This window comes from Ricinus communis, chromosome 6 (genome assembly GCF_019578655.1).
Source record: "Ricinus communis isolate WT05 ecotype wild-type chromosome 6, ASM1957865v1, whole genome shotgun sequence".
NCBI classification, from domain to species: Eukaryota; Viridiplantae; Streptophyta; class Magnoliopsida; order Malpighiales; family Euphorbiaceae; genus Ricinus; species Ricinus communis.
In genome coordinates, this window is record NC_063261.1 from 10,976,945 (window position 1) to 11,049,033 (window position 72,089).

At 31.3% G+C, this 72,089-nt stretch overlaps 2 protein-coding genes and 1 long non-coding RNA gene across 8 annotated transcripts; 1 reads left to right on the top strand and 2 right to left on the bottom strand.

Annotated features, from left to right (window-relative positions):
• Positions 1 to 29,954: 29,954 nt before the first annotated feature.
• On the top strand, positions 29,955 to 34,090 carry LOC8287551. The gene is made up of 7 exons (XM_015715544.3): positions 29,955 to 30,309; positions 30,402 to 30,575; positions 30,667 to 30,759; positions 31,107 to 31,175; positions 32,867 to 33,073; positions 33,169 to 33,294; positions 33,800 to 34,090. Exons 1-7 carry the CDS (start codon positions 30,028 to 30,030, stop codon positions 33,950 to 33,952), a joined length of 1,104 nt encoding a protein of 367 aa, XP_015571030.1. The 5' UTR covers positions 29,955 to 30,027; the 3' UTR covers positions 33,953 to 34,090.
• Positions 33,612 to 37,554, bottom strand: LOC107260812. Of its 3 annotated transcripts, none has more exons than XR_007216467.1 (3): positions 36,525 to 37,150; positions 35,959 to 36,014; positions 33,612 to 34,839 (listed from the first exon to the last, which is right to left on the bottom strand). It is a non-coding gene; the product is annotated as an uncharacterized LOC107260812 (long non-coding RNA). The 3 variants fall into 3 exon arrangements; XR_007216465.1 differs by having other exon boundaries at positions 33,612 to 34,854; XR_007216466.1 differs by lacking the exon at positions 35,959 to 36,014 and having other exon boundaries at positions 33,612 to 34,854; positions 36,525 to 37,554.
• A 2,616-nt stretch (positions 37,555 to 40,170) lies between these two features.
• On the bottom strand, positions 40,171 to 45,198 carry LOC8287550. Of its 4 annotated transcripts, XR_001534813.3 has the most exons (9): positions 44,720 to 45,198; positions 43,800 to 43,973; positions 43,634 to 43,726; positions 43,485 to 43,553; positions 43,116 to 43,322; positions 42,671 to 42,796; positions 42,115 to 42,277; positions 41,131 to 41,250; positions 40,171 to 40,684 (listed from the first exon to the last, which is right to left on the bottom strand). XR_001534813.3 is itself a non-coding variant. In XM_015715541.2 (8 exons), exons 1-7 carry the CDS (start codon positions 44,978 to 44,980, stop codon positions 42,122 to 42,124), a joined length of 1,086 nt encoding a protein of 361 aa, XP_015571027.1. In that variant the 5' UTR covers positions 44,981 to 45,198; the 3' UTR covers positions 40,171 to 40,684; positions 42,115 to 42,121. The 4 variants fall into 4 exon arrangements, 3 of the variants coding, with proteins under 3 accessions (XP_015571027.1, XP_015571028.1, XP_002513206.1); XM_015715541.2 differs by lacking the exon at positions 41,131 to 41,250; XM_015715542.3 differs by lacking the exon at positions 40,171 to 40,684 and having other exon boundaries at positions 40,897 to 41,250.
• Between the last annotated feature and the right edge of the window lie 26,891 nt (positions 45,199 to 72,089).

Genomic DNA, 72,089 nt, shown 5'->3' on the forward strand with positions numbered 1-72,089 from the left:
TGTTTGAATGAATGAGATGGAAATGATTGGTGTTGAGTGGAACAATTGTTATTGCTTGAATATGATAAAAGTAAAATGATTGAATTGTGATGTTAAGTGCATATGCGCATGTGAATGGTGGATTCCCCTGTGAAAAATAAAATAAAATATATATATATATATATATATATATAGATAAAGCCTTAGGAGACTAAAGCCTAGAGAGGCTATAAAAGTGTGTAATGTGAGGATGAGGCAGAGCAGCGCATTAAAAGGGATCCGAAAGCCGTGAGAACTAACCATAATTGTTGAATTGTATTTTTTTATGATGGTTGTAATGAATTGAGTAGAATGGTATGAACTTATGCATAAATTATGAATCATGGCAAGTTATGTGATTGGGTGGAAATTATATTAAGTGTATGTGATATAGATTATGTTGATTATTTATTTACTAAGCTGGAGGCTCACCCCTCTCCAAAATTTTTCTTTTCAGGTTTGTAAATAGTAGTGCATCAGTTGGTTGTATCCGAAGTCTAGCTTTTAGCAGTTCTGTCAAGTTGGTCTAGTTATGCGGAGTCTCCTCCTAATGCATTTTGTATGCAGTTATGTGATGTATATGGAAGTATGCCTTGCAAGGCATAAGAAGGTGTTTTGAATACTTGTTAAATGATGTTTATGTATAATCATATGTTCATATGTTGATAACATTGTGTCTTGATTCTTAACAATCTGCATATTGACCTATCTACATGTAGTATATAGTCTACGAGGCTTGTATGCTACTTGGCAAATGTCTGTTGGTTAGCATATAATGGGGGTGTGACACCTCTATTGCGTCGTTGGCTTACAGTTGATATGGTGATGACTTATCCTATACTTCATTATCATTGCCTTAAATTCCACTTGGAATTGTATGCCATTGTTTGAGATCATGTGTTGTAGGACTCCATATCGACAGATTATGTTCTTTTCCATGAATCTTGCCATTTGGTTAGCTCTGATCCTTATAAAGGACTCAGACTCAATCCATTTTGAAAAGTAATCAATGGCTATCACTATATATCTATGTCCACTATTGGCCACGGGCCTTATCTCTTTAATGGTTCAATTCCCCAAACGGAGAAGGACCATAGGGAGGACATTGTATACAGCTCCAACGGTGGAAGACGAATATGGTTAAATGAACTAGGGAGGACACTTTTTAATGAACTGGATGCAGTTTTAGTCCATAGTTGACCAGGAAAAGCAATTGCCTTAAGATCTTTTTTGCCAAGTATGGATTGCTCATATGGGTGCCACATATTTCGGCAAGGATCTCTTCCATGACCTTCTACACTTCTTGCTCATCTATGCATCTTAAATGAATTTTGTTTGGTTCTCTTTTGTAGAGAATTCCCTGATGACTAGGGAAATGAAGTAACAAGTTTCGTAGGGCCGTTTTGTCTTTATTGTCAGCCTCTACAGGGTACACCCCCTCCTCTAAGTATTATTAAATGTCAAAATATGATCATTTTCTATCATTGACTCTGTGTGCCCTTAACCCATTCTTCCCTCTAGCAAGGCTCATATGACTGTGCGATAATCAGTAGCTTGAACTTGCTTTCCTAGGATCTTCCCAAACTGAAGCTAACCTGGCTACAACATCTACCATCTGATTCTGGTCCCTTTCGATGTGGATGAACTGGCATTTCTTGAATTGTTTGGCTATCTCTTGTACATGCTCGTGGTAAGGTCTCAACTTCTCTTCTTTTAGGTCCCACTCTTAGGTGACTTGTGCTACCACGAGCATGGAATCCCTAAGAATCTCTCCTTCCTAGATGCCCATTCTTAGCAGCATTTCAAGATAAAGGCACATGCCTCATACTTTGCCATATTTTTTGTGACCCAAAAACTCAACTTTTTTGCCAAAGGGATCACTTTGCCTGCCAGGGTTGTCAACACTATACCTATTCTTGCACCTTTTCGATTGACTGCTCCATCAAAGTTCGACAGGGATTAAGCATTTTACTAATTTTCCAACAAAGGATGGCGTTCCTTGAAGGTATCTCAGAGGGTCATGCCTCGACACTGCTTGAATGTGATAAGACCATAAGTAGTGTCGTAGTTTCTTGGAAGACCTCGCTACTGCCAAGCAAGTTTTCTTAGTTTCGTTATACTTGGTCTTATATGGTAGCAGCTTCTTACTGATGTAGTACACGGTGTACTCGGGCCCTTCCTCAGAGGTTTATGCCAATATAGCCCCTAGGACCTCTCCCTCGACAGCTATATACAGGATTAGACTATGCCCAAGTTGTAGGGGTCGCAGCACTAGAGGTGTCATTAAGTATTTGTGGATCCTTTTAAAGGCTGCATGGCATTATTCATCCTAAACCACCTTGTGATCCTTCTTTAATAACTTGTATATAGGAGAGTATATCGACGTAAGCTTGGCGATAAACCTGTTGATGTATTTTACCCTTCCCAAGAATTCTCTAACTTCCTTTTCTATATTTAGTGCAGGCATATCTCAGATAGCCTTTACTTTGTTCAGATCCACTTCAATGTTATTCTTACTTACCAAGAATCCTAGTAACTTCCTAGAAGTAACCCCAAAGATACACTTCTTTGGATTGAGCCTAAGATTATTCTGCTCGACTCTTTCTAGGATCGATTTAATGCGTCTGCATGTCCTTCGCGAGTGTTGGTCTTGACCATCATGTCATCCACATAAGATCATCATTTTGTCCCTCAGGGTGATCCTTCCTTAAGGTACCATTGTTTCTTGCTCCGCCCTTTCTTCTTCACTTCTTATTTCCTCATCTTCCTCTTCACCCAGCTCAAGGTTCAATCGTGTTCTTTTCTTTTCCCTTGCTTATTCCATGGATGACACGACACTAGCACCCAAAATAACTTCTAAGGACTTATCATTCTTTTTTCTTTAGAACCTTGGAGCGAAGAAAATAGTGAATGGTTATGTAGTTGGTGCTCAAGGGTATAGGATTTTTAGAAAGGTAAGGTTTGTGGGTGTTAGGAGTTTGAAGTAGTTTGCTAGCATAGAGACATAAGATAAAACCATGACACACCTATATAAAGATTTAGAGAGGTGGAGAAGATGATCAATTAAGAAGTAGGTTAATTGAATGCACTTATTATGGACCGTGCAATCAAGGACTTAAAGGTCCTTTTGGGTGATCTTCTCATTACCATCATACCTTCCATGAATGGTTAGTGTGATGATCCCATGAAGAGTCCAATTTGAATTTTGTTGAGGTGCTTGAGAACATCTTCATATATCCCAAGCTTTCTGAAGTCTATGTTGAGAGGGGCTCTTAGTGCCTCAAACTTCTTTTTGGCAAGAGATTTGTATTTTGTTCTTGCCTCTTGAGTGGTACCCTTCATTCGTGTGGGTATGTCTAGTGATGAAGCAAGAAGATGTTCATCTTGGGCCTTACCCTTATGTCTAGTGATGAAGCAAGAAGATGTTCATCTTGGGCCTTACCCTTGCCTTTATGCCTTTAAGAAGTGATGTTCTTAGGAGCCATTTGAGAGAGGAGATGAATACAAAATGAAATGTATGTCGAAGAAGTGAGAAAAAACTTTGAAAAAAAGAGAGAAATTGCTTGAAGGGTGTTTGAAAGAGTTAAAATGTATATAATGAGGCCTATGGGGGTATTTATACATAAAAGGAGTCAAAAATGGAAAAATTACATTTAAGAGTTGTAACTCCTCGTAATCCAAAATAAAGATAAAAAATTTTATAGGAATCATACAATTTGCAACTGCGATCATGAGTGCGATCGCGAATTTCAAATTCCTGTCAGAACGGCTAGTTTGACTCACATCCATGATGATAAGGATCACGATTGTGAAAATTGGCAGTTTACCACAGAAGCAATGCTTCAATTTTTGCCATTTTTAGCAACTGCTACCATGACTCGCGATCGTGAATTTTGAAATTTCGCATAAGGTGATTAAAAAATTGAATGCAAGTGATGTTTTCTTTTGTCCCATAATATATGCAATTTACGTTGATGTATGAATGGATGAATCATCAATAAAATTATCTCATTGATCTAAGTTTGATTCCATTCATAATTAAAATAAATAATCAAGAAGCAATCAATTTAGAAAATTTCCATCAAACATACCTAATTCTCTCCTAATGAAGTTTAATCTATCCTCACTAAGAGGTTTGGTGAAGATGTTAGCAAGTTGATTGTTTGTTTCAATAAATTCTAGTACTAAATCTCCACTTTGAATATGATCTCTTAAGAAATGATGTCTAATGTCTATGTGTTTACTCCTAGAGTGTTGAATAAGATTTTTAGATAAGTCTATTGCATTAGTATTGTCACATTTAATTGGAATATGACTAAGCACTTAGCCATAATCCTTAAGTTGTTGTTTTATCCATAAAATTTGAGTACAGCAACATTTGACCGTAACATATTCCGTTTCGGCAATGGATAAGGCAACGAATACTTGCTTCTTACTAAATCAAGATACTAGACATTCTCCTAAGAAATGACAAGTTTTGGAAGTGCTTTTTCTATCTAAGAGGCTACCCGCATAATCAGCATTGGAGAAGCCAATTTTGTCAAGAGATGTATCCTTTGGATACCAAAGACCTAGATACATGGTTCCTTAAAGATATTTTAAGATTAACTGCATGCAAGTGAGATTCTTTAGGACTAGATTAAAAACGAGCATACAAGCATACACTAAACATTATATCGAGTCTAAAAGCCATGAGATAGAGTAAAGATCCAATTATACCTCTATATTTCTTCTCATCCTTGTCCAACTTTATTGATGTGCTCATTGGTATCTTGGCAATCTTGCGTCTTGCCATTCCAAACTTTCTTAGAAGTTCCTTTCTATACTTGGATTGGTTGATGAAGATGTCATCTTGGTATTGCTTGATTTGCAATCCTAGGAAGAACTTGAGCTCACCCATCATCCTCATTTCGAATTCCTCAGTCATGCACTTAGAAAATTCCTCATACAATAATTTATTAGTAGCACCAAATACTATATCATCGACATAAATTTGAATAACTAGAGTATCATGCTTATGAGTTTTTACAAAAAGTGTTATGTCAACCTTCCCTTTTGGGAAACTATTTTGCAACAAAAATGAGCTGAGTCTTTCATACCAAGCTCTAGGAGCTTGTTTTAAACCATACAAGGTCTTAGCTAGTTTAAAAACATGGTTTTAGAAACTCATAATGTTCAAAACTAGGAGGTGTTCAACATACACTTCTTCTTTAATGAAACCATTTAAAAAACCACTTTTGACATCCATTTGAAAAAGTTTGAAATTCATGTGACAAGCATAGGCTAGCAATATTTTAATGGCTTCTAATCTTGCTACGGGGGCAAAGGTTTCATCAAAGTCAATATCTTCCTCTTGGTTATAGCCTTTAGCAACCAATCGAGTTTTGTTTCTAGTGATGACATATTGCTCATCTAACTTATTCCTATACACCATTTACAACCTATGATAGGATAATACTTGGGTCTAGGGATAAGTTTCAAAACTTGATTCCTCTCAAATTAGTTGAGTTCCTCTTGCATAGCAATCACCTAACACTCATTATCAAAAGCCTCATTAATGGTCCTTGGCTCAATTTGAGAGACAAAAGTAAATTATTATCCAAGTTTTTCAAATGAGATCTAATAGTTACATCTTTTGTAACATCACTTATGATAAGTTTCTTTAAATGTCCCCTTGGTTCCCTCTATTCTCTAAACAATTCTTATTGAGCTTCCTCTTGAGGGGTATTGAGGGTTCGTCTTGATGAGGTTAAGATTGAGAAGCTTTTCCTTCTTGATTCACATCATCATTGATTTCGAGTTTCTCAAATTCACCTACAAAATTGTCAAAGGAACCTTTCACAAGATCAAGTGTACTAAACTCATCAAAAACAATATTCATAGATTATTCAACTACCATGGACTTTTTGTTAAATACCATGTATGCTTTATTAGAGGAAGAGTACCCCAAAAATATACCTTCATCCGTTTTGGATGAAAATTTTCTAGGATAATCCTTGGTGTATAAAATGTAAAATTTGCATCCAAATAGTCTTATATATGAAATTTTAGGTTAACTTCTATTTCATAGCTCATAAGATATTTTATTTAAGATTAGTCTTTTGAAAACTCTATTAATCAAATAAGATAATGTACTGATGGCTTCGATCCAAAAGTAAGTAGGTAAACTATACTCATTGACCATTGTTCTAGCCATCTCTACAAGAGTTCTATTTTCTTTCTACAACACTATTTTGTTGTACTGTTATAAGGGAAGAAAAATCATGTGAAATGCCATTTTCATCACAAAAAAATGCAAATAATTTTTTTTTTAATTCTTTTCCGTGGTCACTTCTTATTTCGGAAATACAAATGCCCTGTTCATTTTGAATCCTCTTTGCAAAACTTTTAAATGCTTCAAAGGCATTATTCTTATGGGCTAAGAAACTAACCCAAATAAATCTAGAGTAATCATCTACAAGGACATATACATAATGTTTTCCTCCTAAGCTAGCAATACTAGTAAGACCAAACAAATCCATGTGAATAAGTTGAAGAGGTCTATATGTACTCATTATGTTTTTTGCTTTGAAAGAGACTTTGTGTTACTTTTTTATTTGACAAGGTCCACAAGTTTTGTCCTTTGTAGACTTCACCTTGGGCAACCCAATCACAAGCTCATCCTTCCTTAGGCTATAAAGTAGCTCCATGCTTGCATGTCCAAGCCTTCTATACCAAAGCCAAGACTATTCACTAATTGACACAAGACACTTAAAAGATTCATTAGTAATTTTGTGTAAGTTAATTGCGTATGTATTGCCAAGTCTTTCTCCTCTAAAGATTTTCTTGCCATTCGCTGAGGAGGTGACTTGGCAACCTTTAGAGTCAAAGGTGACTTTGTTATCTTTATCATACAATTGACTTACACTCATCAAGTTATGTTTCAAACCATCAAAAAGAAGAACATTATGAATGAGAGGAGAGTCTTTCTTACTAATGGATCCAATGCCTATAATCTTACCTTTGGCATTGCTTCCAAAAGTCATCTTTCCTCCATCAATTTTCTTCAAATGAGAGAAGAGGTTGGAATTTTCCATCATGTTCCTTGAGCAACCACTATTTATATGCCAATCTCCTTCTTTCAAGGTTGACTTGAAGCATACCTACAAAAGTAAAATTAAGCTTTCTTTCTTTTAAGTACCCAAACCATTTTAGGTCTTTTGGAGTTAGTAAAGCAGGTTTCCCCTAGTTGGAGTTGTGCCTTCCTAATATAACAAAATATGTTTATGTGCCCATTCTTCATGCAATAGTGATATTTGATATTAGGATTAAATTTCATCTTGCTAAAATGTCTCTTTGCTTGAGGCTTGGGTTCCCTGCTTTCTTCCAATGATTATGCATACAAGAACAAGTTTTAGATGAATGATTTTTGTTCTTATTCTCATACATATAAGTATGATTGGTTCCTTTAGGCTTAGCCTTTGGAACTTGTGAAACTTTAGCCTTCCTTTTAGGAGGTGAAGCTTTTATATGTGCCTTAGCCTTTGTGTCAACACCCTCAATTGAAGAGGTTTGTAGTGTTAAGGCCTTAATGAACTTAGAGATGGAGAGATACAAGGTAGATGATGATGCACCATTAAAACCAAGACCATATATTTTATCAAAGAAGGTCTTTGAGACACAATTAAAGTGGTCAAAGCTTCCTTCCCCTTATGAAATTTTGAAATGAAGCTTTTCTATTCCTCAACTTCTACCTTTAAAGTCTATTCTCTTTTAAGAGAGAGTTTAAGAAGGAGGTTTTAGATGAGAGTTTATTCAAAGATATTTTAAGATTATCATTTGAAAGATTTAGCAAAAACAACTCTCTTTTAAAACTCATTTGAATCTTGCTCAAACTTGGAGCATTTTGTTTGTAAACTTTCATTTTCAAACGATATTTTTTGCATTTCAAATTCATAACTTCAAGAAAGTCATCATCATCTAGGCAAGGCAAATCTTTTCACATTCATGATCATCATAATATTGAGATACATAACATATCTTATTTGGTTCACTCTCTTGGGCCATAAAGCAAAGATTGGCTACCTCATCATCTTCTTCTCCACTTGATGAAGAGTTATCTCATGTTGCCTTAAAAGCTTTTCTCTTCTCCTTTCTTTCTCAAACTTCTTCTTGCTCTTGTTCTTGAAGCAATCAGCTTTGATATGCCCTTGCTTTCCACATCCATAGCAAGTGAAATTGCTCTTCTTCTCATTGCTTTCCATAAAGTTTGAGTTATTGTTGGAGCTTGAGAAAGACTTCTTGAAGGGCCTTTTTCCTTCCTTCTATTTCTCATGATTTCTTTGACCCTTTTGGAGAGCATGCCATGCTATTCATCCTCATCTTTACTAAATTCGGGTCCACTAGAGCTCTCATTCTCTTGAGGCTTAATGGAGCTTTTGAGAGCCAAGTGTTTTCTCCTTGTCTCCCTTTCTTTCTCTTGTTCTTCCTCCTTCCTAAGGGTCATTTTATGAGTAAGGAGCTTCCCAATGAGTTCATCCCTTGACATCTTCCCCAAGTCCTCATTAACCTTTTCTATACTTGTCACTCTTGAACCGTAATCCTTAAGTGGTAGAGCCTTGAGAATTTTATATTTATGTCAACAAGCTCATAATGTTTGCCCAACTTTCTAAGATTGTTGATGATAGTAAGAAGCCGGTTTGTCATGTCGGTGATGCTCTCATTTGGCTTCATCTTAAAGAGCTCATACTCCATCATAAGTGATTTGATCTTCTTGGACTTGACTTGCTTGTACCCTCACAGTAGTTCTCCAGGATTCTTAAAATCTTATAGGGGGTTGGTAGATGTTGAACTTTTTCACACTCCTCTCTAGAGAGTGAGCTAAGGAGGATGGTCATAGCTCTTTTACTCCTGCCATTTGCTTTCCTATGAGCATCCACCGACTCATCTCTATAAAGAGGAATGTATGTTCCATCTTCTTATTTGGTTAGGGGCTTTCACTCCTTCCTTATGCAATCCCACACATTCATCATGTCATTATCTATATAGATTTCCATCTTATACTTTCAATGAGCATAATTTGACATATCGAAGTATGGTCTTAGATGATGGATTCCTTCATTGGCCATTTCGATCTTTGATTCTTATACTTAAGCTTTGATGAAGAGTACTAAGCTCTAATACCACTTGTTTGCCCTTATGAATCAAGAAGGGAGATTGAATTGGTAAATCGGAAAAAGTTGGTAATTTAAAATTTTTGTGATAAGGAAGAATGAGTGAGAGTAAGAGGAATAGCACACAAAGAGTTATAGTGGTCCAGATGTTAACAAACCCTACATCCACTCTCCAATACACAATTGGGTATTCACTATACTAGAATCTTTACAATTGTAGTTTTTCAAGCTCACTCCCAACTTAGTATTTAGGGCTCACACTAAACCTTACATACTTGTGTTTCTTAGGCTCACATACAAACAAAGGGTTTGGACAAGATTTTGAAGGAAGTGATATTAAATCTACGAATTGTTTCCAAGGTTTAAAGATCGAAGTGGAAGATCTCTTTGTCTTTTCAACCATGACTAGTTTGAGAATCTCTTTCCCTTGTTCTTCTTTCTTTAATTCAATATGTAGTAGCTACTTTTTTACTATGTCCATGTTGATGAATCCTAATTTATTTTGTATGAATTGAGTTATTTATTTATGCAATTGAATCATTTTCATTGGGTTGTCTTATTTATATGAATTCTTTTTTTGTTTATTTCAATTGATAGATTGATATATTAATTGAATATTGTTTCATAAAATTGACTAGAGATAACTTTTATGAATTGATCATTCTTAGACATAGAGGATTGATTGGGATTCTAGAAATAGATCTACAAGATTTTTTGGTATGATATTTCCTTAAACTTAATGCATGACCTAGGTAAGTTAGCTTGAGAAGAGATTTCTTGCTCTTAGGAAATAGGGGTTTAAACACTTAAAAGGTTTTTATCTAATTTAGAAAAATATCAATTCAACTCTTTGGTTATGATTTAATTATTAATTGATTCATGAAATACTTAGATTAGAGGGATTCAACACCTTAATAGACTCTTGCTTATATTATTCTTTTCATTCACTTTAATTTCTAATTTAATTTATTCAATCCTTAATTTCAAATCAACAAATTGATTTCTAAACATTAGCTAAAGTTTTAAAATAGTATTCACAATTAGTCCCTAATGGAATGATACTTCATACTCAATATTACATTACTTAATATGACTGGTGCACTTTGCTGTGTGCGTAGCGCGCATCAATCATTTGCATTAGATGTGGAAATGGTTGATGAGTGTCATATTTCATATTGCATGCCATATGAATTTTATGTTTAGTTTTTATTGCTTTCATGTCTTTTTTTGTTATGCTTGGTTTCTTTTTTACAACAATTTAACATTTTTGTTTTAAATTATAATTTTTAATTTATTTTTTGTCATACTAAAATTTACCTTCAAGTATGTTATTCTTAATTGACATTAACAAATCAATTTCAAAGTATATAATTTTTTTTTGTCATATAATAGTTTACTTTCCAGTATATTATTTTTTTAGTTTATTTTTGTAAAAATCAATATTTTTGGTTTATTTTACTTTACTTTTATATAAATCAACATTATTTTTGGATTTGCTATTTAATTTTTATTATAGATTTAATCTTCTCAATTGAACTCAGATTGATTAATTAGCTTCGAAACTTCTATAATAGAGTCGATTTCCTAGGAATTAGTTGAATCATAATGGCCATGGATTATACAACTTTGCACATTTTTTGTAATTTGTAGAATCTGTGACAATATTTATGGAACTTGAATTTTATTTTATGGATGTGTTTATATAATTTAATAAAATTGAATGTTAATTAGTAAGGATCTTTTTTAATTAATATTCTTGTAACTAAATTCATTTAAATTCTAAAGAGTCAATTTGTGATCTTAAATAGCTTTTGAGTAGATTATATTGATTGCGGGGTTATAAATTTAAAGAGCTTCATTAATAAGATTGAATAATATGAGCATAGACTTTTACTATTCAAATGAGATATTTTTTTTTTATACTCTTTGATTACATTTATTTTATGTTTGTTATTGATTAAGTTGTACTATAATTTTTTTTAAGGAATGAAAAATTTGTAATCTTATATTGAAGTAAAAGTTGACAAAAAAATGTGAGCAGAGGGTCATTTTTTCTTAACTAGCATAGTTGCAAGCCTTTCTACTAAATTATAAATAATTAATTTTTTATTTTAATTTATTTTGAAAAGTGAGTGTATTTAAACTGCACTCGCTATATTATTTTTTATTTAATTTTTTATTAAGAGAAGAAAGAATAAATAAAGAGAGAGAATACAACTTTTACAAAAAAATAAATAGAAAAAATAAAGAAAGAGAAATAATAAAATATACTTAAAATTTATTTTTTTTCTTCTTTAAATTTAAGAAGAAAAAATATAATTATTAAAAAATAAAAAATAAATGAATTGGAGAGTTTTTTGATATTCTAATTTTTGAATGTAATCTCTATAATAGAGAAGAAACAAAATTTAAGTTAGAGATGCTCTAACTATCATTGACCACTTATAATTAAAGAAAACATTCACCCGTTGTTAAAAATCATCAGATATAAAATGAAATACTTTAATACATAAGGTTTTGTTGAAATATAATTAGATAGTCTGTATTAGTATATGGCAATATTGAGTCTAAATAAAAAATTTCTTTTAATGAATTTATTAACTTGACGTTCTATTTAATTTGAGAATTTTGAAATAAAGATTTAAATATATGTTTTTAATGAATCAAACTATAGGAATTGAGTCTCTATTATATACCTTAGAATTTTATTACAAAGTTTTAGATAAAATGATAATATTGTTTTTATTAACAATTTAAAAATTTAAAATTGACATTTTAGAATTTATGACTTTATGCTTTCAGTGACCAGTGACTTGTGATGGTGCAATTTTAAGCGCAACTATTTTCAATTTTCTTTCTTTCAATTATTAGTGTGAAAATTGGAAATATCCTCTAGTGATCAGGCCTCTAGAACTAGTACTGGAGTTGAGAGACGAGCCATGCTTGTGATGATTTTGATTACTTTACTTGAATAATGATTTTCATTTTAAGAGAAGTAAGAACGGCAGAAGAAAATTTTGAGATGTTTTTGAGATATAAATAAAGGGAAGGCCCTCCAATTTCTTTACTCAAATTAAATATTTGTTATCATTACCCTTGCGAGCATGATCACGTCCCTCATTACGAGCTTGGCCATATACTTTTAGAGCTACTCGATTAGCTATGGTACCAAGTGTATTTTTTCAAGAGTGTCCTAAAATTTCTCCACCGAATTATAATACGAAATTATCTCCAAAGATCTCAGTCAGAATAGGCATATATCATCTAAATTTATAAGTAAAGAAAAAATATTATTAAACTATATTCTATAATTTATAATTTTTTTATTTTAATACTTTATCAATATAATTGTTAGTAAATAGAATTAAAATATATAATATTATTAAAAAATTCTGATTGACATGTAATAATCAGTATCTTTTTAACCATTAATGTCAATACTTGATAGCTATTATACAATTTAATAGTTATTTATTAATAGTTATATTTATATAATATTAAAATAATAAAAATAAATTATTAATTTTAAAATAATATCACAGAATAATTTAGTAAAAGTTTCCTAAAAAAAAAGAAATATCAAAGTGAACTTACTGTTGAGCCATAGTGAATCGTGCCATGAATCGGTGAATATTTGCATATAACATGTCCTGCCACCTGTATATGGACACCGAAACACATCATGTGCCCATTCTGAAGAAAGCAGTGGTACCAAAACTAGGCTATAAGGGATCTTTGGACACGTAAAGCTATGACTATCCCATTTACGCGAGATTCTCTACAATGAGATGAATGAGTGTATCTATTATACTCCATTTTGTTTTTGAACAAAAAAGACAGATAAGTTTTTACAGGAAAGTTTATAAATTTAGGAGGTCTTTTTTATTTCTATTTAATCTTTAAATAAAAATAAAATATGTCTTTTCTTTTTTAACAAAGTAAAATATGTTTGTTACCATGTTTTATTTCTCTTTTCAAAACTTTTTATACGTTGTCTTAAAATAAAATATTTCTTAATAGATCACTGGCAGTTGTTTCTATAATTTTTATTTTTTATTTCTATTCTTTTTATATTTTTTTTATATTTATTAGTTTTTTTTTTCTTCACTTTTCTTTCTCACATTTTATATCTTTTTTCTCTTAACATTAAAAAAACAACAATCTGAAAATATTAAATATTTTTTATTTTTATAAATAGAAAAATAATTCTTTTATTTAGTGTTTTGACTAAATTTTAATTAAACAATTGAATTAGTTAATTATATATAATATGGCATATTTTTACAGATTTTACAAGGTAAAAGTAGATATTTATTTCATTTTATATATAAATTGACTTATACATTCACTCTCAGTTACTTATAACATTTTATTTTCTATTTAGTCTTTTATCTTCTTTCTATTTTTTATTAAATCTTTTACTTTTAATCATTAAAAGAGCAAAGACGTTGGATTAACATTTTATTTTCTATTTATTTTTATTTTCTATATGGCTTTTTCTATTAAAAAAGAAATTTTAATCATTATTTTTTATTTATAGATTTATTGTCTTTAAATGTAAAGAAAAAAAAAAACTTAATACCCCTTTCTCGTTTTTCTCTTTTATAGGTGAAAAATGCATATTATTTTTATTTGCAAGACAATAGAAAAATAAAAGGATAGTGCTTAGTTTTAAAATTTGTATTTAAACGAATGAAAATAAATAAACTTTATTGATCTTTCTTTAATTATTTTAGAACAAATAAAATATATATATATATATATATATATATATATATATATGTATATATATATATATATATATAAGAAAATCAGAAGAATAAAGAAAAGGAAGAGAATGAAAAATTATTTAGAAAATGATGTTTAAATCAATTCATAATTTAAAATAAGTTATGGTAACACACTAATATGTAAAATTGATTATTAAAATTATATTAAATAATTTTGATTATTTCATATATTTAATTAAATAAAAAAATTTATAATCGCTAACATAGTAAAAATAAAATAAAACTAAAATATTAAATTTAAAACTTCTCTTTGTTCATAAGCGACCGAGTCAAGTTCTAAGGTTTCAAGCGGTAGGGCAAAGTAAGATGTAGGACAAACAATACGACAATAATACTTCTAATAGTAGTATTGTTTTCTTCTTCTTTTTTTCTTTTTCTTAATATTATAATGAAGGTATTTTTTATTTTTGAACTGTGACAGTCTGATCTAGAAAAATAGTCTAATAAGGGCGGAAAATAGATGTCAGGACAAGAATAAGATGCCTAGACAATGAGCAGCTTCTGGCAGATTTCTAAGTAACAGTACTCTAAGGTACGGGGGTATATAAATAAATTGAATTGCATATCGAAATAGGAGAAGAAATAGTTGACAACATATATGTAAATGGTTAGAACTAATCATATAAAAATTCTAAAGTTAAACGTCATTGGTTTAGAAAAATTTTAGGATGGGAGACTTCATAAAAAGTTCTCGAATCCGCTAAAGGGATAAAACTAGAAGGCCAATAAAAATCAAAACAGATAATATTTCATATGATTTGATTCTGTACCGTCACAGGACAGAATTCTTTTGAATTTCCAAACAATGTCCCAAAGATGAGGAGGACCTGACAGACTAATTTGATTTAAGGTGTAGAATGGTGCCACTTTGCACGCGTAGGAAAATTTAGGATCCCACAAGTTAGGAGACACTGCATGTGGAATTTAAGACCACCATGTGATTTAACTGCATTAAAGTATATATGTCAGATATCCAAACTGCAAGGAAAAATTATATGCAATCTAAATAAATTCAGAGGTCCGAATTATTGGATGAATTTTGTTGAAACATTTTGTAATTTTAAATTTCAAAATAGGAATTTAACTGTATTGCGAATTGAAATCCAATCATTTATTAACTCACTTGGACCTTATGACATTTGTTTAGGTCAATTAAGACTATTATATCATATGGAGATAAAATTAATTGCCCACGTGTGAGAGGTGATCGGACGGTTAATAATAATTAAAAATTAAATTAATATAAAAATTAAATTTAATAAATAAAAACACATATTAACATCTATTTAACTTTATGTATAAATAATATAAACTAAATCTACCTAAAAGTTTTTTAGAGTATATATATATATATATATATATATATATATATATATATATAATAATTTGATTTAAAATATAGTGTCTCAATATGTATTTTCAAAAATATATTGTAATATGCTTTATTTTTATAAAGTAATTAATGTGATGTCATTAAATGCAACACATTATAAAATATATTACACGTTATAGTTGTGATGAAGATTTTACAATATTATTAACGAACTAAATTCACAAAGAAATTTCTTATTTTTCTCTATTTATAATGGAACTTCTCAAGCTTATGAAAAAATATATCATAAAAACAATATTTCTCCCAAAGGAAAAAGAAAGCCTTGAGAAATTTACACTATGATCAATATGGTAAAAGTAAAATTTGGACTATTTGAATTAATCCAAACTTATCTCTTAAATTGTGAAACTGTTGTTTTCCTTGTGACCCTTAGTTACTCTCAATGGAGCAACTTCATTATTTCACATGCCAAAATAATAGTAATCCACTTCAACTGTGTTGCTTTCTGGTAGAAGAAGACACTCTTTGGCAGTCCCCATTGTACTCTATTGTCTCTTCTCTTGGAATAGCAAAAAAGTGTAGTTCAAGTTTGAATAACAAATAAGGCTTAACAAAGGAATTTAATGGCCTATCTTTCCTCAATAATCCGTAGTATATGTTTTAAGTCTGGGAAACAAATAATTAAGGCATGAGTAAATAATTTTAAATACTTAATTTTATTGCTTCTGAATTTGAATTACGATATTCTTATGTTATTATTAATAATTATATCTCATATTTATATAATTTTAACTACTAAATTCATAATAAATAATTGAGATTTGTTATTCAATAAAAAAACTATAAATTTTCTGAAAAGGTAATTGTTATCTACATTATGTGTATACACGCAGTAAATAGGAGATTGACATTTATGTAAGAGGTTTGACACTTTAACATTTTATTATATATATATATATATATATATTTAATTATTTAAAACTAATAAATAATGTATCAATCATCCATCGATTTAGTGTACAGACGGAGACATACAATTAGAATAGATGATATTTTTTTCTGAAATTTGAACATAAATAAAATTTAACCATTTAATTTAAAATAAAAAATAGAAGCTACAACCAATTCTATATAATTAATCTCACTTTATTAACTCAAATTAGAAATCAGAGTATATGTATTTTCTTTCTTGAGTTCTTTATATAGTATGAATAAATTTTTTTAGTCAAACTAGAATATGAATTTAAAATACTGAATGAAAGTTTGCTCGTTTCATTACCTCGTGTCACATCAATCTCTAATTGATGTGTCTAAATTAGTATTCGCAAGTGTACGAATCAAATGATAGTTCGGGCAAGTTCACCATGAGATAGATCTCACAAGAAATTGTAGAGCATATATTATAAAGACCAACTATCATACAAAATACTGAAAATAAATATAAGCACTATAAGCCAATGTTCTGAAAATGATCTTAAGTTTAATAAAAAAAATTAAATAACTAAAAAATAAATATACAACTAGAATGATTAATATGAACTATATAATAAAATAACATTTAGTCTAGCTTATATTAGTAATTCTTTTATTTTTCTTAAGTCCAAATCTAATAAATGAGATGGTGATATGAATTTTTCCCTAAATCGCTCAAACTAATGATACAACTTAGGTTTCTTATACCAACATAAATCAAAGTAAATATAATATTTCTAATAATTTTAATCTAAAGATTTTCATAACAAATATTACTACTAAAATTGATATGATGATCAACCAATAATAATAGATGAAACTAATGCATTTATAAAGGTAAATAAATCATTCATTAAACTCATATTATATAAGATTTATACATAAGTAAAAAGTCAAATTAAACACTTATGAAACTTATTCTATGCTTAATCCAATGATCATTGTAATTAAATAGAAAGATATAAGATACATAAAACAGATAACTAAAACTCCCTCAAAATTCCAAAGCCCTTCAAGGAATGAAGAAGATTGATAATTTCTCTCCACGTCTTCAAAAAACTTCTTTAATTCTTGAAAGAATTATGCAACAAAACTAGCTAGATGTAGAAAATGATGAACTATAGAAATTTCTGTGAAGAGAATATTAGAAGCCTTTCCCAGAGAGAATAGTAGTCGAAGAACTCAATTGTTTTAATTAACCTCTACTTCTTATAGAGATTCCCTTGTTAGAGTTCTTCTCTCAGCACATAACTACTATAGTTATCTCTTATTGTCCTAAACAATTTAAAAGATAATTATCAATTAATTACATCATAATTACTTAAATCCCCCTTCTTGGACTTTAATAAATTCGGCTAGACCCAAGCTATTGATAATCCACGTGTCTGATTTCCGAGCCTTTTACAGCCGCAATCCAATTAAAGCTCACTAGTGCGTTTTTAGCTCAAATTCTCCTTTTTGATGATTATTTTCTGAATTTAGACAAGAAAACTAAAGTGAGCTAAAAATACATATTTTCACCATATTATATATAAAAATATATCATTAAAACTCTAAACTATCCTTAAATATCTATATACAATTTAGACCCATCACTAATTATTAGCAGTAATAATGTATATAAATATAAAATAACATGAATAGTAAATTTGCGAGATGGAAATTAATGTGTCACACTCTATTGGCACCAAATGAAGATTCTTTGTAACATGACCAAAGTCAATGGAGGCTGTTAGGTGGTTTACAGACGGTGACATTTGATTCGCGATACAAAGTTAACAATATAATAGTTTCAACTTTGATTTTATTTTCTAAGTTTGTTAAAAATGTAGAGAAATTTATAAAAATAAATACTCAATTTAATATATTTATAAATTTTTAAGTATGTATAACTAATATATATTAGTTACAATAATTAGATAAATAAATAAATAAATATATATATATATATATAAATCTTATTTTATAGATGATAAAAGATATAGTTACTATAGTTGAACTAAACATGTGGACGTGAATAATCATTATATAGCATGAAAATTAAAGAATCACATGCTATAATCCCATGGGCATCAAATGCAAAACATGAACACCGCAACAGAGGTTATCGGCAGTTAGTTGGATGGTTTATAGATAGCGACCTTTGAAGAGGTGATACAAAGTTCTTTTATTGCTATTTTGTTTCCTTGTTTCCACCCAAGTGCTTCGCTCCCAAGAATAAAACACGTTAATATAAAGAAAGATAACAAGATAGGCAAAGACAAAGATCCATATTGGAAGTTTATGTAAAATACGACCTCAATAATTCACGGTGTTTGGTAAAGTTTAGAAAAATATAATTGCTCACGTTTTCTATTATTTGTACCACCTCACGCTTTTGGAGAGTATGGTTTTCTTGACCTCCAACGATGCGTGAAAAAAGAGTGTATGCGTAAAACTAAAAATTACTTGCTCATCGTATAATTTCTTCTTTTTTTTTCTTTTTTCTTTTTAATAATATTATAAAAAAAAATTTAATTATCCATTAACTATTAATTTTAATTATTTTTGATTCTATCTTCTTTTTTTTTCACAACACAAAACAAACAGCTTTTTCTTTTTTCACAACACACAACGCCGCTCTTCATAAAAGTTATCTTTTTCAGGTGAGTCTGTTTTATCCCGTTGCTTTTTTGTGTCTTTTAATAGTTATGCAAATATTTTGATTGTTGGTTAAAAGTGAAATTAACCATCTCATCTCATGTGATTCTTAGTTTTTTTTTATTGGTTATTCTGTTGTTGCTTTTTCTAGTTCTTCTTTATTTTTTAAATTCTATTTTATATTATTATTTAAAGGATATTATACTAATGTTTTGTTGATCTCATATTAACTAATTAAAATCATCAAGAAATATAAAAATTAAATGTATAATTATATTCACAGGAATTAATGTGCAAGTACCAAAATGGCACCAAATAACTGACTTGTACCAAACCGAAAAAATTAGTTCAATACGATTAGATGCTATTTATATTTAGTATAGTTCTAGTCCCTTCCATTATAAAAAATCAAAATTTGGTACGATTCTGGTTCTTTAGTGATAATTGTACTAAACTGATATGAGCTCAGCCTTGCCCTAAGCTTCCTAGAGAGTATGGTTTTCTGACCTGTCGTAATGTGTGTTGCTATATCATTGTATGAATGGAAAAGTATATTGACATATAAGAGCCAAGACATGCGACGACCGGTAATGGGCCGTAATTGACAAAAGTCCGGCCTAAGTAACCAAGAAGAGACTGTCAGTCGACATTGCACTAATCTCTATTGACAATTGGACCTTTTTCAATAGACATTAAGGTGGCTAAAAGGCAAAGGGTGTCTTATCCTATTAAGAAAAAGATAAGGATCCTCAAGTTGTTGAACAAGGGCTTAAGGACAATCTCAAACTTCATTTGAGGAAAAGGATACTCAGGCATATAGAGTCACAAGAGAAAAGGTTTGAGAAGACTTGTAGATTGCTTCAACATTTCCACTTTGATATGAAGGAGATCCAAAAGATTGAGATATAAGTGAAAGAGGAAAATGAAGTTTAGATCTTAGTGCCAAATCATTTTGTGTTTTCTTTCCTTTTAAATTTCATCTTAGTGTTTCATGATTGTCAATTTATCTTTTATGATCATATATATCTATGGTTTCTTTATAATATTTCTTTAGATTAATAAAAAATTTACATCTCTATCTCACTATTTTTTTCTTTTTTTTTTTACTTTCTTTATTATTAATCCTTTTTATCTTGACAATGGGGATAGAGGAGCAAAAATGAGAGTAAAAATAGTTTAATTAATTATCTAATTAAGGGAAAGAAATAGCTTAAAATCTTTCAGACATCTTATTAATGGGTAAGGGGGAGTATATTTAATATATTATTTTTCACTTTATTTTTGCTCAATATAATTATCAAGATAAAAAAGATGAAGATTATTAGCCTAAGTTATTTCACTAACTTGGAAATTATTAATTTTGATCTTGATATTCAAATTGAGTAGTATTAATGATGTTTCTAAGTATTTCATTTATAGGATTTTAAATCTTCTTTAGTTCAAGTTGCCAAACTTAGAAAATCATCACTATCATTTAAATTGCGACTTTCACATGAGGATCGCAATAGCAAAAATTAAAAGTCTTATAATCGTTGAGCAGAGATGTAATCACTACTACCACCAAAGATCACGACTGCCACCAGGAGATCATGATTGCGAACGATTTCATTTTTATCATAAAGAGATTTGCAACCCTCATTAAGACCGCAACATTAGGATCAAAGAAACTCTTGAGGATTATGTGAAATTGCGACTACCATATTAAGTTCGTGACTACAAAATTCATAAGGGAGACTTCAAAATGGTCATATTTTTTAAGACCAATGGCAGAACGATACGAGAAAAAGAGTAAGTCTACCTTTAAGAATCTTATTCCCTACTTGCGACTGCGAGAACTTTGACAGTGTATTTAATGCATTCTCTAGAGTTAAAAGAAACTGAAATGCTGAGATTTATGTGTGTGACAATCCTTTAGTAGTTTGAGGCTATAAATATCCCCTCCAAAGACCGTTTAATGTTGATGAAAAACCTCACATAAGCCAATTTATTGATGTTTAATCTCTCACTTTTTTATAATCAATTTATCCTTATAATAGGTTGTTGTAAGGATTTGAATATAATCCTTAATACTTGGTTGGTTTGAGAGTTAGCCTAGTAAGATAAGTACTTCTATAAAGATTTGAGTACTAGCCAAAATACTTCTGAAAGGGTTTGAGAGTTAGCCTAGGTAGAAGAATTCTTGTAAGGTTTGGTATGAGCCTAAATACTAAGTTTGGGGTGAGCTTAGGAAAACTCCTACTGCAAAAGTTTGAGTGTGAACTTGGAAACAATTTGATTTGATCTTGCACCCATAAAAGGATTATTGTTAATGGAATTTATAATTATAGATTGAGGAATGGATGTAAGGTTGGTTAATACCCGAACCACTATAAATCCTTGTGTTAATTTTCTTCCTACCTTATCTTCATATTTGATTATATTTGTAATTGTCCATTACCTTCCAAAAACCAATTCAACCCTTCTTTCTTAGTATATCAAGGGACAACAGAGGCTAGGGAAAGAACTTTATCTTTTAAATATTTATTTTCTTCTTTAAAATCTCTTTTTCATTGAAAATCTTATTACTTTTCAAAACATCTTCAGGATCATGTAACTTCATTGAAAGCTTTTTGTTTTGCTCTTCCAAAGTAATTTATCTTGAAGTAAAAGAAGAATTCTCTTTTTCAAAAGTTCTATTTTTGCTTTTCAAGTCTTTGACTTTAATATTGAATTTGTATTCCTTCTTTAGTATCTCAAGAGCATCTTGCATAGATTCTAACACACCTAACAACTCACTATAAAAAAAGGATCATTATCATCATAATCATCATTATTGATATTAAAGTTGGAAGAACTTAATCTTACCTCATCATCTTTTTCTATAAAGCACTTGCTTGTTTGGTTATAACTTAAGAATGTTGAAGTAAGCACTTTAAATTTCTTTTTCTTCTTGATTGTGTCTCCTCATTCTCTTCAAAAGGGAAATTAAGTACTTAATTCTTTTCTTCTTGTTGTTTAATTTCCTTCATAAATTTATTCTTTTTACATGTAGTATTAGTATTATAAATAGAATTAAGACAATCTCAAATATCCTTAGCTCTAACACAGATGTAATTTTTTATAAGCAATTTCATTTAAAGAATTTCTTAATATTTTCATGGCTTTGATGTTTAATATAAATTATTATTCATTATGAGTATACTATTGATTTTTGGGTTTGCTAACCCATACATCAACTACTACAATGTCCCATAAATTAATATCACTCCTCATTTGAAGATCTTCCATACTTTCTTTTCAAAATGGAAATTACGACCGTAAGGAAATAGAGGTTTATTCAATGAAATAAATGTTCTTTTGAAATAAATCCATTTGAGTTTACTTAGATCAACTATTAACGGTTAAGTATTTTATCAAGAGTATCGGCTCTAATACTAATTGAAATATTTTATGGTGACTAAGAGGGAGGTGAATTGGTTGTTTATAAAAATCAATTCCAATCCAAAATTTTACTTTCAAAAACTTGAGTATTTAAATCATTGTTATCGAAAATAATTAATCAATTCTTAATATGTAATACAAGAACACATCACAATATATGAACAAGCAATAACAAGATAAATATAAACAAATATAAGAGTGTAGGGAAGAAAGATTCAAACATAAGATTTGCAGTAGTTCATCCAACGCCTTGCCTACATCTAGTCCTCAAGCTTCATTTGAGATTTTTGCTATCGATCGATGATCCTTTTATAAGTTTAAGATCAGACTCAAGTGTCTCCAAGCTTACACTCCAACTTCTTACAAGTATTCTAGTTGCCAATACTTAAACCTAAGTATTTTTTTATAACTTACACTCAAATCCAAGTGTTTTCTTATAGTTTACATTCAAACCTTCAAATCCAAGCATTTTCAAGGTCCACACTTAAATCTTTCTAAGTGTACACACAACCTTTATAATAGAAAATTATGGAGAGAAAAATCAAGCTCACTTTTAAAAATGTAGCTCAATACTAAATGGTAGAGTGAACTCACAACTCTCATACAAAAGTGTTTCAATCTTACAAATATAAAACAAGAGGGTTAATGATAATTTGATTGCTTAAAGATGTTTACCACTTGTATATGATATTTGGAGAACTCAAGAACCTTCAATTCCATGTTCCAAGTGAGTATTTATAGTGTCTTCCCTTAATATAGTTGTTACAATAGTTGGTTAGGCTAGATATTCCTTGACAGCTATAAGATCATCATTAAATGCTTTGTCAAGAAAATTTTGGTGTCAAGAATCCTTATTGTTGGCGGATAAACATTTCATGGTAAAAAATATTAAACATATTTAATGGCTAATGAAACATGGCTCTTTATCATTAGTTCATGATGTGACCGTTGGAGATTTGCTAAATTGCGGCCTCCTTTGTGGTTGTTGTATAGGTCGCAATCTTCATTCTGGTTTTTCTGCTCTTTTTACGGTCGTGACATATTCTGTCACAGGCACAACCACTTCAAAATTTGATATCTTGAGCTCTATAACTTCAAATGATGAACCGTCATTAGTTTTAGAAACTATTATCAGTCTATAATAATTTTGTAGTTTTAAACAACTCCAAAATCATCCATTTGTATTGCTCATCTAGTCATGACAGTTTGAATGTACTTCGGTATTTCAGTCATTTCACCTTCCATACACCTTGGGTTAATGCAAGACCTTTTGCATAAGAAACTAGACTTCCACAACTATAAATCTATAGAAATTCATGCTTAAAATTCGAGTTTAGAATTAATAACACTAATATTTTATCTTTTATGAACCAATCTGACAGGTTAAGAATCATTTACTTAAAAATTTAAATTTTTCTTTTCTAATCTCCAAAAATTATACCAATTTTTTTCAAAAACTAGATTGAAAATTATACAGTTTATTCTTCAAACTCCAACCAATCGTTTTTGTTCCATGAAGATATCCTTGATCACATGGGTTTCTTGGCTCCACATGATCTTTGCATTACCCTTATATGCTCTATAGATCTTTTCATTTCTATTGTTTTATGATCTCATTTTAATCTTCATGTTTACTCAAGTTTTTTTTAAGTTCTTAACTCTTTAGTCCATCTTTATGTTCATCATTCTTCTATTAATTACTATGAGTCAATAATTAACCTACTAATAATCACAACACTAAACAAAATTCTTAGTAGTAATATTTTTCATCAACACAATCACATATGAAATCTTAGAGTTAATAAGAATTATTAAATATAATTATTAGTATTATTCATAATATTACCATCATTATTTTGTTATTGTTTTAAATACTATATTACCACTTATTTGGAGGCCTGAGATGTAATGATTGTGTTTGAATGACAAGTTATGATGCGATTTTGGGTTGATATTATCACATAATGTACTACCTAATAACCTACACGATGGTATCAAAGATTGAGATATTATTATGATATGATTTTTTACCTCGATTCAAGAATAGCTCTATAGGCTTATATTCGGGAGATTGTTTGGCATTGTTGGAGATAAGCTCTGCAGCTAGAGAGTTATCACATTTGGCCGCCAACACCTTTGACAAGAGGCTAGGTTGGAGTTAAGGTCTCTGTTTGAGGAGTTACTCATCAAGGCATTTGTCCTCTTATTTGCTTGATGTGTCTATACTAGCTATATTAAATTATATGGTATTAACTTACTCTCAAGACTAACAATTGCAAATAAATTTTTAGGTGAAAGTTAGGACCTTCTCAGCTACTTCATTTTGTCAGTTCACTTTCTTCTCTTATAGGGCTTCAGTGTATTTACATTTCCTCTATATATTTTTATATTCAAATTTCTAGATATTTCGCAAAATGGTATAAGATTATATTAGAAATTTTAACTTATATTTGATATATATTGTGACTTTTAATTAAATATTATGTGATAATATTGAATTGATATTTAATATCAGTATGGTAAATAGAAGATGTTTATTATGATAGTTATCGTTGAGGTTATTGATACATGATTTGATATTATTATTAAAATTAGACTTGCTATAGATTTTAATAGCTTTGTACCTATCCATTCTCTATCTTCAATCATGGTCCTCTAATTTGGATTGTGACACCAAGCATTTAAAACGATGCTAAAAAATACAAAAATTAGAAAATTAAAATAAGAAAATATACTATTCAAGAAAAGGCATTTTATTTAGCTATACTCCAATGACTCTTTTTATTTTCTCTTTACAAAACTCAATAAACTATTCTAAAATTTTATTTTTTAGAGATAATTGTTATATTTATGAGATAAATTCTAAACTGATTAATTTTAAATTGGTCTTTATTCTCATTTTATTTTTTTAGTGTTGATTTATTATAACACATATTGATATTTTTTAATTTTTTAGAAAATCTAATTTTGCTAATACATTATTATTTTTATTTAAATATTTAAGAGACATTGATGGTAAGAAGTTTAGTGACATTGAATTTGTTTTTTGTTAGAAAAATCTTTTACTAATGGACTGTTACGTCATTCTTTTCATATGTATATTTAAAAGATATTAACAACATAGAGTTTAACTGAAATCAGAATTTTGAGTATTTAATAATACAAATTCAAGATTCTAACTTTAGTTATACTGGTCAAATGTCCTAATAATTTATTTACGTTTAACCCATTCGTCGTATAACTTACTGTATATCTTTATTTTAGTAGAGTATTATTTAAATCAGGACTATTAAATTGAAGTGTTATATATTATTTATTTAGAGATTTGGTCATGTCACGACCCCACCCGTGGGCCCGTGACCGGCACTAGGGAATAGGTAGGCTTAAGGCCACCGAAACCCGTAGTAAGCCTGACACTCACTGATTTAAACAAATCTCATCTCAAATTAATATTATTAAAACCACAAATTATTTTAATAGTTACACTTTACAAAATTACTTCGGTCTACCAGAAAAACTAGGCGAGACCCGAAGCTCAGAAAATTTACAACTTATACATCTACTAATTACTACTGCGGAGAATTTAAGATTTACCAATTTACATACCAAATCAAATACATCACCCGATGATGAAGGAGTCGGGTTACTGAATAAGAGTCGCAGGAGAACTAACAGTCACGAATATGAAAAACAGTAAAAATAAGACTGTCAGTCTCGAGAGTGAGTTAAAATCATATATCTAAAACAGTTTCAAACATTTCAATATCACATTCATTTAATTTTAAAAATAATTAATAAATCACACGAACCATACGTGTCATGTTAAGACATATGTGTCATGCCATGCTTAAACAAAAATTATTCCACATACAACGGGACGGAGTACTTCAGTATAACCCTAATCCCAACTCTAACATCTCGATTTATTTCAACACTTATGTCTCAACTAACCTCAACTCTAACATCTCAAACCTCTCATTCCAACAGGACTGGCGCCCAGAGAGCAAAGCTCGACCAGGGACCTTACCTCCAGTCCGGTCACTTAACTCTCAGCCTTAGCCTTTCGGCTCTCTTATCCAATAAGATCGCCCCGAGAGCTTAGCTCGACCGGGGACCTTACCTCCGGTCAGTCACTTAAATTTCCAAATAAGCCAGAGAGCAATGCTCGACCAGGGACCTTACTCCTAAGAACCACACTCTACTAAGCCCAGAGAGCGATGCTCGACCAGGGCAGGTCCTAATCTTTCTTTCTTAAAATTTTTACCTCTTTACCCTTTCCCTATCTCTCTCAGATTATATTGGGACACTCATCCAACTCCTATGTTCTACTGCCGTCCCATCCTGAGTCATCATGCAATATTAAAATTGGTAATAAAGGAAAAACATATTTAAATAGTAATTAAAAGCATCACGAAAATAATGATAATAATTAAATGAAAAATTAAAATTGCAAATGAATAATCACAGTAGCAAATCAAATTTTATGCATGACACGTGCATAAGCGATATATGACTTTAACTCACAGGATTGGGCGACCTCCTATCTCTGCTCCGGTGCCTCAGTTGGAGCGAGCCGAACAGACAGATCATCTAATCACGGAAAACAATTTATCAAAACGCTGAAACAATCGATCATTAATCCTAGGTCTAGACTCCTAGGACTGACTGTCTAAGAATCCCGACTCAGGAACTACCGAAAATTCGGCAGAACCTCCCCTACAACACGAACATTACCTCCCGTAAAAACGGGTCCAGGACCTGCCAGAAAAACACTCTAAATATCCAACAATTTAAACAACGGGAGTCGGGTCCCCAAACTTCACTATTTCCCGACTCCGCCACACAGAACAAAATATGAGGCAGGCAAACTGACAGACAATTATTTTTGACTCACAAAATCATCAAATACTCAATACCATCCAATAGACACAATTAAACCAAGAATTTCTAAAATTAACGGGCTAAAGATAATTACCGAGACGCTCGATCGCCGGCCGACTTTCCGGAGTCCGATCGACGATCCGAACACACCATCGAACTCACAACGGCGAAGGCGATCCACCTTCCGATTTTCCGATCTGACACCCGATCATCCGGAGAGATTTGTGGACGATCTCGACCGTCGATTCGCAAACGAAGCCCGATCGCCACGAAACCGGTGCCAATGCGAAGCTTGAGATGAGGAGAGTCGGGATACGTCCTCCGATCGTCCATCCTCCGGCCGGAGCTCGCCGGAAAAACCGGAAAATACGGGCTGCCACCACTTCGAACTCTCTCCTCCCGGCCACCAAAACCGAAGCCGCCAAAAGGAAGCTCTCCAAGGGGAGGCCGATCGCCACCGAGATCGGAAGGCCTCCGGAAGCCGACGGCCGCCACCGTCGCGATTCCGCGCCGCCGCGGCGCTCTCCTTCCGACGTCAACACCGCTTCGGCACGGCCTCCAAAGATCCGTCCACCATGGACGGCCAAGCTCTCTCTCCTCCCTTTCTTCTTCTTCTTTCTTTCTTTTCTCTCCCCGATTTCCATTCCTTTCAATATCGACATTTGACCCCTGAACTTTTCCTTATTACAATTTGGTCCCTCAACTTCCTTAATTACTTACAATTTCATCCATCAAAATTCCAATTTAACCCCCAAACTTTCCTTTAGCCTTTCAATTAAGCCCTTAACTATTTAATTTGGGCCAAAACCGAATTATTGAAAATACACAATTACAAAAATACCCCTGACCGACATATTTATTTACAAAAATACCAAGCTCACAAATTTTCATTAAAACCCCATAAAAATAACATTATACTCTCAATCCTTATTCCAAAATAAATTTCCAATTTAGTCCTAACACACAATTAAATTAAATAATCAATTTCCAACTTAAAATTTAATACTACTAATCAATTATAATACCAATTTTCCCAAAATTCTTTTATAAAAACATCCTTTATAATTTCTTCCAAAATTTTTCAATATATAATTTTACTTATATAAATATGCATTTGGAAAAATTTGAATAACCAAAATATAATCATTTCTCAAATAGTTTACTTAATTACTCCTTAAAAATCAAACTAATTGGATATGAAAAATAACTCATTTATTTATCTAACATGAACATTCAAAATTTGTATTTAAATCATTCCAATTAAACCGAATAAAAATAAAGCTAAAATTAACTTAAATAAAAACTCATTATTAAATATATAAAAAATTTCGGGTGTTACAGGTCAAATATACAAGTCAATTTTTGTGTCTTTTTATATTATATTAAATTCTTTTAAATTTATATAAACTAACTATTATTCCTTCGCATTACTCAGAGTACTAAACTAGTGATTTACAATATAATTCAATCATTAAACTTGTCATCAAGTATTGAATTTATTCAAAATTAATTTTATCATCAAATTAGAGTAAAATATTATTTATAAAACAAGTTAGTTTTATCATTTAAAATAATTAATTAATATTTTTTTACTTGCTCCAGATTTTTTATTTCTAATAATATTTGATCTAAATAAAATTTGAACACTTTAAAACTATTTATATTTACAACAATATTATTAAATTGCAATATAATTTAGTTTTAGTTATTAACATAAAATAAATATGTTCTAGTTAAGAAGTACTTTGTTATTATTTTTATTATACACTATAATTAATCTATATTAAAAATAAAAGTTAAATTTAATATTCATATTTTAATATAGTCAAATAATCTAGACACCAATTAGTTTTATAAAAAAAATATTAAAATTGATAAGTCAACTATGAGTAAAGAAGATCATCCGTAAGAAAATCAACGTCACTAACATTAATGAATGTCTATCTACATTCGCTAGACACTTGAATGAGCCAACTTGTATAATCTCGTAGGTTAAATATGAAGTTTTGTATCAACCATTCAAATAATATGAGTAAATTTTTCTAGTATAGTTTTAGTTTTAGTAATTAATGAAAATAATTTAATTATTTATTTTTATTTAATAATTTAATATTAATATACATCAATTTAATAATATGTTTTAAAAAAAATTAATGTTTTAACACGTTTTAATTTTTCAAGAATTAAGTTATATGTTAAAAATAAAAAATAAAAGCAAGTAAAAGAATATTAATTAATTATTTTTATTGAACTTTAAAACTAATTTATTTAAAAATAAAAAAGTTATTCTATTTGGTAAAAAAATAAATGATTTTGTACAAGTTTATAATAAATAAAATTTGAATAGTAGTTAATTTTATTAAAATTTTAAAAAATAATATAATAAATAAAATATTGACTGACTTGTATATTAGATCGAGATAAATAATATTTAATACTAAACTGAAAATATCAACTCATTAGATAATTTATCATGAAAAATTATTACACAAATTTAGTATATAGACTAAAAATGATAAAAAATTGACACATATATATAAATATTTTATAATTTGATATTGCATAATTAGTAAATATTTTATTATTTAAAATTAATAGATACGTGTGGTAAGTTTTATTTATAAGTGGCATCTGCAAACAATTTTTCATTTGTTATTATTCGTACAATGACATATGTCCGTGCTACCGTGTCTTGATCGCGTAACCATGCTAACGTGCGCCGCTTTGTCAATTTAAAAACCAAATGCCAACCTCCTTTTTCTCCCGCCATAGCCTAAGGTTCTCTTGAAACAAACCACTCTCAAAACGCAAAATTACCAGAATGGAGCTACCGGTAATTGATCTTTCCCAATATTTAGAAGTTGCAGAAAAACTAAGCAATGACCCTGAGAAGTTATCGGGTCAGTTCAAGGAATTTGGACCGTGGCTTGGTGAGTTGTGCAAAGAAGTGAGTAGGATCCTGAGAGAAACTGGAGCCTTGATTATTGAGGACCCGAGATGCTCTGCTGAGGATAATGACAAGTTTCTTGACCTGATGGAGAAGTACTTTGAGAGACCGCATGACTATAAAAGGCTCCATGAGAGACCTGAATCACTTTATCAGGCATATTTTCTTTCTTTAATTTCTTTAATTACCCTGTTTAATTTCGGAAACTAACTGGATGCATGTGTGATATATGGTAATTGAGAAAACAGATTGGATCGAGCCCAGATGGACTGGAAGTACCAAGATGTGTGGTTGATGAGAATATACAAGAGAAGGTGAAAGCAATGCCAAAGGACAGCCAGCCAACATTGCCTGATGGGCCTGATCGGAAGTGGCGTTACATGTGGAGAGTTGGTCCTCCACCACCAAACACTCGCTTCAAGGTTATTTACGTTTCACATACCTGTGATTTCTCTCGTCTTACTCCTTGTAATTAATCTTCCAAATTGGTGTGTTATATTTTGTCTTCTTCAGGGATTTAATATGGAACCTCCCATTCCTGAAGGCTTTCCTGAATGGAAAGAAGTTATGGACATGTGGGGATACAAAATGGTCAATGCGGTTCTGGTAATTAAACTATTTATATTAGCTCAATTTCTCTTCTGTCGCGCTAAATTTATGGGCGAAATAATGGTATGAACTGATTTCTAAATTAAATAAAAGGAATTTAAATATATTGCTTGCTTCAATTATTAATCTATTTTATACGAAATTTTTTTAACTGAATTCAGTCTATTATATTATTTATAAATAAAATTAATTATATAATAATATATGATATTATTTATTAATTGCATTTGTATTATCAACCACTGTATTATTAATATAACTAATCAATTTTATCTAATGTGGTAGTCTACTTAACAATTTCTGTTGTAAGAGCCGTGTAACTTGTTTTCAATGTCTTTTCTCAGGCTGTAGCTGAACTTGCAGCAATTGGGTTTGGCTTGCCTAAGGACGCTTTTACTTCTCTTATGAAGCAAGTAAACTACTAAGTACTTCTGCCACAAATGTTGCTGTTTTACCTTTTTATTTTTGTCGCACATTTTTTTTTTATCATATGTTTGTTGGAGGCTAATGAATTGAAAGCTACAAAATAACAAATAGCTGTCAGTAACATCTATTATAAAAGTAGTATCTCATTTTAATATTTATTATTTTTAAAAATAAATATTTTTATTATTTGAGTTAGGGTGTCTTTAAATAGATTAAGTAAAATTAAAAAAAAACATATTTCATAGTTATGTATTTCTATACTTCAAGAGGATTATTTTTTTCGTAATAAAAAATATTTTATATTTTATCTTTCTTATATTTTAATACCCTACTATCTAATGTTATTATTATTTTAATAAAATATATCAACAAAATATTAACTTCCAATAATAAAATTATTTTGTAATCTTTTCATTTTATTTTTAATAAAATAAATTTGTTAATGAAAATAAATATTATATATTAATATTAGATTATAAAAATATTAAGTCTGAAGTAGTAAAATGTGAAGAATCAATCATAAAATATCTCCTTGTCACCAAAAGGTGCAAAAGTATATATTTTTTACTTTCCTTCAAATATTATAGATTGTTTTTATTGCCTGCTTTTGAGCACGTGTGAATTAGCACGTGATTTAACATATGTAGTACCTTTTTGCCTCCAAGTACTCGTTCTCAATTCATTATTAATGTGATTGAAGTGGATTTTAACATAAAAGATATGTGTTTGGGAAAATATTTAATGTACTTGAGGCCAGATTTACTATATTGTGCCCTTTCTTTTATTAGAAAAATGATTTTATATTTTAGAATTTATATTAATTCATCTCTTGACCATTGTATATCACCAATATCATCTTTACTGTTATAACCCATATTGTTGATGAGAAAATTAGCATATATACATCAATTTATTTTAAGGTGATGATAAATTAAATGATTTTTTTTTATAATTATGTCATCACTTCAGTAGCTTCTATTTCTATTTTATAAATATTTATAATATTATTTATATAATAACTCATTCCACTAATCATTTTTTAATACAATATCAGGATTTGATTCTAAATAAATAATAATTGATTATTTTTCTGCCGAATGTTTATATATACAACTATAAAGCGCGAAATTACTATGGAACATTATTTTGAATTTTTTGAAATATTTATTCATTTCCATACCATTTTCGCATTTAAGAATCTTTTTGAATTATTTCTGTAATTATAATTTTTAGCTTGGAAAAACATTTTGCACATTATAAGAAAATCTGTAATACTATTTTAATATACTCTGATAGTTGAATATAGTGTACACTTAAATTATTGTTTGTTATTCTTAAGATGATATAATATGAGGTTTAAAAATTATTATTATTAATAATAGTTATAAGTGGTACCTCTAAATTTTTAATATTTACACGTTCCTTTCATTCTTTTCTTTCTTATATTTTAAAAATACCATTTTTCTATATTGGTTTTCACATTTTCGCCTATTCTCTACAAAACTAATGTCAAAATATAGGCTAATATCCATACTTGTATAGGTAGTATATATTCTAATCAATGCCAAAACTTGTTTAACATAATGCATAATTCTAGTTATCCTTTTCCTCATTCATCAAGTAATTTATTCTATATATGTTCTCTAATATCATTTAATTGTGCTCCGGTTGACAACAGGGGCCACAGCTTCTTGGGCCAACGGGGAGTGACCTTAGCCAATACAGTGAAGAAGGAACTGTCTTCGCCGGATATCATTATGATACTAACTTCTTAACCATTCATGGAAGGAGTAGGTTTCCTGGTCTAAACATATGGCTCAGGAGTGGTCAAAAACTTGAAGTGAAAGTTCCTTCAGGATGTCTGTTTCTTCAGGCAGGAAAGCAGGTAATTTCTTTAACTAACGATTCTTCTGTTTCAACTTCATAAAATGGCTATTTGAACGTCATTATCATTGTTTTGACACTGGTTTTGTTTTGGAGATGGAATGGTTGACTGCAGGAGAATGCATGGCTGGGATGCATGAGGTTGTTGTCACTGACAGAACAAAGGAAGCAATTAAAAAGGCTTCCGAGCAGAATCGCAGCCTGTGGAGAGTGTCTTCAACTGTATGTGAGACCAACCTTTTAACCATATCTAAATTTAGGTTATTTCAAAAAGGCTACTATTTAAAGAGTTTATTTTTGAAAATATATTAAGAATACATACATGATTGAGATCCTACCAAGAAGTAGCACCAGAGGCAGACCCATATAAGGGCTGGTATTACTGTAGCCTAGAGTAGTTTAGGAAAAAAAATTTAAAAAAATATTATCTTTAAGTTTGTAACCCCTATTGGGAGGATAGCTTAAAAATTATTATTATAAAAATGTACTTATAATTTTACTCAAGGTAACTAAAATTCTTAGCTATGAGAAAGTAAGTATTGCGATACAATGTTTCCTTCAATAAAAATAAAGTGAATTAATTATGTTAATACAACTTAAATTTAGTAAAACTAGGACTCAAGTTTGTAATTATCCATCCACCCATTTGTTCACCAATGGATCTTATAGTTGCTGTATATAGCTTTTTTCTTTTTTTTGCCCTCTCTGATTATTTTGCCATCTGCAGCTGTTCTCAAACATTGCATCAGATGCTGTGTTGAAGCCATTAGGCCACTTTGCAGAATGCCCACTAGCCAGCAATTATCCGCCCATGTTTGCAGGAGAGTTTATGGAACAAGAGCTTTCAGCAATCAATCTGGATGGGAAAGTAGGTGCCTGATAGTTGTTATCTCATGGTTATCGGTAGGGCATGTTTTATAATAAATGTTGGGCTTAATGTAATAAGCCATTAAAAAACTTAATTAGTTACTTATGTTGTTTTGAAGCTTCAATCTATTTAAATCTTCTTATTAAACTAGCCCATTAAATCCCTCAATTAAACAACACTAGTACTGTCACGATCCAAATTGGAGATCGTAATTGCCACCAAGAAATATACAAGTATAAAACTATCGAAACCTATAATAAATCTAATACCAACAATGATCTCAAAACCTCGAAACATACATAAATATGCTCATCATATATTCCATAAGATTATATAGAATAAATTTAATAATAAATCCTCAAAGAGTAATCTATTTCATCATGTAGAATAAATTTAATAATAAATTCTAATATCAACCATACTATTCTATGGAGTATCTAGAAGTTTTGTGGATAATAAATGTAGGAAGTATATAAAAGAATTACATTGAGCCCTAAACAAGAAAGGAATAGGACTGACAAAATGATGAGATGGGAAGGTCCTAACTATCACCTGAAAAGTTTAATATACTCTAACATAGGAACTTTATTGGAATCCCTCGAATTGAACTTGCCCCCTCGGGCTTGAAAACTCTATGTTGCCTGCAACTGCTCCTGATGATGAACCAAGAGCTGCTCTAAGGCTTTTTGCACTCTACTCATACTGGCCATAAAAACATCAATAGAAACTCCTCTAGCACTGCGAAACTCTTGAGCCTCACCCTGAATCTACTAGGTTGCAGCTCGAGGCCTACCTTGCCTCTTAGTGTCCTATGCATGTGTTGGTGGAGTAGACTAGATAGAGACATAATCCTGGACCTATTGGGCTGCTGCTATTGTAGCTACAACCACTCTAGCCCTCTGTATAGCAAAAGGCTGAAAATAAGGAGTAAAGTATCAAAACAATCATAGATATTCTAATAGAAAATGTTGAAATTAGAATTAATCAAAACTAACAAGGAAGATCCTAACTTTTTAGCACTGAGAAAGCTAACCTAGGCCGAAGGAAATATAAACCTAGGCTCTTACACCAACATTATCACGATCCAAACTAGGAGACTGACAGACGTTATGGAATGGGTAGCATAAAGCTACCAAAGACCATATTAAACCTAACTTCAATAATAACCTTTATGCATGCATAAATGTGCTCAAATCACAGTTGTAATATAACACTCAAATAGTATTCTATTCCATCATATAGAGTAAATTTAATAATAAATCCTAACCATATTATTCTACATAGTATTTAGAAGTCTTGCAAATAATAAATATAGAAAAGTATAAATTACATTGAGCCCTAAAGAAGAAAGGAGTAGGATTGACAAAATGATGAGTTATGGAGATACTAACTGTCCCCTAAAAAATAAATTGATTGTGAGTCTTAAGAGTGTAGCTAGAAAAAAAATACTTATCATGCATAATGTGTTTATAAATGCACCATGATATCATTAGAAAATTCCAATGCAGTGAGAAAAGATATCATAGCAGAATCCTAAATCTCAAATTTGTTAGCTCAAAGCTCTTTTAAACTAATAGGAACTGGCGACCACATGAGATAACTTTTCAATAAAGACTTTAATTTCTGTCCGGCCTCTTATCCAAAGTGTTTGGTGCGGAGATGAAATAACTTTCCAATAAAGAATCTTACTTCTAGGAATGCCAAAAAGTCTCCCAAATATAAGCCTAAAGAGTCATGTTGAATCAAGGCCGCCTATAACATATATCTAATTTCATAATATCAATAATGATTACTAGAGTACACGTAATTCTATAATGTTGCCTGTCTCATTCCAATATCACATTACATCAATCCAATAGCACAGTATAATATCAATATCTCTAGCATCAACATCAATAAAGTTTAAAGAAACTTATTTTCTTCAAAAGAAGTATATATATTCAAAATTTAAATGACGAGTCTAGGAAAAGCAGATTCTCAGTTAGCTATTTTTTTTTAGCACAGTGGTGCCTACTCACCATGTTTATCGTCCTCGTTCTCGTTCCAATAAGTAATTATCTATGCGACTTCAGACCTAGTCGGGGATCAATCGATAACAATGATGATAATGAGTAATTATAATGCAGAATGCTAGCAAATATAGTGCAATTATTTAGTATGTATATCAACTCACATCCTATTAAAATTCTATTTACAGTTCCATTGAAATTAGTCAAATTTTATCCCGTAATTCGACAAAACCAGCTAACTTAAATTTATAATCACTAACAAATACCTAGAGCCACCGATCTAAAATTATTATCCAAAATTAACTCAATATTAATCAATTGTTGAATTATATAATCGAATGAGAAATTAAATATTAATTAATTCTCAATAACCTCGATATCATTTATCGTCCAAACAAAGTCTTTCACTATAATAAATCACTCAATTATCCTTAATTATTCAATTAAGCTCTAAATTTTAAATTAAATTCTAATTATCCATAATTAATAATTAAATATGAATTCTAACTATATAAATTACTAATAACATAGTTAATTAAATAATTAAATCGAGTTCGGGTTTAAGATTATTATACCGAGCCGAGAGAATTCGAGACTATCATATGGGAGTCCTCACTCCTAAGATAAAAACAGAACTTTCACCCATCAGCATGTGTCTCAATGTCACTACGCCAGTCACTAGAAATTCCTTTTTAAGGTGATGAAAATGCGATCTCAGTATACTAACGGGAAGCCTACAATCTTATTAGGAGTGTGGATGTACAATTTTCTCCGCCTAAGAATGGCTCGAATGTGGCAGATAGAGGGCTTAAAGGTTTAGCACCGACGAAGGAAGCTCAACGGTTAAATAGCAGGGATCAAGCTGGTCTTCCCAATCCAAGGGTTTTTTGAGGCAGGAAAGTTGATTATGGCCTTAGATCAGCCAGAAAATATCACCAGGTAGGCATCCTGACGACGACAACAAGAAGCAAAAATTTCTCCCTCTCCTTTCCCTATTATTTGATCTTTTTTCATGAAACAAGTTGCAAAAGGAAGCTTGTGACATTGAGGAGACCTATGTAGGAGTTTGATGTTGAACAGTAGCCGAAATGGAAGAACGGAGGATGGATGTGCGGCGAGGGTTGATAGAGGGTGTCAAGGAGAGAGAAAGTGAGAGAGGGACTGAGGTGCTATTTTGCAACAGGGGAGATTATTGTTATACTCCTTATATTTTATCTGCTACAGTAACCCCTAAATCCTTAAGGGCAATTCTATAATTTTACTAAATTTTGTATATAAACATAAAATTAAACTTTTGATTTACAATACTCGAATTGAATAAGTATATTTCATTAATTATATTGAGTCAAATAAATATTTATTGATTAAATTGGATTAAAATTAAAAAAATTAAAACAAAAAAAAAAAATATGTAAAATAATTATTTATAGACTAAATTCACTTAAACAAAAATAAAATAATATGTCTACATTAAGATAACTAGTCAATTGAGAATTCTGAATGGATAAAAATGTGTGCCAATATGCAAATTTAACATCGAAAAATGGTAATTGATTAAGTTTAAATATTTAGTTTATTATAAAAGAAATACGTTAAACATCCAATTTTGATTTGTATAACTTTTGCTCACCAAATGTTTTTATAAAATTATTTTGTTAATAAAGAAAAGCAATCTAAAAACATTAAGGAAAATCTTATAAAAGCATTATATGTCACATTAAATTGGCAAAAATTATATAAATTAAAGTCGGCTATGCAGTATTCGTTATTATAAAAATGTATATTTATGGTTACTAAGGTGTTCAAACCGAATCCGTTTATTTTGTTGATATTAGTAGTTGAAGAGATAGTGAGACCCAACATATTTAGTAGGATGTAATGAAGCATGTAATGGAATCACCATTATATTAATTAAACTGTTAATTTTTCCATCGAATTTGGAGTTAATGGACAATTCACTTATATTTTAATTTTCTGACCAATTTACCTAGTAACTTGTAAAAAATGGTCAATTCACCCTAATCAAAAAATTTAATCCATAAAAGAATTTAATTTGGTCCTTAAACTTTATAACAAATGTTAAACTATATATAAATAAAAATTTATTGAGTTATAATAAATTATTTAACTTTAACATAATTTAATTATAATACCTAACACAAATAATTAAATAATATATGTGGGTGGCGGTTTCGGGCATGCACCCAGATTTCTTTAGTGACTACAGTACTGTAAGGCTTTTCAACCTAATCGGGAATATGCTAATTAGTCACTGAGACTAGCGCAAAGATGGAGATCATCACTCAAGTAATTACTAAGACACTTTTACTAATGAGTGACTTCTCAGATTCCATAAGAAAACTTAAGCACAAAGTCCAGCAATGGATCCGGAAGCCAATTTCCTTATTTGTATATATTAGTTTTTAAATTTATTGTTTAACAAAATATTCCCTATAAATGCAAGCATTTTATACACAAGCATATAAAATAACACACAATTCCCTAAGTATAGCCCATTTTATTCAAGCTCAGCCCGTATTTAAGTTGTTAATCTAATTTTACTAACTAATTATGTATAAGGCCCACATATTCTAGCCCAATTACATGTGATACTCATTGAGTTCCACCCTTTAAGCCTATTACACTACTTGTTACGAGAAGACCTATTTATTGTAATCTCAACTCTAACTAAACATGTTAAAACCTACATGTGATACTCTTTACAATCATAACTATTTATAATATATTTATTTTTATATTTATTTTTATTAATATAATTTAACCACTTTCAACCACCACTACCAACCACCATAATCCGGTGATTGAATTCTAACCTTTGTTGATCCAACCATTGCGTGGTATTTTAAGTTTGCAAAAATCCACTTGATATATAGTAGGCTAAATTTTCTCATAAAATTCTATTTTATAATATTTGATAAAGTCAATATTATATAAAATTTTAATAAAACATATTAATGGTTTTAATGTGGTTATAGAATAATTTATTATAATATTAAATATTAATTAAATAAATGTATAGTATTAAATGTATTATAATATCAAATATTAATTAAATAAAATAATATTATAAAATATTTATTAAAATAAAGTGACAGCTAAATATAATACAAGAATTGGTGATTATATAATACTATTAATTTACTTTTTATCTATTATATTTTCTTATTAATTTTTATGATCATTAAATTTTAAAGTTATTAAAATAGAATAATAATATTAACTAAAAGAAAATAATAGCTAAATACAATTATTTTTTATAATATAATATATTTATAATTAAAATAAGATATTTTAAGCTAAAAATTTAAATATAAAATTATCAATAATTACAGATTAGGACAAGCAAAATTGCTAATTATATGCTAAAGCCAGTGACACCATTTGGTAAAATAATATTTAAAAAAAAAAGGGAAAGGTACAAATACACTCTTAACATTTGGCGCGAAGAGCACATAGGCCCTTATTTTATTTTTTTGGCGCAAAAAGAATACATTATTAACTTTTAGCTGCATTATATACCTTTGTCTAAACGGTCCTGTGATACATAAATTAACACTAGTTTCCTTAGATGATATGGCAACCAATTGACCATTGTAGGACATATCCTAAAAACTGAGAATGTCTAACATTAGTAAAAGAAAGCAAATAACTCTTAAGAAAATGGAATAATTTGGCCACTAATTTTGACATCCGGACTCAATTTAATCCTTTTCTAAATTTATGAATTTTTAGTCCAAAATTTTATATATTTGACTATTTACTTTAAAAAAGAAAATAAGAGAGTGAGAACTTAAAAATAAGAAATAAATTAAAAAATTTATAATAATATTTAAAATTATTTTATAGTTTTAGTATAATTAGACAATAAGTAGTTATTACCACCATTATTCTCACCGAACCGTTCTTACCTTGCTGCCTTCGGCACCACCACTGCAGTAAATATCTTTTTCACCGTCATTATTAAGAAAAAGAACAATAAAAACACTGAAAAATAGCAATAATTATTTTCTTTATTATATTTTATTTAAATATCAATATATATCTTTTAATTTAAATAATTTAATTTAATATAAAAAATTAATATTTTTATTTTTATTGTATCTACTATCTTTTTAGAGAGTATGTAACTCACTCTCTTATTTTTATAAAAAATAAAACTAATTTTAGTTAAATATGTAAAGATTTGGATTAAAATGTCTATAAATTTAAAGAAATGATTAAACTGAGCTTGATCAATAAAACCAGCTTCAAAAATATCCCAAAGGTCCTCTCCTCCTCTCCAAGGCAGCTGCCATAACAGCACTTTTATTACACTTAAACTCTGAATGTAATCCAGAAAAATGGAAAATGAAATGGCAGAGCCTCCTCCAGACACACCTAACAACGTCATCTCCGAGTAATCCTCATCGGAAATCGATCTCACTCTCTCCCCAACTCAACCAAAAACCCATATTACCAACAATCCCCTGTTTTTGACTCTTAAGGAGATAATTACTCCGAACAACCCTTAAATCCCAATTCTACAGAGATCCAACTGCTCCATCACCCAAGAAACGACGCCGTAGGAAACACTGTTTCACCGAAATCAATGTTAATCCTTCTTACTGTCGTCACAAGATTGTTTCTTCAACGAAGCATTGTTTGCGATTTCATTTAGCGAAGAAGAAACTGAAGCAAATATTCTGTCTACAATTGATGTTGAAGCAAATATTGTCTGCAATTGATGTCGAAGCAAAATTTCAAAAATATGTTGCACGAAGAGGGAAAAGGAAATTACAAATGCAGCAAAGAGAAGTGAATTTTATGATCCAACCACGTCATTCAAGTACATTTAATCAGGAATCTGTTGTCTTTGCTTTGTACGAATTGAATTTTCTTATGGGTGTTACCACCAAATATTATATAATAATCATTAAACCAAGCTCATGAACTAAATGGTGGAATAAGAATATTAATTAGAAGTAACGATTCTATTCTTATTTATTTTATTCTTTAAGAATTGTTCTATTAAGTACCTATTTTATTCGATAAACTAAACATGGCCTAAATGTTTTAATGTAATATAAGAAAAGAAAAATTGGGCTATTAACCTCTTGTAATTAACCCAAAGAAAAACGAAACAATGAGAAATTCTCCCATTTCAAATGAAAATCATCTTACTTTGAGAAGGACCAACTGAATCATCCATAGCCCTAAAGATCCAATTTTGAAGCCCAATGCTCACTTGACCCATTCGAGTTTAGTAGCAGGCTTCACCGAGAGGAGTAGGGGTTACAAGCCCTGCAGAGTGTAACAACTGTATATAAGAAAGTGCCACCATCCCTCTTCTTAATCCTCCAGAGGCATGAGGCAACCAAGCCACAATGGCCCCAACTCCAAATTTGCATTTATCAGTAAAATTCTTCTACTTGGGAAAAAATCCAGACATGATTTAACTCTACTTGATTTGTAAGCGCATCCTTCTTATAGTAGCACATGCCATTGCACATAATATTCCTCACCTAACATTCACTGATCATGCCATTTCAATGTCGACCCTGATTTTGATCTAAAACCAGGTACAAAACTTCTGTTACGACAATCAAACTTCATGAGTATTTCACGCAACTCCAATGCTTCTTTCGCAGTTGCTTGTCCTTGAATTTTAAAACAAGACTCAAGTTATAACTGATTTGATAGGGCAGATAACTGGCTAGAGAAGGGAGGTTTTGAAAAGAAATGCTGGTACATGCTAAGATATGGCTCGAGTTCTCTAGATTTCTTTTTGGGCAGTGTCAGTTGATTAGCTTGGTCCAGTAGGAGCTGTTAGTTATTAGTATTAGTAAAGGGATGGGGGATTCCAATTGCGGTGAATAATGCACCACAACTTTTTGGGGAGGGTGAGTGCTAAAACTAGACCCATTGAGCCACCAAGCTAGAGCCTGGTGTTAGTTTTCAAGATTTACATAAGCGCACTGGTAAGCTTCACATTGAATTCGGAAGGACATGCGGAACATCATGAATATTGATTAATTACATGCTAAGATGTGCATGGCTTATTAAATATCCTTAACTCAGCCCCCCCTTCATCACTGCAATAAATCAATGCATAAGATGCTGTTTGCATCTTCGGAACAACAATAACTCATGACAGTTACCACTTACAGAGTTATCAGGATTCCCCTTTATTTCCTTTTAGATTGATAACAGCAAGTTCTTGTTCAACAAATTCTCCTGCACAAATAGGAGGATATTTGCTGGCAAGTGGGGATTCTGCAAAGTGGCCTAAAGGCTGCAAAACAGCATCTGACGCTATGTGTGCAAAAAGCTACAAAAAATAAAAGGGTGAAAGAACATGTAAGTATAAACTGAGTGCAAAAAACGTTAGTATATAATGTTTTCGGCACAGTTGGTTGGAAATAAATTGAGAATGACTGGATGTCTAGCCTGGAAATAATTTCAATTCAACTTCTGAGAAAATAAAATATAATTTATGGTAATTGTGCAAATTAGATTTGAAATGGAAATTTTCCCACATAACTTGTAGTTATTTGGATATTAAAATGTTATAAAATAAGTTTGCGGTTCTTTGTATAGAAAAAAAGAAAAACAGAATTCTATTTCAAAAAATGCATTTCATTTCCAGATTGAACCAAATGAGCCCAAAAAGAAGAAGGCAGTAAGGTTTGTAATGCTCGAACACGGTGAGTGCTTCACTTACTGTTGAGGAAACTCTCCATAGGCTGAGGTTTTGTTCGGATGCTAGTTTGATTGCATCAGTTGTTCTCTTTGTGACAACAACTTCATGCATGCCAGCTATGCAATCACCTGCAGTTAACCACTCTATCTGCAAATAAAAAGTGCAAAATTATTCGGAAAAAAATAGCATTAAAATCAAAAGCTATATACTATATTACAACAAGATATTTTTCAAGATGTAGGTAGATGTGGGTCAAGTGGTCAAATAATAAAATGTGTTTACAATCTATGGACACACCATCATATAATAAATGGCAAGGCAAGGTATTTATGTTCCACAAACAAGGTACCTGATGTACATCTTCTTTGCTTCCTAAAGGAAGCTAGTAGAATAGATTATTAACTAGTAAAACAAACGCAAATATTCTCAATGATAACCAATAAAGTATCAATTATTATGCTCTTACCTGCTTCCCTGTCTGAATGAGGAGACATCCAAGAGGAACCTTTACTTCTACTTTCTGTCCATTCCTTAGCCAAATGTTAAGACCGGGGAATCTACTTCTGCCATGAATTGTTAAAAAATTAAGGTCATAATGATAGCCAGCAAACACAGTGCCTTCTTCGCCATAGCAGCGGAGGTCACTCCCTGTTGGTGCAAGAAGATGCGGCCCCTAGAGGTTAAGAGGAAGAATTGTCATTTTGTAAGACTTGAACTAAACAAAGAATTCTAATGGAGATAATTAGAGTTTGATACGTGCTATGCCTAATAAGATACACCAGGGACAAATGATAAAAAGAGAGAAACCAAGGTCAATCAACAAAATAGCTTTTACCTGTTTCATCAGCGAAGTAAATGCATCCTTGGGCAGACCAAAACCAATTGCTGCCATTTCAGCTACCGCCTGAATAAAATATGACATGTCATTTCAAGATATACTCTAAACAACCAGCTGCATGAAACAACCCCAAATTCGGGGCTTACCTCTATTGCAGATATCATTTTGTGTCCCCATGAGTCCATGGTTTCTTTCCATTCTGGGAAACCCTCAGGTACTACAGGTTCCGAATTAAGTTCCTAAAAGAGCATAACAATTAGCAAATGACAACTACAGGATGAAAAATTTAAAGGCGATGGAAAGATCCAATACCTTAAATCGGGTGTTCGATGGCCGAGAACCTACTCTCCACATGTATCGCCACTTGCGATCAGGTCCTTTCGGAGTGGATGGTTGGAACTGTTTGGGCATTGCTTTTAATTTCTCTTGCATTTCTTCATCAACCAGGCTTCTTGGAACTTCTACTCCTTCAGGGGTCACTCCAACCTGTTATCTCCATTGGCACCAGAAAAGAAATTCTTTTATTTCTCTTTTCTGTTCCTTTTTTCCAGCCTTAAAACAAACAAAACAAATGTTTGATAAACTTGGGCAATAATGCAATCATCTAAAATTGCATTCCTTAAATTGCTCAACTCAATGACATCGCTTTCCTTAAAACTTAATGAGAGCAAGGAAAAAGGTTCTTGAGCATGGTTGACGTTATCATTACACTGCAAAAATTGAAGAAACCAAAAGCTAAGGAACTACTATGATTCACAGGCTTCCAGTCGCTTCCTCTTTTCCCCTTTGGGACGCAGTGTTTCCAGAAGGTCTCACTGTTCCCAATTCTAACTAGAATAAAGTGCTCCTAAGAGCTTATCCAGACACATAGATCATCACACAGACAAAAGAGAGACATTGAATCAACTCTCTCTACCAATAATTTTAAATCATCAATGGCGTTATATAGACTGAGATCCAAATTTATTACAACAATTGGAAAATAAACAGATCATCAGAAATACTCTGATACACTTAAGATACATGGACATGTTCAAATTTCTTTAAAGACATTGTTTGGAATATATCACGCGCAAGAATTCAATTCAATTGAAGTCTTGCAGAATTCGATTCAGTTCAATCCAATCAAAATCATACTTTCACTAAACAAGACATTAAAAAAAAAAAAAACTAACTAAAAAATAAACATTTATAAAAGAATTTTAAGAAAATAAAAGAAATAATTAATAAACCTGATAATGCAAGTGAGGTCTTTCTTGAAGCTTCTTAAACTGAAGAGGAGATTCAAAGTACTTCTCCATCATATCAATAAACCGATCATTATCCTCAGAAGAGCATCTCGGATCCTTCACTACCAAAGCTCCGGTTTCTCTCAGGATCCGACTCACTTCCTTACACAATTCTTCAACTTCACCACATAGTTTGACCGGCTCGCCGCTTAGCTTATCAGCGATTTCTAGGTATCGTGTTAGATCTATCACCGGAATATCCATTTTCTTTTCTTTCTTTTTAATATTTTCTTTTTCTTTCTTTTTAATATTTTCTGTTTCCTTTTTGGGTTTTGTAAGAGAGAGAGAATGGAAAAGCGAAAGGGCTGTACTGGCGGGAGAGGGAGTGGGATTGTGCCCTTCGTGGGTTTATTATTTTTAGTATTAATACTAATGACTTATTCTACTATATCTTGGTACTAATCCATAACGATCAAAGTCGAATTATGAGCCTATTAATGAAGCAAATTCAATTAAGCAACAACTAGTACCATAGAGAAGTGGTCATAAACTAGAGAGTCTTGACCAATTTGAAAAATCATTTGATATAGTTGAAATAACTGAAATTTGAGTTGTTCGATCAAGTGAGGGAAACTCAATGGAATTCATAACTGTCTCAATGTTATTTTTTTTTCATTATTTTTGCAGAATATTCAAGAGCTAAGACCACTCTAATGCTCCTTTTCTCCATGCATAAACTGAACTAACTATTAGGATAAGCACGAAAATTAAAGCTTCTCTAAATACGGATAACCCCAATACATCAAAACTCATTGCCCATGGATAAAGAAAAACCGTTCAACATCAAAAACAATAAAAACTAGAGAAAACATATAATAACGGATTCGAAATTGTAACCAAGCATCGCCCATTGGTTCTATCCCCGATTCATAACTAGAAAGTTTCTCCGGCCCTTTGCTAATTGGGGATAAAATTCCGGAAATTAGAAATGCTAAAATAGGAATAACGCTTGATATTATTAGAAATGCCCAGAATATATCATATTCGTAAATCAGAAACATAGGCGCACTCCTATGACTGCAGAAAGTATATTAGATTAATCAAGTCGAATTGGAATGAATTCCAAACTTATCCATAATCGGTTAATCGAAATAACAATTTATTTTGATTCAATCACCCAGTTTTCTTTGTTTGCTTTGGTACATGTTTTGTTTCAAGATTTATTGACTATAATTCAGACCCATCAGATTTGCATCGCGGCTTTATTTTTTTTTTTTTTGTGAAAATCTATTAATATATGCGTAATTCTAGCCATAATTATTTCTAAAATTAAATTTAGAATGCCTTTTTCGAGAAAGAATGAAATTCATACAATAGCTATACCTATAGTAATTTACACCCCTTAAGGTTTAGAACCTATTATAAATAAGTTTTTCCTGGTCAGGTCAATAAGGTCATAAAAAAGCAATTCAATTTTTTTATCTCTTATTTTATGTGCAATGGATTTGCCTGGACTAATACATGATTTTCTTTTATTTTTTCTGGGATTAGGTCTTATACTAGGAGGTCTAGGAGTGGTATTACTTACCAACCCAATTTATTATGCCTTTTCATTGGGATTGGTTCTTATTTGTATATCTTTATTTTATATTTTATCAAACTCTCATTTTGTAGCTGCTACGCAGCTCCTTATTTATATGGGAGCCATAAACGTTTTAATTATATTTGCCGTGATGTTCATGAATGGTTCAGAATATTATAAAGATTTTAATCTTTGGACTATTGGAAACGGAGTTACTTCCTTAATTTGTACAAGTATTTTTGTTTCACTAATTACTATTATTCCAGATACGTCATGGTACGAGATTATTTGGACTACAAAAATAAATTAGATTATAGAACAAGATTTAATAAGTAATGGTCAACAAATTGGAATTCATTTATCAACAGATTTTTTTCTTCCGTTCGAATTCATTTCAATAATTCTTTCAGTTGCTTTGATAGGTACGATTGCTGCGGCTCGTCAGCAATAAATCTTTAGAATTAGTAACCCCAATCTATTTGTTCTATGTTATCACATTTATTTTCTTTCAATTCCATTTAAAGATTATTTATGTATAAATTCTTTTATTTGATCTATTATCCATATATTTCTTTGTTCTGTACTTTCGATATTCTTATTCTAGTCAATCCAATCTGTTGATGTTGAATTGTTGTTCATATTAAAATAAATCGAAATTGATAAGGAGTTGGTCAATGATGCTCGAACATGTACTCGTTTTGAGTGCCTATTTATTTTCTATCGGTATCTATGGATTGATCACGAATGGAAATATGGTTAGAGCCCTTATGTGCCTTGAACTTATACTGAATGCAGTTAATATAAATTTCGTAACATTTTCTGATTTTTTTGATAGTCGCCAATTAAAGGGAAATATTTTTTCAATTTTTGTTATAGCTATTGCAGCAATAGCTATCGTTTCGTATGTGTATATATATATATATATATATATATATATATATTTATTTATATTAGTAGGATAAATTATTAATATAATAAATTAATTAAAATTTCAATTTTGATAATTATATTAATAAAAATAGGTTAAAATAATTATAAATATTTAAATTAAAACAGAATTAATACTGATATTAGAAATAATTTAAATTATTGACAGCAATTGATATAAGATTTAAAGGTCTAACATCAATGGAATAATTTACTTTGTATAGTATTTTTATAAAATTACTATCGTTTATTATATTATTTAAAATTTAATAATTTATTAATATAATTGAATACATATTAAGCTATTCGTACAAACAAAACGGATCTAAAGTTTAGAATTCGTTATGTCGATATTTAGAAGGTGAACTTGGCAAAACTATGAACGGAACCATTAGCAAAAAATTGCAAGCTTTTCGTCTGTATTTGTTGTCATCTCTCATCAATTTGCAGTAGAATTGAAGCCATAGTTTACCGCTCCTAGTCTTCCCAGTGTATTTCCTTTTCAAATATCACAAACAAATATATATATATATATATATATTAATTTTGATATCTAAAATCTTTTATATTTAATTTTTATTATATAGAATTTTTATTTTAGCATGTGTACTACTTTTAACATATAAAATTTAAATAAATATAATTTTATAATTTTTTATTAATTTATTAATAAATTATATTCCTAATTAAACATTGACCGTAATTTTAAAAAATAACATATTAGTTATATTTTAATATTATATTAACTAATAAACAGTTTTTTAATAAGATAATGATACTAATTATATTCTAAAAAATAACATATTAATTATATTTTAATATTATATTAACTAATAAATTAATTTTTAATTAAATAATAATTTTTATTTTAAAAAATAACATTTAAAATTATATTTTTAATATTATATTCAATAATAAATTAATATTTTAATTATATAATAATTGTTAATCCTAAAAAATAATAATAATATCAATTATAGTATTAAGTTATATGATACTAAACTTAATTAATTAATATTTTTATAATTTTTATATTATTTTATTAATAAAATTTTAAAATATTAAAAAATTAAGAAAAAGAGTTAAAAATAGTTAGTTAACTATTATTTTTAAAATATTATAAATAAATAAATATTAAAAATTTAATTAAATTGTATCTATCAATTTAATTTTATAATTAAAATAACAGTCGTGTAATGTACGAGTAAACGACTAGTATTTATTAAATTTTCAAGCAATTAGTATATAAAAGGCCCATGAATTTTAAACCATACTGATAGATCAAGCTATCATGTGAGCTTCTTCAAGGTCCTTAAGAAACTTGCATTTCCAACAAAACTTTAGTAATAAGTAAAAGGGATGATCCATTTAAGCCATGTATGAGCATATCATATCCCCTATTATTTTACATATATACAGGAAAACTTTTATATAGTAATACTTTATATATGAATAATTTCTACATAGTTATAAAAATTTCTATCACAATTTAAGCCACTTGTAAATAAAAAATTTCTATATTATAATAAGTTATAAATTTTTTAGGGCTCGTCTTAAGAAAATATTCCTATATATAGTAATATTTTCTATACATTTTTTAAAATATATATTATATTATTTTTTATCTTATTATATTATTATTTTATGTTTTCAATTTTATTTATATAAAGTAGCAAAATATTAATGTATATTATCTTTCGTTGTTATAATCTCATAATAAAATTAAAAATGAAATTAAAAGAAAAATTTTAATACTCGAACCTCCAATAAGTTATAACATCTTTGTAAGCATAAATTTTATTTGGTTTCAAATATATAACTATAACGAAATTTTATTGTAGTAGGGGAAAGTGCATCCTCATATTATTCTTGTTTACTTCTATACCTCAATAATCAATGAAGTTATTTTATTATAGATATTCATTTTAGCAAAAATATTAACACTACAAAAAAATATAAAAATAGCGACGAATGGAGACCAACACTAGAGGGATTATTTTCATCGGTAAAGCAACTTAGCAACGGACTTACTATAGAAACCATCCCTCGCTAAAGTGATTGTCGCTAATCACTTACCGATGGAAATTTTTGAGTCAGTCCCTAAATTAGCGACGGATGAGGCAACAGATAGTCGTCGGTAAATAGTGAGAAAGACTTGTAAAGTTGGCGAGGGAATTGGAGAGAGTAGCAATGACTTAGCAAGGGATGGGCCATCACTAAAGAAATATAGTTAGCAACGGATTGTTTCCCTTGCTATAATGGCAGCGAATTATCCGTAGCTGAGTCCTTTCTGTTTAGCAACGGATACCTTCTATCGCTAACTTCATAAATATAGCGACGTTTTTCCCTCGCTAACGCATAGACCTTTGGCGATGGATTTGATCTGTCACTGATTGGGAACATACATGTCCCTCGCTTTTCGCTTCTATTAGTGACAGATTATGCGTCTGTCGCTAATTTAGTTTCTTAAAAAATAATATTTCATTTTGGTCTGTCGCTAATCCGTCACTATTTTGCTGATTTTTTAATATAAAAATATTATTTATTCATTTATTAGTACTATTAGTAAAATGCATACTATAGAAAAATTAAATAAAAAATGAGAGAATTTTAAAATAATAAACAAATTTAATATCATAAAGTATGTAGAATACATAAAACTATAAAAAAATAAAAAAAGACAATAAGTCAATGATTTGAATGAGAGGCGGACGAAGGAGGATCCTGTGAAGGTGCAAGCTGGCCGGAACGTGCCATCTCTGCAATGTGGTGTTGCATGTCCTCCATTTGCTTATGCATCTGCTCCTGCATCTGCCACTCCATTGCAACTTGTTGTGCCTCTATGGCTAACAGCTGCTCCTCTAGTGCCGCTACCTGCTGGTGCTGCTGCCCGCTGCTCCTCCATATATTATTGTAGCTCTTACTGCAATTCCTAGCGAATAGCGTCTCGCATGCTGGACATCAAAATCTAGAGATACAGAGGTGGAGGAAGAGGAACTACTATAGAAGTCTGGAGCTCTAGCACCCATGTCGTACACTCGATGCTTCTTCTCTCCACCAGACGCTTGTAAGAACAATTGCTTTGAATTTGGCTTTTGTGTCTTTATCGAACCATCCTAGGTCTGAATAGCTTTCTCCTCAAGCTCATTATATCGATCCTGTAATTAGTTTAAAAAAGTATTAATAGAATAAATTTTTTCAAAATTAATTAGAAAAATTAACCTTAAAAATTACTTGTTAATAAAGTTACAGCTACTTCCTTAGACCTCATATCAATCCAATCTTTATTCTTCTTGCTCGTGTGCGTAGCCTTGAAAAGCTCAGTGTAGTCTGGCTCTCGATCTAATTCCTTAGCTTGCCAAAGCAAACATTATACATTAGATAAATAAACTTAAATAATTATTAAAAATGCAATTTAAGATAATGATTATCACCATATGTCTAGTACGCTCTACCATAGAGATAGAACCTCCAATATGGCATGAAGGACTAGATCCAGGGCCACTTGTCTTGCTCAGTCGATTCTTTGATGCAGTAGCGCACTTGGCTTTGGACTCAGGCTTGGACCATTCTTGCTACTAATTGTCAGAACATTTTGCGGGACAGCCAACGGTCTTTTGCCGGATCTCCTCCACCTCGACATATTATCAGTGTATCAGACACCTGCCTACAATTCCCACCTCCTATGAATCTGGGTCTTGAGATATGGTTGCCAGGTAAAGTGCTTTTGAAAAAAAAAATGAAAAAAACATATTAGTCGGAAGTTACTTGAAAGTATGGAAATAGTTAGTAATAAACAAGAATAATGAAATTTCGACAGAATCTCCCTTATACAATAAATATAGAACGGGTCCACGTCTTGTTAAAATAATTTAATGAACACAATAATAATACAAGGAGTAGTTAAAAAATTTTAAACCTGAAACTCTTGCCAATAATACTCTCTAGTAGCTGGTGGCACTGTCTTCCATGAATGGCCAACCGGATTTTTATAGAAAAATCTTTGAAATGGTGGACGGACAAGCTTTGGACTGAACAAAACTACTTTTTTTCAAAAAGAACAAAAATCATACATAATAACAAAAATAGACAAACACCAAATAATTAAATCATAAATTATATAAGTGTACCTTCTAGAATAGAGCTCGAGTAACTGCCTACTAACACTCAACTCTACTACCGAGGCTAAGGATGAGCTCTAGTGTGCGGCATTAAAAGGTGTGGGTGACTGTGATGCGGAGGGTGCTACATGTGAGGATGATGTAGAAGGAGATGTAGACAGTCACATAGCAAATGACGATGGAGCTAGCAGAGGAGGAAGTTATAATGGTGGTGGCGCCTCTGACCCTGGCCCACTTCGGCCTCGGCTTCGGCCATCTGATTCTCTTCCCAGTCACCCTTGCCCGTCCGTCCCTCGGCCCAACAGTGTAGACCCATCTCGACCCCTCATACTAACTATAGTTAAACCATATAAGGTAAATATATAAATAGAATATTGAAAAAAAAATCTCAATTAAAATTCAAAAATAATACATTAATACATATTAGCAAAAATGAATATGTTCAACCTCGTCTAAAACACTTTCTCTAATCACTATCAGTCTCATCGTACAAACCCTCATCCTCCTCTATTTCTTCATCCTCGTAATCCGATTCTAACTCTTCCTCTTTCTCAACACTGTCATCATCAATTTTTATGTATTCACCTTGTGGATAATTCAAAAAGACAAATTCTATAATGTCTTAAATTGTAATACAATGAGTCTCAATGTCATCTTCTTAGAAGGCAGGTATGACTCGAGACAGTTGTGTTGTTTCAAATGATTTTAGAATTTCGACTACAACCCTTGGTTTAATTTTACAAACAGCCCACCATTTGCTTCTGTCATGCCTTTGGCTAGGGTAAGGGCAAAAACATACTTGACAAGCTTGAGTAGCTAAAATAAATGGCTCATACTTAGTTAATCTGCGCTTATGGTTAACCTTACAAGCTTATATTGAGGATGAACTTTAGTCCCCAAGTTTAGCGTCGGATAAACCATTCACACTTAAATAGTACGGTTCTCTTAATTGGTAGTACAAGATACTCCATCTGTATAACTTTAACTAGTCACCCATAATAGTCACTCTCAACGCTGCTGTAATTGGATCCTTTTATGCACACTGTTGTTCATGGTAGCTCTGTTAGAACCATACGGTTTAGTATGAAATTTGTATCCATTCACGTAATATACCAAGTACAAGTGACAATTCACAATGGACCTTTAGCTAGATCCTTTATAAATTATTTTAAAATATTATTTGACGGATTGTGTGCCTAAAAAAATAATCACCGAATGAACCAAATATGCTAATTGAAGTTAAAATTAAAATTAACAATTTAATTCAAACACAAGTACTCACATAATTGTCAAATCAATATGGAAATTCATATTTAAGTTTAGCATCAGCCTTGTGTCTTTCAATGTTTAGCTGTCGTCACTTTAAATTGTTGACAAAAATTCTACAAGATAAAAAAAAATTATTGAATTTTCTTTATGAAATTGAAATATAAAATATGAATACTTACTCAATAAACATTTCAACTTTTGAGCAATTCAGTAAAATGTAACATTAAGCATCATTACATTATTCTACTGTCATAAATCTTGATTTCCCCTTTCCAACTACTCAACCGAGATATTTAAATATTAAAAGATTACCTTTATGCTTTTCTCCCACTATTGAACAACCCTCATCATTACATGGCAGTTTCTAATGCCTCGTACTTACATGATCCTCAAAGTAGTGCGAACAAAATAATGATGCTTCTATGGGTGGCAATTTCGGGCGCGCACCCAAGTGTCTTTAGCGACTATGGCACTGTAAGGCTTTTCAACCTAATTGGGAATATGCTAGCTAGTCATAGAGACTAGCGCGGAGGTGGGAGTCCCACCCGGGTAACCATGACACTTTTACTAATGAGTGATGTTTCTCGATTCCATAAGAAAGCTTACGTCACAAATCTAGAGATGAATCCAGAAGCCAATTTCCTTATTTGTGTATATTTATCTTTAATTTTATTATTTAACAGGTTATTATAAATGCAACATAAATTTTTCTACACATCAAGCACTACAACATGTGCGGTCCATATAAATTCAGCCTCTTTTATTAAAGCTCAACCATACTTAAAGTTATTAACCTAACTTGTTAATTAATTATATACAAGGCCTATATAGTCTAAGCCCAATTATAATTTATGCTTTAATTTCTTACCTTTAAGCCTAATAGACTACTTTTTATAAAAAGGCCCAATTCAGTGATCCTAAATTTAATATGAACCAATTTAATCTAACTAAAGCATGGCAAAGTTCATTAAGCCTATGTTGATTTTGAGGCCCAATTACCATCTTAATTAAGCTAATGGACTACAGTTTTCATGCCATATCCAATTTAAAGCCTACTGTCTATGTGTTAATTTTTAATTAGACAATCACATAATAGATATTTAGCATCCATCACAAATAAAAGAAAAATTAAAGAGCAGGATGTGAATCTAGCTATTACAACCCGCTTATAACTAAAACATTAGAAAGAAAACCCTAAAAACTAAGTTACAGAACATGAAATTGCCAAAAATACATCAAAAACTCGAAAGTCAACCTAATATTATGCATAGCCGATCGGCTTAGGGTGAAGAGCCGATCAACTCAATGCACAATCGAATCGGAGCATCGGCTCTAAGGGGCTTTAGGTGGCTTTTACAGTTTCCTTAGATTTCTCGCGCCTAGAACCAATTATCAAATGCATAGAGAAAAAGATTCAGTTAGAACATGTATTATTAACAAAAGATGGAAATATAATCTAATTATATCTACTATTATTCAGTAAAATTCAAAACTCAATCAAATTAGGTTCAAAATCCTAAATATTCTTATTATCATTATTCAAAATCCAATAAAATCAGCATGTTAAACAAAAAAGAATACTAATATAATCATATGAATTGTGTTGAACAAACATTAAAAAAAAACATTCCTAATATGTTTCTATATATATATATATATGTATATATATAAGTAATAATAAAAGAGATGTTGATGATGTGGATGTAGGGGAATCCTCGGGTTGTCATCGTTAGTTGTCGTTCTGCAAGTCCTAAGAGATGAGGAAGCTGTTAAATCAAAGAGGGGACGAGAATCCAGTTCTGCATTTTTGGGATTTCAGAAAACTTTATGTTGTGCTTCAATGGGTTTCCTAGTTTGACAATTCTTTCTTAGTGACTTGCTAAGGGCTTATGTATAGAACGATGTAGCTAGAAAATTTAATCAGTGTTACTATGCTAAGCTCTACTAATCCTAGACCTGGGCCAGACTATTCTATTTATAGGAGCAGGGTTAGAAAACCCTAGGAGATACTGATAATTATTCAATTATTAAAAAATGGATTGTAATTATCCTTCCCATTTATCAGATTAATATCAAATAAAAAAGGAATTTAATCTTTTATTTTCAAACAATTATCATCCAAAAATATTTAAAAACTCAATAATTATCGTAAATACCTTCTAAAAATTTATTTTTACTAATTTTTTGCGTTTTAGATAAAAAAATATACGTAAAATAGTGTTGGATTTGAAAAACAGTCAATCAGCACTGTGTAGAGGCAATCAGCTCTGCATAAAGCCGATTTGGTCTACGCTAAGCCGATCGGCTCTGTATAGAGCCGATTGGCTTTAAGGAGCAAAAGTTCTGAAAAGTTCGACAATTTAGTCCCTAAACTTATAAAAACTGCCATTTTATCCCTCAAACTTTTCTTTTGTCAATTGGATCCAAATCGATTCTAGAAAAGTAATATTAAGTCCAATTACTCCCATCCTTCTCTTAGATTCGCCCTTTCTCAATCTGCACGACTCGAGAAAGGTAGTAACTTTCATCATCGGGTTTTTTGTAATTCCCTCAATATTTAGATTTGAAAAATGTGTGCTGACAACTTCTTCGACCAAATATGCATTGCATATTGATCCTTCCACCTTTATTTCTTACATTGTTTGTAGTCTCTGAAGGTACCTATAAAATTGGAACATACTAAATACATAATGCATATTGGACATGATATAATGCTTTAGCCCAATAAAACTTCAATTATTTACCTCTCAAACGGATACATGCACTGGTATTACAGAGAACCGGCTATTCCTGCTTTATAAGCCAAGTGGATTGGAAGATATTCCATAGACTAAAAGAAGCTTGGAGGAAAATAAGCTTCAACTTATAGAGAATAATAAGAATCTCTACTTCAAGCCATATCGTGTCTTCATCGGTTATTGTTGTAGTTGATAGATCCTTAAAGAAGAGGCTCATTTATGTTAGTGCCTTCCACACATTGTCAGGAAGTAGTTCACATAATGCAATAGGAATCAATCGTTGCATGAAAACATGACAATCGTGACTTTTCATCCTAAAGAGCTTAAGTTTCTTCATGTCCATGCATCTAGTCATATTTGACACATATCCATCAGAAAATTTGAGACTTTTTATCCATTCACATAATACTTCTTTTGCACGCTTCTCTAGTGTATAACAAGCTTTAAGGTACTGTTCCGTTGCAGAACTACGTTCCAACTCAAGTCGGCGACAATATTGATACAACTCCTTTCTAGATTTGATTGTGTCTTTCATTTTACCATCCACATTCATAATAGTGTTAAACACATTATCAAATACATTTTTTTCAATATGCATCACATCTAAGTTATGCCGAATTAGTTTAGTACTCCAATAAGTTAAATCTTAGAAGATGATTTTTCCTCCAACCGCGGCTCTTACAGATTGATCGATTAATATCATTAACATCAACTTCTGTAACCTTCTTAAGCCTCAACTGCTCAATATTATGCAATATCTCAACTCCATATCTAACTGGTGGTGGAACTTTCTTCACTATCTTATTCTTAATAAATGACTTTTTGTTATTTCGAAATGGATGATCTTGTGGTAAGAACTTTGATACGCTTAATAACACCTTATAACTTCATTTATTTGATAGGTAGGTACCTACTCATTCAAAAATGCGTCAATATGACCAAGAACAGTGCATGATATCCATAAATATATAGAAAATTCGGCAGTATCTCCCTACAGTTCTGTAAATGCACATATAAAATATGTGCTCATTCATATGTTTTATAACCCATTAAAGGTAATCGCATGAATGAACACATGGCATAGTGCATCCGGAGTACAAAAACAAATATTCTCGTCTTTCTATATATGCTTGAATACCTATACATCCGCCTAGTTGACGTACAAATGTCGCATTCCCAAACTGTCCAACTTGGACAATCCGGTTACCTCTCACTATCCAGTGAGAAATACTAAACGAGCTAATAAGGCTACATACACTTGTTTAATAATGTATAGTTATGTTCAGGTTATTTTTATTTATATTGTATTAATTATGAAAAAAATTATTCTAAATGTTCTACCGAAAATTCCGTAGAACCTCCCCTATGCACACATATATTTTCCCGTAAAACGGGTCCATGTCCTAATAAATAATTTAATTTTAACCAAATTATTCTAAATGTTCTACCGAGAATTCGGCAAAACCTCTCCTATGCACACGCATATTTTCCCTGCAAAACGAGTCCATTTTCTAATAAATAATTTAATTTCATGCACATTACATAATAATATATAGTATTAATAACGTAAATAAGCACTTCTTTAAAAAGCCGTATCATGTCCTTTGCCTATAGTTCTCATCGGATCACCAAATACCCGACAAAATACAAATAAACATATAAAACAAAAAATAATAATTTCAAGAGGATAAACAAACATCATAACAATTTCAAAACATTAATAACCGCTACATTTGGCCTTTTGCATCTTTTTTTTTTCTTTTCTAGTTAATACAATAGGGTTTCTTTTATTTTCTTTAAAAATTATATTTACATATTGATATTACATAAATTCTTAATTCTATTTTTTCTCACGGCAATTTAATTAAATTTTTTTCTGGGTAACATAATTGGCTACTCACTTTTTTCTTTTTCAAATTTTTATGATGAACTTATTTTTACCTAGACTGTTTATATACATTTTTATTGTTATCTTTTTCTCATGGCATTCTTTTTTTTTTTTTTTTTATCTCTAGTTAACATAATTGGCTATTACATAAATTTTTATTTTTATCTATATACTTCTAACTTATACATTTTTTCTACTCTAACCAAAATAAAGAAAACCCTAATAAATAAACTACTCTAACATTCAGGTTATAAACATATCCCTAAATTTATTTGTTTATTTTCCTTTAGAATACAAATAAATGACAATTTTAATTTTTTACTAGTTTTTTTAACTGTTCATTTTATTCTTATTCTTTAATTGTTAATTTTTTTTCAAAAAAAGAATAATTCAAATCAAATAAAATGCTAATAATTACTTAGAGGATAAATAAATTTAAGATATTAACCTCTGATGCAAATGCTAATTCTTTATGAATCGGGTTTGCAAAACAATTTAACAAAATAAAAATCAAATAAACAAATTAAACTAAAAAAAGGGGATATTTTTCTTACCTACACCGACCTAAAGAGAGAGAGAGTAACAACGAGAGAGAGAGAGCATAGGAGAGAGAGAGAGAGAGAGAGAGAGGAAGATGGACCTGCGATAGTGAGAGAGGGGGATAAAAATGGGAGGTGATTTAAGGTTTTAGAATAAGGAAGAAAAAGATCAAAATTTTCTGTTATAATATTACAAATTAGCTACGGACAAGTTAAACGGTACTGCTTTTTGCTGTTTCAATCAAGACTTTGGCGACAATGTGAATTCGTCGATAAACAATATATATATAAAAGAACTACCTGCAAATTAGTGACGGATAGTATCCGTCGCCAAACGCTCATTAACAATGACAACAACACTGGCTGCAAACACTTTAGCGATGGAAAAGTTTATCGCTATTAGCGACAGATGTAGTGATGGAAACTGTTGTGCTACATACTACTAAATTTAGCAAAGGATATTGTGTTCCATCATCAAAACTCCCACGCAATTCGTCGATAAGTTGTCGTTAGTATCAGCGCCAACTCTTAGTGCCAGAATTACCTACGGTTTGGTGTCAGAATTTATCTATCACCTTTCCATCGATAAGTTATTGCTATTTGTGAAATTTTTTTTAGTTCATGATTCATCGACAATCTCTCGCAAGTCCATTGTTATCTACAAAAGGATTAGGTTCGTCATTAATATCCGTCTCTATTTTACTGTTTTTTATAGTGTAAATCAATTATTTGAAATTACAGAGTGAAAAGAAAAATTCTAACTTACTATTGAATCAGGAGACCTTTGATTTATTAAACAAAATTTGAAGTCACGTGATGATGTTAATGCCAATTTATCAACAATTATCTTATTGAGAAACATTAAGAAGGTTGCCAATTTTCTAGAGGCTCTATTTTTTTTTTCCAATTGAAATTAATAAAATATTTGATTTTTTGTTAGAATATAAAATATTTTGAGCATTTCATGTGGTGCCACTCATAACTGAATTAAAATAAGAAAATAATTATTTAATTGATAATTTAATTAAAAAATTATAAATTTATTGTCTACAATAATAAGTTTTATATTTTAATAGCGTAGTGCAATCACGCTTAGCAAAGCTTAGTAAAAGGGCTAATTTGCATTATTGTGGAGCAGTAAGTTTTTTCTTAAATTTTTTTGAGCTCTTATTAAAGAAAATATGATATATTCATATTGTCTAATGCGGAAATAAATGAGAATCAAGTATAAATTACTTATCTTTTGATGATCCCGCAAGTATGATGATTTACACCAAGTCTAATACAAATCACTAAGAGATGTATTATATTTTCAAAATCCAAAATACGAAAGTATATTGGTATAATATGTAGAGAGTTTTTTATCAATCGATATCAAGAGTTTTTCTTTATTCACTTCTCCATGATCCATGTGGTTACAAGGATAATTATCCCTAATTAAATTATAATTAATAATAATAATAATTAATTTAATGGATATTAATATGGATAAGCTTTTAATGGGTTCAGGTTAACCCGTTATGGGCAATCCGATCCAAATTCCAATATCTCCCACTTGCATATGTTGGATATACCCTATTGTGAGACTCTCTGAATCTAAATAATATACAAACTTTCATACTAGTAAATGAGTCGTGGGACCTAACGAGCATACCTGCACTTAGGAGCTTATCACTATGCATTTATTAGAGATAGCATAACCCTAAATGAAAATAACAAAAAATACTTAGCTATTCTCACGTATCTTAGAATTATCTAATTGAATTGTTATATAATCTCTTAATCCCTCAAAAAACATGTTCTACATATCAATTATGTATATTCATAATCGAGTCATTCCTCTATTAAGCGACAAGATTTGCTAGCCAATGAATATACTGATAAGGTATTTCTTTTTCGCTAGAGATTTGCAATGCATACTTAGCTATTTTTCTAGACACATTTCATAGGCCCAATCATCCACAACCATAGGTAACATGCTAAGACAAAAAAAAAAACCAAATATAAAATACAAAAAACAGTAAAAAAAAGTATAAAGGTACATATGAGGATACTAGTTATCCTCAAGATCTCACATAATAGAGAAGCAAGAGATTAGTCTCTCACTACTTTCTTAGTCGAATAAGCATACATGATGAATCACATGCTATAATATTTTCTATTTTCATGATGTTTAATAAAATACTATATATATCTAAGTTCAGTCGCTACTTAGCGCCTAACTTGAATTCTTTAAGTTCTCTCTTTTAGCAGGTTAAAACTGAGAATTTAAATCTAATTTTCAGAGATCATTTGGAAGTGGATAATCAAAATCGAATATATTCATGGATACAGTATCATCTCATTTTCTTTTGATGTGACAATCCTAATATAACATCTCATTTGTTCTTGCAATTCAGCTTTAAAAGCAATTACTCGTGTGAGTGAGTAAGTCTAAAACCTATGTTCCTTTTGTTGAGTCTTTTTTATAAAGCAATATGTCATGTGTATATGCTACTAAAATGAATATAGAATATTTATGAACATAATAATGATATTTATTTATTTAAAATAGTACAATATAAGCTCCACAATGTTTGACAATTAAATTATCTAAATTCTATGCAATATAAGAGAATTTACATATGCAAGTAAAACATCTCTTAGTATTGTCTTAGTAAGGGGACCAACCACCATTTAATGTGTAGAAATATATTGTACAACTACTTTCCGTTTAGCAATAATGTTTCTAACATAGTTGTGCTTGCTATCAATGTGTCTAGTTCTACAATGGTATTTGGGGTGTTTAGTAAAAGCAATTGCTGCTTGATTATTACAATAGATTGTAATGGCTCCATCACAGTAATTTTGGAAATCTAATTTTCAAAAATCTTCTCAACTAAACTGCTTCTTACACAACAACTAAACTTGTAAAAGTTCAGTTTTTATAGTCAATAAGGCTATGCTAGTTTGCTTCTTACTACTCCAAGAAATAGCGCCTTGATAAAGTAAGAAAGTATAACCAGCGGCTGAATTGCGTTGGTCAAGGTCTCCTCCCCAATCAACATCAGAATATCCAATTAGACGCAATTCTAATCCTTGATAACGCAAACAATAATCTATAGTGCCTTTGAGAAATCTCAATATCCTTTTTATAGCTTCCCAATTCTTTCAAACTGGATTTGATTGATATCAACTAATTAGACCAACAATAAAACATATTTCCGAGAAGTGCACATCATGGCATACATAAGACTTCCTACAGCACTAGCATATGGCACAATGGACATTTCCTTTTATTCTTGTGGACTTTTGAGTCATGTATTAAGATTCAAAACCCACCTTTTAACACAAGAGTATCCACAGGCTTGCAGCTATTCATATGGAAACTTTCTAGAATCTTTTGGATATAATTCTTTTATGATAGAGCCAAAAGTTTCTTTGAAAGATTCCTTTTAATTTTAACTCCTAACATGTTGTCAGCCTCACTCATATTTTTCATGTCAAAATATGTGAATAATCATCTTTTGATATCCATTACACACTCCTTGTCATTTCCCACTATTAAAATGTCATCAACATAACGAGATAGAATTTGCAAATCTATCATTTGACTTTTTAACAGAAACATAGTGGTCCTTGTCAAGCATTTTAAAGTCATAAGTCAAAATGGCTTTATGAAATATGAGGTACCACTGTCTGGATGACTATTTTAGGCCATATATTGATCTTTGGAGCTTACTAACCTTGCTCTTGGCCTTCAACAATAAAACTTACAGGTTGTGTCATATAGATTTCATGTCCTTTTGTTGCAATTCTAAAATCTAAATGTGCAACAAGATTAAGCGAATAGAGGAAAAACTTGATAACGGGTGAAAAAGTTTCCTCATAATCATACGTTCTTATTGAGTATAGCCTTTCGCCACTAAGTGAGCTTTGTATCTATCAATAGAACCATTTGTCTTTAAGAATCTATTTATTTCAAATGGCTTTGCATCCTGGCAATAAGTCAACCAAGTTTCAAACTTGATTGATTTTCATACATTCCATTTCTTCTTCCAATGCAACTTTTCACTTTTCTTTTACAAGAAATTTAAATACTTCTTTAATTATTTTATGTTCTTCATCATCCTGAGGAGTGATAGTATAAGCCTCATTTTCTATATGAAAACACCTTTTAGGAGTTTTAGAACATACACTCCTTCATAATTGAGAATTATTGTCTTCAGCAATTGAAATTGCTCAGACTCAACTAACTTTCCTACTCAATTGAGATGGGTGAAGTAGTTCTGGTGCATTCCCATTGTCAAGAATAGGACTAGGTTCCTCTTCTTGAGGGCCAGTCCTTTATTGAATTGTAGCAGCTTCTCCTTCTTCTTTCATCTTATATAGATGATTGTCCTTATCCACATCTTCTATTTTAGGAAAATTATCCTCAATAAAAGTGACATCTCAATACTCGGTTTTTATAATCCTTCCTTTATAATCCTCGCTTATAAAGATACATTTTTCCCTCTTAGTCCTAATTTACTAAATTTATGGGAAAATCAACAATGTATGTTGTGTATCCCCATGGATGCAACTCATTCAAAATAGATTTTTTGTTTATCCATAACTAATAAGGCATTGAGGAAACTGATTTTGAAGGTACACGGTTAAGTACATATATTGTTGTTATAAAGCATTGCCCAGTACTGTATTGGGAGATTAGCTTGAGTAATCATTGACCTAACCATTTCTAGCAAGGTTTCGTTCCTTCGCTTGACAACACCATATTGTTGCAAAGTGCTTAGAGTTGTTAATTGTGTCATAGTACCCTTTTCATGATGCAATTCTTTAAATTTGTCAGATAGATACTTTCTCCCTCAATTGGTCCTTAAAGCTTTCACTTTTTTGTCTACTTGATTCTTAACCTTATTTAAATATTATTTTATGTAATCTAATGCTTAGGAATTATGAGAGATCAAATAAACATGACATATCGAGTGTAGTCATCTATTAAAGTAATAAAGTATGAGGCTTCATGTCTTACTTTAACACTCATTGGTCCACAAATATCCGAGTTTATAAGTTGTAAAGAAAAATCAACTCGAGTGCCTTTTCCAAATGGTTTTCTGATGGCCTTTTCTTGTAGGAAAAACTCATAAGTGGGTAATGCAAATTTTGCATTTAATCCCGATAGATCATCAAGGGCTAGTCTATTCATTATATCTTTACCCAATATGTCCAATTCTAAAATTGCTATAAACAAGCATCCACATCATGATTGTTAGATTCTATGAATAAGGAAAACGATGCATTATGAAAGTTTGAAAACATGATTAGGAAATTTATGATTTTCAAAATGGGGAGGTTGCTCAACATAGACCTCCTCCTCAATAAAACCATTTAAAATTGCACTTTTCACATCCATTTGAAATAATATGAAATTCATATGACATGCATAAGCTAAAAGTATTCTAATAGCTTCTAATCTAGCAACTGGAGTAAAGGTCTCATCATAATTAATGCCTTCCTCTTGGTTATCATCTTTCGCAACCAATCTAGCTTTATTTCTAGTAATAGAGCCTTGCTCATCTAACTTGTCCTTAAATATCCATTTACATCCTATAATTTGGTGATCTTTGGGTCTAGGAACAAGTTTCCATACTTTATTTCTCTCAAATTGGTTGAGTTCATCTTGCATAGCAATCACCCAACTCTCATCATTTAAAGCTTCATCAATGGTCCTTGGCTTAATTTGAGAGACAAAGGCTAAATTATTTAAAGCTACTATCTTAGAATGAGTACTTACACCTTTTGATAAGTCTCCAATGACTTGAGTAGGAGGATGATCCTTTTTGAAGTTTCATGTCTTAGGAAGATTTTATGAGGTCTCTAACTCTTGAGGATCTTGGGTTGCATCTTGATTTTATTAATCTTCTTGATTTTCCTCTATAGATTTGTCCATTCCTTTTGAGGGATCATCAACATTTACTTTGAGTTCCTCAAATGCACCTACAAGATCATTTACACAAACACCTTTCCCAAGATCAAATTTATTTGATTCATCAAAAATTATATTCATAGACTTTTCAACTACTAAAGTGCGTTTGTTAAAGACTCTATAGGCTTTGCTTGATATGGAATAACTTAGGAAGATTTCCATGTCGATTTTAGCATAAAATTTTCTAAGGTTATCCTTGGTATTTAAAATGCAACATTTGCATTCAAAAGCTCTAAAATATGAGGCCTTAGATTTTTTTCCTTTCTAAAGCTCATAAGAAATTTTATTTAATAAAGGTCTTTTGAAAACTCTATTTTGCAACATAACAACTAGTAAAAGTAAGGAGGTTTATACTCAATAAGCATTGTCTTAGCCATTTCCACTAGTATTCTATTTTTTCTTTCTACAACTCCATTTTGTTCTGGTATTCTAGGAGATGAAAAAGTTGTGGGAAATTTCAAATTCTTTATAAAGATTTTCAAAAAGATCATTTTTAAATTTTTTTCCATGATCACTTTTTATATAGGAAATCAAATACCCTTTTTCATTTTGAACACGTTTTGCAAAAGATTTGAAAATATTAAATACTTCATTCTAATGAGCAAGGAAATTAATGCAATTAAATCTAGAGTAATCATCAAAAATCATAAATGCATATGACTTTCTACTCAAACTAGCTACTCTAGTAGGTCCAAACAAATCCATACGTAATAGTTGAAGTGGTCTAAGAGTACTTACAATAGTTTTAGACTTAAAGGATGATAGATGTTGTTCTCCCATTTGACATGGTTCATAAGGCTTGTCTTTGATAACTTCACCTTGGGAAGTCCATTTACTAGCTCTTCTTTGGCTAGCTTTTGTAGAAGCTCCATACTTACATGCCCAAGTCTTCTACGCCATAACCAAGATTCATCATTAATAGATACAAAGCACTTAAAAGATTGGTTAGTAACTTTTTGTAGGTCAATTGTCTAGGCATTGCCACTTCTTTCTCCTTTGAATATCACTTTGTCATCCACTAAGGTATTGATAAGACATCCATTGGAGTCAAAGGTGACTTTGTTCCCTTTATCACATAATTGACTTACACTTAATAAATTATGTTTCAATCCATCAACTAGGAAAATATCATTAATGAAAGATTTACCATCCTTACCAATGAAGCCGATGCCAATTACCTTACCCTTGCATCGTTTCCAAAGGTTACTTTGCCTCTGTTATAGTTCTTGACATTCATAAAGAGGCTCTTGTCACTCGTCATGTGCCTTGAACATCCACTATCAACATGTTAAAGATTTGTGGTTGTGGATTTAAGACACACTTGTAAAAAGAAGTTAATCTACTTGATTTTAGGTACCTAAACAAGGTTGGATCCTTTAGAGTTAGCATTGAAAAATTCATCCATGAAAAGGTGCATCTTTCTTATTTGGCATTTGCCATTGATATGTCCAATTCTCATGCAATAGTGGCAAGTGACCCTGGAACTTTTAAGGAAGTTTGAGTTGGTCTTCTTAGCTACTTTCGCTTGAGGTTTGGACCTCATATCATTGTTTTTACACATATAAGATTTGTTAATTTTTGAGTTCTTATACATGAATACATGCTTTGTTCCTTTTGGCTTAGCCTTTAGAACATGTGTGAGGGCAGCTTTTATCCATAAGCCTGGCCAAGGAGCAGCAGCGATTGTGTCACTGTGTCGAAGGTTGTCTCATTTGTACTAGGTTCGATTCAAAGGTGAGCCATTCGGGAAGAGGTTTCAAAGGATCACCACAACCACGGTGACTGTGAATTATTGGAGAAGACTGGAGTCGCAACCCGGGTAAAATAACCGAGATAAATAGAGAGGGGCGAAGGATGGCTACTCGAGTTCCTTAAGGGGAGCCTAATTTTCCCCTCCATGAATCAAAGATCTAGGTTTGGAAAGTTAGGTATGTGTTGGGAAGGGTTTAGGCACCCCAACATGCCTGGACACGCAGTCCGGCCTCCACTAGGCTCTAAAGCTTTTAGTTTCCCTAATCATACTAACCTAGCTTGGTTACTACCCATTTTATTATTTTGATATTTTATTATCTCATTTAACCATGTATAGAGTGAGGAAAAGAAGTTACTAACCTAGCATACATCTACCTACATGTAAGGCACATTGGTACCGCTAGGCCTAAGGGAGGTATATTATTACCTTAGATTTTATCTGACATGCCAAGGTGACCAAATAGAACCTGTTTTATTAAACTTGTGGGTTCTGGGTTTATTTTATCATAGGTTAATTAAATGAGTGAGAAGTGGAAGTTAGAAACTCATATTGGCGAGTTGAATTATTTTAATAAGCATGTGAGGTGATCAATCAACCTAAGTCTGGTTTACCTTTAGTGTATGAGGTGAAATCTAAATATACCAAAGCAATAAATAAAACATATATAAAAAATGGGAAAAAAAGGAATTAACGGGGTACAAAATAGATTAGCAAAATATAACGGGGCAATAGCGAATATCCTAATTAACACTAGTCACAAATATAACCATATAAACACATAGGCATAATATTGCTCCTAGATTAACCCTCATTAGAGAGGTTTAAGCTAACTCCAAGGGAGTCGCACCCGTGCTATTAAGATAAAAAGTTAGTTTAAACGCTCGTAATATTAATTAAAGCAATAAACATGTGGTTAAATGCACTTAACATACGAAATCGCATTTCAAGATTACTTTAACACTTAAAGGGATAAACTTTAAACATATAAATCAAATCCTAAACATTTATTAACTAAACATAATGTGAACAAGCTCATTTGGTCCTAAACATGTTCCTAATCATGCGAATAAAACACTAAAACACGATTGGACCAATCAAACCAGTAAAACATACATTGACCTAAAAATGAACCTAAAGCATGCTTTGAAACTTCAAATCCACTTTAGATCATGTTAAACAAACTTAAACACATTGGGAAAACATTATCTCATCATACAAATGATATTCAAAGCCATAAACACCAAAAAATACACTAAAAATGGAAGTTTAAGGGCTTCTATGAGCTTACCCTGCATGAGGTAAGCTTAACCAACGTGGGCTAAGAAAAGGTCCATATGGGGTAAGCAAAAGTCCACATGGGGTAAGGCTTATCCCACGTTGGGTAAGCTTGCAGAAGCCCTCAAGCTTCTATTTTTTATACATTTTTTAATGGAAAACCCCCCAAAACTCAATAAAGACAATGTATATGATGAAATGGTGATTAATATGCACGAAAGTAAGCTGAACTCCATAGATTAGGGGAAATGGTGATTAATATGCACGAAAGTAAGCTTCTAAGCTCCTAAGAACACTAAGGGACACTTAACACTTCTAGAGTTGATAGAAGGACCTGCAAAACTAAAACTATTAGGGATTTAAAAGGGTTTTTTGGAGACTTTCTTTTGGATGAAGGATATGGATGAAAAAGATATGAAATGGGTTGTATTTGGTGTTTGAGGAGTAAAAATGGAGACTTGGAGTTCTCTAGTACTTTAGGAGTTGCTGAAAAAGCTTAAAGGAGAGGGTTTGAAGGTGGTAAAGAGTATTTAGATGGTGTAGGTGGGTGATGGAAAATGTCTTCTTGATGTTGTAATGGGGATTAGAGTTAGGTCTTCTTTTAGGTTCTTTTGAGGAAGAAGATGGGTAGAAAATATTGAAGGTGTAGAGATTAGCTTTTTTTTTTTTTAGTTTTTGCTTCTTTATGAGAGAGTGTGTGGCTAGGATTTTAGAAAGGGTTAAGGATGTATATATATGTGGAAGGAAGTGTATTTTAGGATTTTGAGAGGTGTGTTATTATTGGTTAAAGGAATGGAGGGTAAAGGATGAGTCTTAGGGTTTAGGAATCTTTTAGATGATGGCACATGTCTCCATATAGATACCATCACCAAAACATATAAACTTTGAGGAAGATTACATTCTGGAGGCTAAGGCCACACGGGCTTAGCTAAGATCACGTATACACGTGGACCTGGCCTTACCCCACGTGGGTTCAAGCTAGTCCACTAGGGTTTTAAGCTTGGTAAGGTTTTCGGGTTTTGGTTTTGTGTTTTCGAAGGTTTTTAAGGGTTTTTTCGAGGTTCTTTCTATTTTGACAGTCCATTCTAAAAGATTCCAGTGTCCTTAGGTGCCTTTCTGAGCTTTCTTCCCTTCACTATTCAAAGCTCAGTCTACCGGACTTGTCCTAGTCTCATCATCAGGCTTACATAATGAAGGAGCAAAAGTTAGGTACTTGGTGTTTTCCAAGGCTAACACTAAACCTCTTCCCTTAGTGAACCAATCTCTTACTAAGTCCCTTAACCCTTAAGTATTAATGGTTACTCAACAACTAGTTTCTTATATTTTTTATACCTAGGCTCACACAACAACCCTTTACACTTTTAGATGAACAATGAGTTTCAATTTAATACATTATATAATGAAAGAAATTAGATGTAGAGAGTTGAAAAATAAATTTGTAAGTGTTTTGGTACACCCTAAATCACACACTTTCTTCTTAAGTCTTTATGAGGGGTATTTATACTCGTATCTACCTCTTAGAGACATTATAATTGGTCCAAGAACTCATAAATGCAAGTTTGATGACTTGGCAAGAAATTACCTCAAGTCCTGGAAAGTGCCCCTGCGCTTCCCAAGCGCCCTCGCGCTTTTGGAAAAGAAGCGTTAGAGCTCCAAGCACCCTCGCGCTTTTTGAACATTTTTTTGTTGACTGCCAAGTGTCTCTCCTTGACTCGACCTTCATCAAGGGGCATTCCCAATGGCTATCTTACTTTTGCCAATCTAAAAAGCGCCATCGCGCTTTATAGGGCTTTTTTTAGTCCTTCTTTAAAATTTTAGGATCTTTTTACTTTGATAGGTTCTTTTGATGCTTTGTTATATAAACACTTAGACATAAGGTTAATATTCAATTTAGGTGTTAAGGTTAAAATAGAGATTGATAGGCATCATACTACACATGTTTTCATGCCCAATTGTTTACATTCTTGTGCATGATTATCTCGTTTTATACTAGAATCACCTATCTTTTGTTTCCTTTCACGTTTCAGGTCATTTTCGAAGGACACTATCAACAATCGAGGGAAATAAGTGTGATTACGGACCAGAATCCATCAAGTTGGATGAGGACTAGCACCCCGAGGGTTGAGCACGGCCTGAACTCGGGCCGTGCTAAATTGCCAACTAGCTGCCTTTTAAGAGTGCCTTTTGGCATGGTTTCTGTAGCCACCACGACCTCTACCACGGCCCGTGGTGGCTCAGCACTGGCTTGGGCACGGCCTAGAAAAGGTCAACACAACAGAATCCTTAGGTTCAGCACAGTCTAGACTCCGCCCGTGCTGACCAGCACAGGCTTGACCACGACCGTGCTAAAGAGACTATATAGGCAAAATTTAATTTGGTGAATGGTGGCTCGATTTTTCTAACCTAATTCCAATATACACACTCAATTCACTTGTTTTCTAGACTTCAATTGTCGACTTTGGGAGATCAAATTCATCAATTGAAGGAAGGATTACACTTGTTTTAACATCGATTTGAAGATCAAAACAAGATTTGGGAGCATTCAAGAGGCAAATTAGGGTTTCTCATCCAACTTGAAAGAGAAGGGTGTACATGCCTTCAATTTTCTTTTCCTTATTTGTTCCTTACTTTGCTTTAACTATGAACATGAGTAGCTAGATCTTTTGAACCCATTGGGGTCTTTATCATTGATGGATTGTGCTTAGTTGTTAGATTTATATTTACCATTCTTGTAATCTTCTTGCTATTCAGTAATAAAGTTTGATTCAGTTAATTTGAGACGTTGAATTAATTGTCTTTTGGGTTGTTTCTTGACATTGAGAAATGCTTGTTACAACTGGAATTTGAATAGTAAGAACATGCAGTTAACACTTAGAGATAAGATTAGTTTACTCGCCAGATTAAGAATTAACAACTCTTAATAGATCTAAATTATGCTTAATGCTAATCTGTAATAATCTGATAGGAGGAGATTCCATTAGGTTAGTGCAGGTTTAGAAGTCAGTGAGCTCGAGAGAGGAACCGAGTTCGATTCAGGAGTTAGGCACGGGTAAGCAAGATTGGTAGTTTATAAAATCAACCTTTAGAATTCCATCACTTAGGTCCCCTTTGGGTTTGTTCCTCTTGTTGTGGTTGTCTTTCGATTTTCAGTTGTTCATTTATTTATTTGCATTCATAATCATTAGTTAGTTAATTTAGACTTCTCACATCCTATTTCAGACTAGATAACATAGTGAACAGTAGTAACTCTAAGTTCACCCGATCTCTAGGGATACGACCTTGATACTCACTAGTACTAGGCTGCATCGATAGGTTCACTACCTTAGGTGTAGGTTGCATAAGTAGCCCATCAGAGATCAATTACCCCTTAGGTCAACAATCTCCCATTTTTTGATTTTGACAACCAAATTGATTAGAGATTTAAAATTGATCATGTATAAGTAAAATTGAATAGTTAATAGCTAACATTCAAGAATCAAAGGAACAATTCACTCGATAGATTTACTCCCCCTCAATATTTTCATTTTCTCCCTCTTAGTTCTTGCAACTATACTAGGTCAAGTATTAAATTGTGTATTCTCCCCTTTTATTCTTAACAATTAATTTACGCATACTTCTTCCTCTTTGTCAGAATTAAAAAGAAGGCAAAAAATAAATGGCAAAGAAGTGGAATACAAAGAGATAAGAAAGGAGTACTTGCATTAATTTAAACAATTTAGATGTGTTATCAAAGAAAATGAATGCATGCATGAGAAGGTTTTTAGAAAAAAGATAAGAGAAAAAAAATTTAATCTGCTTCTTTATCCTCTTCTTCTTCTTCCTCTTTTTGAACCATAGGCTCCTTACCTTTCCCTACGCCACTTGTGCTTGCTTGAGGAAGGGGAATATGAGCCTCTTCTTCTTCTTCTTGCCAATTATCCACATGGCAATGGGGGATCTTGTGGTCTTTTTGAATTTCCACTAAATCCGTATGCAAGTGATGGAGGTAGTTCCAAGTCGTCTCTATTTGCTTTAGGACCTTTTCTTCAAAAGAGAGAGAAGGTTGCCCTTGTAAAGTAGAGGGAGTAGGCTCACTTGGAAATCTATTGTCCTATCATCCATATATTCCCCTATTAGGAAGAAATCTCCATCAATCTCCCATTTAGGCCCAAGTCTTATGACTTTGGCATGCTCAAGAAAGGCTAGGTCTAAAAAGAAAGGTAAAACATGAGAAGTAAGAAAGGTCTTGTTGAGAGGAAAAGGGACTCGAAGGTGCTTGGCAATCTTGGTGATGTGGGAAGAGACAAGAATGAGACCTTTTTGTGTGTTGCCAAGATGAAAAAGATGATAAAGAAAGAATTTGGAAGTGAGAATGCACTTACCATTTATCATTGTATAGAGAAAGAAAAGATCTTTCTGAGGCACTTTCTCCACCCCATTGTCCTTTGCATGGATGTTGGTTGCAATCATCTTATGCACTACCCAATGTGCTAAGGATTTGAGGTCTTTAGAGGCAGAGTCTTTGGAATGGGTTTCTTTAATGGAGATTTGCCTCTAAAATTGAGAAAACAAAATAGGCATTCCAATAAGGTGTTCAATGATGAAAAGGTGGCTTCTTTCTTGAAACCAAAAATTGATGAAAGTTGAATTGATGAAAATTGAGTTCTTGAAAGATTCTTTTTCTCCCCAAAGAGCCTAAACTCTATTCCGTAGTAGTCATCCCCATCTCCTTTTTTGTTGATCACTAAGGTGGAAAGAAACTCCTCAGTGAGGTATTCAAATCCTAAGTCTATGGATTAGGGTAGAAAGAAATCTCTAAGGCCAACATTGTCTAGAAAAGTATTTACCTCTTTAGAAATGCCAAGTTTGATGAGGGCCTCTTCATCGAAATGTCTACTTGGTTGTGTCTCTTTTCTCTCTATGGTCATAAACTTGATTCCAGCTTTATTATTGACACCCTTCATTCTTTCCATGATAGATTCAAAGGAAGAAGAACCTCCCCTAACAGTCTTTCTTGCCCCCATACTAATTTTTAAAGAGTTTGAAGAGAATTTTGGAAGAATTGAAGTAGAGAAGAAGAGAATTTTAAAGCTTGAATGAGAATGTATGTAAAATGTGATGCATTTATATAAAATGAGGTTTTATAATCTTAAGGGGAGTGAAAAACAGGTTAAAAATAACTAGTTTTCCATTAAATCACATTTTGGATAAAATTGTAATTGCTATTTTTGCAGATATCAAGGAGAAGCACGGGCACGCCTGAGAAGCGCGATCACGCTTTTGAAGGATTAGTTACAACAACTATATTTTTAGGAAATTATGGTCGCGCTGTAGAGT

Excerpts from the sequence above, each read along its gene's own strand:
- LOC8287551 (XM_015715544.3), top strand. The coding sequence starts at position 30,028 with ATGGAGCTACCGGTAATTGATCTTTCCCAATATTTAGAAGTTGCAGAA. Across the intron at positions 30,310-30,401 it reads GACCTGAATCACTTTATCAG|ATTGGATCGAGCCCAGATGG; the intron begins GCATATTTTCTT and ends TTGAGAAAACAG. Across the intron at positions 33,074-33,168 it reads TTCTTCAGGCAGGAAAGCAG|ATGGAATGGTTGACTGCAGG; the intron begins GTAATTTCTTTA and ends TTTGTTTTGGAG.
- LOC8287550 (XM_015715541.2), bottom strand. The coding sequence starts at position 44,980 with ATGGATATTCCGGTGATAGATCTAACACGATACCTAGAAATCGCTGAT. Across the intron at positions 43,727-43,799 it reads CATCGAACACCCGATTTAAG|GAACTTAATTCGGAACCTGT; the intron begins GTATTGGATCTT and ends ATGCTCTTTTAG. Across the intron at positions 42,797-43,115 it reads TCATTCAGACAGGGAAGCAG|ATAGAGTGGTTAACTGCAGG; the intron begins GTAAGAGCATAA and ends TTTTATTTGCAG.